Raw genomic sequence first — 60,948 nt, 5'->3', positions numbered from 1 at the left:
TCGTTACAATTTCAAAATTTAAAATTTCTAAAAATGATTTTATAAATAAAAATAGAAAATGTACTCTAACGAGTAATAAGTAAAATTTTTATTTAAAAATAATTATTTATCCTATATGTAAAATAGGGAATTTTTTTTTTGAATTATTTTAACAATAAAAGACTGGATCTCAATTATTAATTTTCCTATAATTATAAAATCTAAAAAATATATTCTCAATATATTTCATTAAGTATAGTTATTTTATTTTTATTTTTCTATTTTAAGAATTGGAACAATTTTTATTTTGGTTTGAACAATGGCTTCCATCCGTAGATATCATCCCTTATTGATATAAGGGAAATGAGAGTATTTGACAGAAAAATAAGGTGAAGAGGACACGTGTCACATGACATTATTTATAGGAAAATCATATGGAAAGCACCGTTAGTCCCTGAAAGTAATTAAATCGGACGGCTGTGGAAAAAGCGACCAAAGCCGTTTTAAAGCTCTCCACACCACCTAGACGCAGAAACGAGAGAGGGAGACAATCAAATCAGCTTTCTGACTCCTCTCTCTCTCTGCCTGGAACTCCCGCAGGTCTCTCTCATCTCTCTCTCTCTCTGTTGATGCCAATTTCAGCATCGGAATCGAATAGATCATTCTTGTGTTTGTCTTTTTTTTTTCTTTTTTTCTTTTTTGTGGGGGGGTTGGTGGTTTCTATGTGACTATTCGTAATTTTGTTCGAACAACGGTTTATAATTGATTCGATGCTGAGAATTGGGAATGGGATTTATGTATATATGTATTTATGCATTTGATTTCACATGGACCGTTTGGGTGAGAAGACTCTGTTTATCTGAATTTTCCTTTTTTTCTTCTTTGTTTATTTCGAGGGTTCTGATATTAGTGTGGAATAGTAGATGGTAGAGTTGAATATTGAGTGTTTAGTTTAAAATTCCTGAATCTTCAGTGGATGTGGGTTTTTCTTTACGAATAGAAATTGGGGTTTAGTGTTTTAGTATTAATCTGTTTGGGTGTTTCGAATTAATTGAAATCTGATGTTTTTGAAAAGAATTAGGGTTTTTAAAGTTAGATAAGTTTTGGAAATGTGAGAGCAACTGAGATATTGGGAGCTAAGAATATTATGAAACAGAGACGTTTTCTTATTGGTGGAAATGGTGTATTTTTGCTCAGTGAGCTGTTTAACAAAATTGAGAAATCTAAGAAAATGGTCACACCCATGTGATCATGATCTTTGGGTTCTTGTTTCTGGGTTTAGCCATGGTGATCCAATTATTGATTCAATGCACAGATTGAGAATGTGATACAGACACATGTATGTACCTTGTTCAGAAAACCATATAAAATGTACTGTTTAGTTGCCCAAAAAAAAAAAAAAAAACTTTTTATGTGACTACAACTAAAAAGGGTGAACATCAAAACAAGTTATTGGTGAATTTTAAATTGGAGTCATTTCATATGACCCTAGAAGCTTGCCTATATGATCATATTTGGTGATTGCTGCAATTTTCTTTATTGCCTTATTTTACTGATATTAATACTACCTTCAAATGCTTTGCTATTATGGAACAACCTGATGCATGCTTATATAAGGGATTGTTGTGGGCTTTTTTCAACTCAAAATGATACTGACTGCCAGTTTTTAATTCCAGGTTTGAGTGTGAAAGATGGGTAGTACTGGTGGTGATGAAGTAATGATTTCTGGGAGTGGTGAGGCTCAATGTTCCGAGGCCACTGTTGAGATAAAAATAAAAACACTGGATTCTCAAACATATACTTTGCGAGTGGATAAATGTGTAAGCACTCTTTGCTCCCCCATTATATTTATATCTCCAGCATAGATTGAACTTCCTATCTTCTTTTGTAGTTGAATTGTATCGAATTCTGGTTTTATTCAATCGAATTTGAAACTTAAAAATTTCTTATCCATTGTGCATTCAGTAAACTCTTAACTGGTTTGGATAAAGGCTTTGCCAAATTGTCATTTTAGTTGTTAAATCTCATGAAATGACATCCTTTATGAATCACGGTATAGGATTAGGTTTCCCCCATTCTTTACCCTAAAGCACAATGTGAGTGCATTTTTACTCTATTTACATGCATGTTCTTGGCATTAGCATGTCTATCCATGATACAGATTCACGGTTGCTGCTTAGAATTCAAAGTTTCGCAACCGGATATAAGATTTTGCATGCTTCCCATTCTTTGTTTTGGTGCTCGTGAAGGTTGATTTCTTGTGATTCTTTTGAATGTCATGCAGATGCCAGTTCCTGCTTTAAAAGAACAAATTGCTAGTGTTACCGGTGTGTTATCCGAACAACAGCGCCTCATATGCCGTGGAAGGGTTTTGAAGGATGATCAACTCCTCTCAGCTTACCGTATCCTTTTTATTAATTTCTCTCTTTGGGTTGAACGTTTCTTTCTGTCCAAAGCTCAGTACTTTCCAAAATTTTGCAAAATATGATGTCTCATGGACTTCTCTTAATAAAACAACATTCAGGAAGAAACCACAAATCATATGAACTCTTAAAAGAAGAATTCTGAATGCCAGCTAGGTTCCAAGTACTTTTTTTCTGTTGATATTAACCATTTTTGATGCAATACTCCACCATTTCATCAACACATCTTTCTTGCTGTTCCATTTTTAGTTTGGCTTCTTTAGATTTTTATTGATAGTAATCCCCATTGCATTTTCTTGTACACTCAAAGATATGTTGAACAAAATGATTTAACCTTTAATTATTGGAAGTGCTCAATCTCTGAACTGACTTGGTGAAATAGAGAAGATAGACTGAAGGGTTCAGCGGGGAGCTTATATAGTTATATGGTTTATTTTGTTTGGAGTTTTGTTATTATGGGCCAACAGCTTGTCACATGCCTTCAAATTGTCTTTCAAAGCAGGGAGTCATCGACGTCATTCAAGGAACAGATAGTTGGGGTAGGTGGAAGCATTTAAGAGACATAAGTTCCAGATTGGGAGTGGCTTGTTCCATCGAAGATATCAGAGCATTGGGAATGATAATTTTGTCAATTTTTTTGAGGTTTTTTCCTCTCTCCTTTTTTTTTTGTTTTGAAGAGAAAGAGGAGTGTCGTTGGGGTTGGTGTTGCATGTATAGCTTAATCACTTTCATTTGCATGTGCTGAAATGGATAGCAGTTGAGAATTATCTGTAGAAAGTTTGGTTTTTATGGTTTTTTTTTTTAATTGTTTTCTTGGGCATGGGCCAGGGGTTTGTTTTCAGGCTGGTAGATGGTTAACCATAGGCATCCAAATTTATATTTTTGATAGGAAGAAGTATTCATGTCCAATGATACCACAATCACCCATGGTGTCTTTAGAGGGAGAGAAACCATAGAATTTTGTGTGAGAAGAATTTTTCTGGGTTGAATTTGGAAGGAGTTTTTTCTTAGTGGGGGTGGTAGTCTGGCTCTTGTAGGCTTTATTGATAGGTAGGGGTTCTCTTTTGTTCTATTCTTCTAGGCACCAGTGGGGGCAGGAATTTTCTATTTCCCACCATCAGTTTATAAATATATTTATGTTCAGGCCTGTTTAGAGCAGTGGAGATGCATGGGGATGTATTTTTAACAGTTGAGATGCTTTGAAACTGTTTCTAGCTTTAAGATTTATGAGAGCAAGAGGGTAGTGGTTGATATGGAATATTTGCTTGTGACTTACATTTCAACATCCAGTGTTCACTGCAGTTCTATTAATTATCCACAACTTCCTAAGGTGAATGCTTGCAGATCCTTGATTATTTGAGATACAAGGAATGATGATGTTGGAAAGCATCTCTTTTTGTTGTTTTATGTTTTAGAGGTGGTACAGTCTTTTCATTAAGAGCACTCTATCAACCTCTCAACATTTTAGTTGTCTCTGTTTCATATTCTTGTGGTTGTCATAAAAAAAGTATTTAAGCCTATAAAAAAAAATAAAAAAAGTATTTAAGGCAGCAACCCTCTTTTTTGATCTAGGAATAGTGATAGCTTTTAAATATCACATCTTCTTGCATGGTTCATGTTTCCTTCTCCACTGAACACTTTCCCTTTATCAAGCTTTATACTGCTTTCTGTTGGCATTGAGTTTAAGCATTTAACTCTGACCCAGATATCTCTGGAGGAGGTATTTCTGCTAAATGCTAGTGCTAGGACTGTGATGAGTTGAACTCCCCTTATGGTTTGATGTTGTTTAATTTTTGTGATGAGCAAACATTGGTGTGTTAATATTGGGAAATTGATAAGTATTGGGGTTTTTGGTTAGACTATGCATATCTCTTTCCTTCGTTCCATGCCCTGGAATGTTGATTATAGGATGTTGACTTTTTATTGTGGGCTCCCTTCTATCAGGGGAACTTGAACAATTGGTAGAGTTAATATAGTAGATCACTTGCCTTGTCATCAATGGAACTAAATAACTTGAATGTTGCGTTCATTGCTTGTCAGGTTAACTCTCATCTAATGTGTCATTACATATGCATAATGTGTGTGTGTGTGTGTGTGTATGTATACATACATACATTCATAAATACATATATATATATATATATATATATAATAACTTGAATGTTGTGTTCATTGCTTGTCAGGTTAACTCTCATCTAATGTGTCATTACATATGCATAATGTGTGTGTGTGTGTGTGTGTGTGTGTGTGTATGTATACATACATATACATACATAATATATATATATATATACACATACCAATTTGCTGTTATGTTCTTTATTTATACCATTTTTTTTTCTGGAAATTGGAGTCTCTTACTAAATTCAATTTAGATGTGGAAGATGGTCACACATTGCATCTTGTTGTTAGACAACCATTTCTGCCATCATCAGAGAGCTTGCCTGATAATTCAGGTTGAATTCCCTTTAAGTTGCTTACTATTAATTTTGTTTTCAGTTTTCCCTATTGCTTAATGGTGCCGAGTTATAACATAATTTCCATTTTAGTTAAATCTCATTCTACTCTGGTTATGAAGGCACTAATATTGAAATTATCCTCATGAAAGGACACTCAATATTATTTTTTTGTCACTTTACCATATCATCCTTGTGCTTCATGCAATTTGTGCCTTAGGATGAATGGGTTTCACCCACTATTCTCCACCAATTTTATAAAAAGTTATTTATCAGAAAAAGTAGCATATCTTGATAATTGTATATATTTATTTTTATGGTTTGAAATATTCTGAATGAAGTTAAAACAAAAAAGGCTTAAGAAGAGAAGTTATCACGGAAATTCATGAAAGTTGGTTCTGGATATGCTTTGAAGAAATATAACAAATAATCAATTGTTATAAAAATATTTGAAAGAAGCTAAGTTATAAAAATATTGTTCCTGGTCTACTTTACTGAAGTAATTTGGGAAGCAGGGTTTTCAAAATAGGAAATAATAGTACTAGTAGTAGGAATTGGGCACACTTTTAGGTGGAATACTTGTGATGCGGGTTTCAGCACAAATCCCTGCGAGTCTATTAGAGGACAAAGTCAACTTGATTTTGGGAAGTTCAAATGTTTATTATCTGTATGTATTTAATATTCATGTTAATTATGTTTCTTAGAGGTTGGCTGATGTCTGTATGGAAAGTTGACTACTAAGCATCATTATGTGCAGCCACAGATCCTGCATCAAATGCTCTTCGTAATCAAGGTTTTCATGTAGGTTCTAGTGTGGTAGTTTTATCCGAGCAAGGGGATGGAGTTCCAGATCTCAGTCGGGTAAGCTTATAAATTTTAGATTGAACTAGCTTTTGGTTATAAATGTGCAATTAAATATGAGTATCATGATTTTTCTTGACCTTTATTTTTCTCCCTTTTCATTCAACAGATTGTCTCAGCTGTTCTCAGTTCTTTTGGAGTCAATAATGTTCGAAGTGGCAGTGAAGGGGCTGACCCTAGGGTAAATTACTAATGATCGACTTAACAAAGTACCCTGTAGTATGAAATGACTATTTGGCGTTTTTATTTGAAATCCATTGTAGTCATGCAGGTTTTGTCCCCATGAAACTTAAACGGCTTCACCTATGTCTAGTGCAGGAGAACCTCCAGCTCTCTTTCTCTCTATTCGTCTCCACTGTAATTGATTAGATTTGGCACATGGAACATGCAGAAAAAGAAATCTCTGTGGCTTATTATTATTATTATTATAGTTATTATTATTTTTTTAAAAGGAACAAAAATCCCTATCTATTCTGTAGTTTTAAAACTGTTCTCTTAGTAATACCATGGATTAAGCCTTATATATCACGTGTTCGCATTTGGTATTTGTTTGGCAGGATCCTGTCCCAGAGAGGGGCTCAGGAACTCCTGGTTTAAGTGGTTTGAGAGACTCTAGCAGCAGACAGCAACCTAACCAGGCTGCTACAATTGATCAGTCTAATCCTCTCAATGGTGCTTCTTTGCTTCCAAATGATGTTACCTTGGAGCAGCTGCAGCCACCGGTAAGTTTCAGGTCCTCTTGTTTTCCCCCTTTTTAGTTGTTTTATTTTATTGTTTTATTGGAGTCTCTGTTGGTTTTCTTTGTTCAGATATATTATCTTTTACTATGTTGCATTTTTTGCCTTTGTGTTTGAATTACTTCTGGGAAGTCTTTCCTGGTTGAAGAACTATCACATTTTCATGTTTGGAGTTGCAGGTGATTCCTGATTCTTTGACAACTTTGTCTCAGTATTTGCGGAATATGAGACATGAATTTGGTGGCAGTGGTTAGTATTCTTCTCCTTTACATTATTTACTGACTTTGCATTGTCAGTTGCTGGCATATTGTGATGGTTGAATTTGAACTTGGCAGTCAGAGGCCATGGCAATAATTCTGCTGCTGGAATTCATGGTTGTGATTTACAAAACTCTGAGGCTACCTTGCAGTCAGATGTTACACAAGGAGGGCTTCCAACACCTGCATCCTTGGCAGAAGTGATACTTTCTACTAGACAAATACTCATTGAACAAGCTGCAGAGGACCTCTCAGTATGTACTTTCAAAAACCTAATTCATATGGTGTAACTATCTGATTTCATAACCTAAACATATTTTGAGGCCCCACACTGATTCCTAGTGAGGTTATATCTATAGGGGGACAGAATATTCTAAAATGGCCCAAATTATTGTAGAGAAAAAGTTGTCTTATTGACAAGTAAAATAATACAATATGTATTAAAATAATACAAATTATATATATCTGTGTGTGTGGGGGTCTACAAAATACCATAAAAGGCTGAGCTAACCCTTCGTAATTTTTTTTTTTGATAGGTAACCCTTAGTAAAATTATCACTAAGAACCATTTAACATTCCCCCCTCAAGTTTGGTGCGTATATATATACTAATATATATATACTGATGGATATTTCAAGAGAAAATCAATGCTCCTGTAAAAAGTTTTAAATCCACATTAGAACATACTATGTGCCCGATAACCTTGTATTTTGCTACATTAGATCTCACTACTACATTATATTTAGTCAACTAGGTTACCACCAAGGTATAGTGTCCACTAGTTGACCTTCTATTGGTTGAGGATCTTGTCCAATCCAGAGCTTAAAAGCTCACAACATTAAGGATAAAGATTTGACCTTCGTTTTTAAAGCATTCATGTGTATATGGCCTCTTTGAGATACCTTAGGATTGTGGACAATGATTCCTAATGAATTTGCATAGGTGCTTTTGTGAATTGACTCATTGTATTAACAAAAAAGGTAATGTCAAGTGGGGTAAATGTTAAACAAATGAGCTTACCCACTACTGATATTTTCCTTTATTTGAAATACAAGACTATCATCTCCATTAAATTTGAAATTTTATTCCATAAAGGTCTTGGCCGACATTGCTTCTATCATGTTGGTGGTTCAATAAACAAAATCCAATAAATACTTTGAGATAAGGCAACCTCACCTCTACTATTTGCAACTTCAATGTTTATGAAGTGATGTAACAACAAGATCCTTCACATAAAAAGTCTTTTTCAAATAACTTTTCACTTCTCTAATGCTTGTTAGATCACCACCAATGACAATAATATCATCCACATTTACAATGAGTACTACCTTGCCAGTTTCCATGTTGAGAACAAACACAGTGTTTAGAATAATAGAATTTTTTTTTTTTGATAGGTAATAAAAGGGCTTGCATTGGAAAATCCTAAAAGCGGCGAAAACAGTACACACAAAGTATACAAACAATCACCCCAAAAATCTAGGCAATAAGGAGACAAAAAAAAGCCTTCCCCTTAATAAACAACCAGTCACAGTCTAAGAGACCATCCTTTACAGGGGGGTCCTTTTACATGGCGAGGCGGGTTAAATAACTAGTCACAGTCTAGGCTCGACAGGTTCTTAGTGACAGATGATTGGGACAGGATGTTCAATGGAGCCGTGCAGGGGATTCTTGCTAGACCAGTCTCTGATCATTTTCCCATCCTTCTAGAAGGTGGAGGTTTGAAGAGGGGTCCTTCACCGTTCAGATTTGAGAATATGTGGCTGGAGGGTTCATGGATCAGATGAAGAGGTGGTGGGGCAGTTTAACTTTTACTGGGTCTTTTAGCTTTGTTCTGGATGCAAAACTAAGAGCCTTAAAAGTGTTGTTAAAGACTTGGAATAAAGAAGTTTTTGGTGTTATTGATACTAAGAAGAGAGAAGCTCTTAGTCAGGTGGTGTACTGGGATGAATTGGAGAAACATTCAACTCTGAGTCTGGAGGATTGTGAAGCAAGGAAGGAGGCTAAGGAGGCTTATAAGACATGGGTGTTGAGGGAAGAAATCTCTTGGAGACAGAGGATGAGGGAACTGTGGTTGAAGGAGGGGGACAATAATACCAGATTCTTTCATAGGATGGCGAATGTGCATAGCAGAAGGAACTGGTTGTCCAAGTTGAAAGTGGATGATTGTTGGCATACGGAGGAGATAGACTTAAAAAATAGTGAGGTGGGGGCTTTTAATAAGCTGTATACCGAAGAAGAGGGGTGGTGTCCTGGAGTTGAGGGGCTACCTTTCATGAGATTAGCTAGCTTTGAGGCTGAGGGGCTGGAGATTCCTTTTGCGGAAGGAGAGGTGTTCGCGACACTTTCAGATCTAGGCAAGGATAAAGCCCCCGGTCTGGATGGCTTCACCATGACTTTTTGGCTGTTTTGTTGGGATTTAGTAAAGGTTAAGATAATGGGTTTTTTCAAGGAATTTCATGAGAGGGGCAGATTTGTTAAATCTCTGAATGCAACTTTCCTGGTCTTAGTTCCAAAGAAGGGAGGTGCAGAAGATTTGAAAGATTTCAGACCTATTAGCCTTGTAGGTAGCCTCTACAAGTTGTTGGCCAATAGAATTAAAAAGGTGATGGGGAAAGTGATTTTAGAGTCCCAAAATGCCTTTGTGGAGGGTAGATAGATTTTGGATGCAGTGTTGATTGCAAACAAGGCTGTGGACTCAAGGTTGAAAGACAATGTAAGAGGGGTGCTATGCAAGTTGGATATAGAGAAGGCTTACGACCTTGTTAGTTGGAGCTTTTTGTTGGCAGTTCTTAAAAAGATGGGTTTTGGAGAGAAATGAATAAAGTGGATAGATTGGTGCATCTCCACAGTGAAATTCTCTGTTTTAATTAATGGTTCTCCATCCGGTTTTTTTCAAAGCTCGAGGGGGTTGAGACAAGGAGATCCCCTCTCCCTTTACTTGTTTGTGATTACCATGGAGGTGTTCAGCAGTATGCTGAGAAGGGCTATTAGTGGGGGCTACTTATCTGGGTGGAAGGTGAGTGGTAGGAGGGGTGAGGGGATGCAAATCTCGCATTTGTTATTCGCGGATGATACGTTGGTTTTTTGTGAGGAGTCTTCAGATCAAATGATTTATCTAAGTTGGCTCCTCATGTGGTTTGAGGCGTGTTCGGGCTTGAGGATTAACTTAGAGAAGAGTGAGATGATCCTGGTGGGAAGGGTGCATAATATAGAGGGATTGGCCTTGGAGTTGGGTTGTAAAGTGGGTGGGATTCCTTCTTGTTATTTGGGAATGCCTTTAGGGGCAGCTTTCAATTCTTTGGCTGTGTGGGATGGGGTTGAAGAGCGTTTTCGTAGAAGGCTTGCTATGTGGAAGAGGCGGTATATATCTAAAGGGGGGAGACTCACCCTAATCAGAAGCACTCTTTCCAGTATGCCTATTTATTTTATGTCTCTCTTCTATTTGCCAAGAAAAGTGAGGTTGAGATTGGAGAAAATTCAGAGGGATTTTTTGTGGGGTGGGGGAGTTCTCGCCCAAAAACCTCACCTTGTTAGATGGAACTTGGTTTGTTTGGAGAAAAGAAAAGGTGGGCTAGGGGTGAGAAATTTAGCTTTGATGAATAGTGCCCTTTTGTGTAAGTGGAATTGGAGGTTTGCTAATGAGAGAGAGGCGTTGTGGAGGCGTGTAATTAGCCTCAAGTATGACGAAGAGGAGGGGGGCTGGCGCACTCGGGTTGTGATGGGGAGAAACAGAGTTGGGCTTTGGAAAGCAATTAGGAAGAAGTGAGGGCTGTTAAATGGTAGGTTAGCTTACCATGTGGGTAATGGGCAAAGAGTGAGATTTTGGGAAGACAAGTGGTGTGGGGATGGGCCACTTTGTGAGTCATTCCCCTCTCTTTTCTCCATGTCCATGTTGAAGAATGCTTGGGTTTCGAAGGTTTGGAATCCCGTTGGAGATGGGGATGGTTGGACTCCCCTTTTTGCAAGGGCGTTTAATGATTGGGAGATTGATTTGGTTGAGTGGTTGTTGCAGAACATCCATGCTTTCAGGGTTCAAAGGGAGGAGGAAGATAGAGTGATCTGGACAGCTTCAAATGATGGGGCTTTCTCAGTTAAGTTTCTTCTATGTTCCCTAGTGAAAGAATTTGGAGGGCAAGAGTGCCTCCAAAGGTAGCTTTCTTTGCTTGGGAGGCTTCCTGGGGTAAAGTATTAACTCAGGAGCAACTTCAAAGGAGGGGGTTCTCTTTGGCAAATAGGTGTTTTCTTTGTCTATCCGAAGAAGAAACGGTGGATTATCTCTTACTTCATTGTGTCAAGACGCGGGTCTTGTGGAACCTTTTTTTCTCCCTTTTTGGTGTATCTTGGACTCTTTTGTGTACAGTGAAGGCAACCCTTCTTGGATGGAATGGAGGGTTTGTAGGGAAAAGGCGCAAGAGGGCTTGGAAAATGGCTCCTTTATGTATATTTTGGTCAGTTTGGAAGGAGAGAAACAGGCTAGCGTTCGGAAATGAGGATCTCTCGCTTCAAACGTTGAAATATTCTTTTGTATGTAATATTTGGTCTTGGGTCAGGGGTTCCTTAGTAGAGTCATTTTTCTCTTGTAAGTTTTGTAGACTGGATAGGCTCCTAATTAGGGAAGGTGGTGTGTATATTCCCTGTATACTTCGAGGGCACCGGTTTTTGGTGTTTCCTCTTTTCGATTAATATACCTCCTTTTTACTTATAAAAAAAAGTGTGATCCTCTATATGCACCCTAGCCCAATTCACAAAAATATACATGAAAAGAGATTTAATTGCTTGGTTGGACCACTCAATGTCATTGAAAGGTCTATCATTTCTTTCCTTCCAAGTAGTCCGCATTAAACATAAGGGGGTAGCCCTCCATGCTTTGTTCATTTTTTTATCCACAAAAGACCCATGCCAACCTAACAGATTCTTTCTAATTGGGAAATGCATAACCCATTGTACACCAATAAGGGAGAAGATTAAGTTCCACAACATTCTAGCCTTATCACAAAGCAGGGGTAGGTGGTTGGTGGTTTCCTCCTCTTCTTTGCCCAAGTAACACCTATTTGAGATATACCATCCCCTCCTCTTCAACTGGTAGAGAGTCAAAATTCTGCTCCAAGATGCTTCTCAAGCAAAAAAACTCACCCTCACTGTAGCTTAAGATCTCCAAATAATACTACACAGAAAAGGATCTCTAAAAGCCCTCGTGTAAGAGCAATAAAGGGATCTAACTGAAAATTTGCTATTCTTACTCTCTCCAACTCAAGAAATCCTTCACTTCTCTTCTCACAACCAAGGGTTGCAGTTTTTGAAACAAACTATCCACTTCTCCCATCTCTCAATCATTAAGATGTCTTGAAAAGCAAGGGCTCTAGCTATCCATATCCCCACCCTCCTCCCAAGCTTTTGACACCCAACCGTTTTTATTTACAACCAAAAGAAATAAGTTAGGGAAGACTTCTTTTAAGGTTTGGTCTTCACACCACAAGTCTTTCCAAAACTTGACCCCCCCTCCCATTCCCAATTATAAGACAAGATCTACATATCATACACTCCCATTCATTTTTTATGGCTTTCCACACCCCCACAACATAACCTCATCTCACTCCTCTCGAACACCACCCCCCTTCCTCTACTCCAAACTTCCCAATGATGATTTGTTTCCAAAGGGGCTCCCTCTCTTCTGCAAATCTCCAACTCCACTTCCTAAGCAAGGCTTTGTTTAGGGCCACTAGGCTTCCAAGGCCTCTTTTCTTATTTGTACAAACTAAATTCCAATTCACCAAATGAGGTGCTTTTGATCAAGGTAAGCCTCCCACCCTTAGAGAGGTATTGTCTCTTCCACATTATTAATATTTTTTTGAATCTCTCTTCCACTGCATTCCACACCCTAGGAGATTAAAAGAGGCACCCAAAGGAAGACCAAAGTATGAAGTGGGTAGCTTCCCTACTCTACACCCCATAACCGAAGCAACATCCTCTAGCATCTTTACCCCCCCTACAGGAATAATAGAATTGCTCCTTCTAAAACCAAATAGTTGAAGAATAGTACTCAATTTATTAAACCAAGCTCAAGGAGATTGTTTTAATGCATATAACCTTATGAAATTTGCAAACTCTTAACTTTGGACTCCACTTGAGCGACAAACCTAGTAACTAATCCATATATACTTCCTCACTCAAATCATCATATGAGAATACTAAGGTAGACTCCACTCAAAGTTAAGCACCAAGGAAATCAAAATACATATTGATTTCAGACAAATACTAGGAGAGGTTTGAAAATAATCCATACCATAAGTATTGAGTATACCCCTTAACAACTAAGCCTTTAACCATACTATAGTCCTATTTAGATGATACTTGATGGCACAAACTTATCGGCAACTAACATCATCCTTCCCTTGAGGCAAGCCAATAAGCTCGAATTGACCTTTGTTAAGGAGAGCATGCATCTTTTTTTTCTATTACCTTTTCCCATCTAGGTTGATTTAGTGCTTCCTAATAAACTTATCAGAAAAAATAATAAAATTTAGAGCTTCCTGATAAGATCTCTTGTAGTGCTCTTAGGCATCCTTTGTATACTTCTTGTGTACTTTAGGACACTTTTTTTTAGTATCTTGTTTTAATATATTGTTTTTTACCCGTCAAGAAAAAAAAAAAGACTTTGGAATGGAAATAGAAGAAAGGCATGAGCAAAAGACCAAAGAGTAAGGGAAAGGTTACACACAGACAAATCACGAGTAAGATGATAGTCAATATAATTGTTTTACCTTTCCTGAGTGCAATATGAATGCCTTTTATGTCTTAAACTAGGGGAATTAAAATAGGAGGTGGCCTAAGATCATGACGGGGATTAGTCCTTCAAGGATATTCAAGAAAGGATAGGAAAAGGAAAAAAAAAAGGAAAATTTTAGAATTTGGGAAGTTTTAGAATTCTCCTTTAAAAAAGTTATGAACCTCCTATTTTCTAAAATAATTTTTTTACTCTACAGTTTTTATTTTAAGTTCTTAGAATCTAGAAGTCTTATTTATTAGAAAATTGATACAAGAAGTTTTTATAAAGTAATTTTCCAATTCTACAAACATTATGTTTCTTATAGTTTTAGGAAAGAAATAAGAGTCCTAATGAGTTACTACATAGGTTAAATTTACTTTTTCAAGTTTTATTCGAATTCTTGAGTTTTCTAAAGCCTATAACTAAAACAAATTGATATAAAACGGGAATCAAGATTGATGATTAATAATATTAAACTTTTATCTGCATGCTTTTCAATTCTCAATTGTGGGATTCCATTGAGTTTCTTTTAGGTAAGACTCGTAGAAGGCTTTAATGAGATTCTAAGGTTTCTATTTCTTCTTCTTTATCTTTCTTTCCCTTTATTTTATTTTACTCTACTCCGTTGCCATAATTTTTATGCCTTGTTGCTCTACTTAAACTCGAGATTGAAGTCCTAGTCCACCTATTTGATTGTAGACAACTATTTTAGGGTTGTCCTAGACATCAAATCATCTAGGAAAGAGCTTGAAGGAGGTGAAGGTTAAGCTTGATATGTTTTCCTATCTTTAGTCAGTCTTTTGCTTTGAAACTTATAATGACTTATCAGCCCTAGATGGAGAAATATGATTGAGACAACAGTTTTTGGGGGAGTATACTTATTTAACTGCATCATACATCTCCTTTGTAGTTTCTAGAAACATCAGATTAGCACAAAGATATGCCTCTATCCTTTTCCAGAACCATGTTATTATCGTCATTCTACTACTTCTCATTAAACTCTTAAATTCACAGAGAGGGATCTTCAGCAAGATGTTCCAGTTAACTCTATGCCCCCATATGCACCACAAATTTAACCCACTATAAAAAGTTAGGTCCTTTCTGTTTCATTGAAGCAATCTGAATAATAACACTACATCCAAGTTTGTGATTATCATTAAACTCCATAAATTTTTAACTATTAAGGGGGAAAATAGAGATTACTGCACTTATCTCTGAAGCAAAGGGATATTAGGGAACTTAATTGCTCTCAGAAACTTGCACCATGTTTGCATAATATGGCATGACCATTGATATATCTGAGACAAGTCTCAAACATCTAGCAATCATAGAGAAGGATTGTTGTACAACAGATGGAAGAATAGTACTTACACCAGACAGGTATGAGGAGCAACTTAACACTTAGATCAGCCACTTTAAGGTGTTGGTACTGCAGCAAGTACACGCTGTAGCAGTACTATAAATGTGTTATTTTAGCGAGTTTTGAGCAAAAATAATATATTTGAATAAAAAAATCCATAAAATAAATCTCTTATCAAAATAATTCCCAAACTAGTGCATCTCAACCACGTAGACATCCACGTGGCCTGAGAATTTCTTTTTTTTTTTATGTCACAAAACCATAGTTCGTAACCACGGTTTTGAATTTTTTTTAAACGTAAAACCATAGTCATCAACTATGGTTTTAAGTTTAGATTTAAAGTCTTAGTTGGTAACTACGACTTTGATCAGTTTAAAAAAAATTCAAAACCGTAGTTACCAACTACGGTTTTGTGATGTGGATACCCATGTAGATGAGAAGCACTAGTTTGAGGATTATTTTGGAAGGGGATCTACTTCGTAGATTTTTTTTTTTCAAATAAATTATCTTTGCTCAAAACTCTATTTTAGCAGTACTCTAGCACTAGAAAAAAATGTGGTTAAGATTTTGTGCAGCTGGGGTCTTAGGATCAATGCCCTGTTCTCATTATATTTGAGAGAAAAGGTGTTTTTTTTTTCTCTCAAAATATCATAAAAAACTAAACCAACCTTTACTAAATAAAATTATTACTATTAACCTTTTAACAACCTGCAAATGTGAGGACAGGTGAGGCTTTAGAAAATTATACATAGGAACATTATAGAACCCTGGAATAGGGGAGGCGGTCTTGAATACCGTATAAAGTATGGAGACATGTAAACATCCTTAAATCTTTTAGGAAAGGTTCAAGATTTAAGTGATTTTGGAATGATTTGATGGAGCTATAGATATGTGGAATCCTTATTTAGTCAAACCACCACCTAGCAACACAAGGGTGCTTGTGGCTACCAGAGGTTCCCCTTGGTTTGGAGTAAAAAAACAAGGCCATGAAAAACATGCTATAGTTTTTGGTTCACCACCTCAGGTGTGAAAATAAACAATCAGTAAGTGGCTAGAAATTTCAGACTTGAATGTGAAACAATTATCTACCTATATTTTTAGCCTGGGCTAAACTTTAGCTCTAGCCTGGTTTAAAATTGGTAACCTAAACTGAACCTAACTCGGAATAGATCATGGATCCTTATAACTTCCATTTTACAGTTTATCTCTCATTTTTAATGACTTTACAGATGGTGACCCAGATTTCCAAACTGATGACCAACCCAAAATTAGAATTTATCTGAAATGTAGTATATACCTGTTCTTCAACTAGCAAAACACTTTTTGGACTTAAATTTCCCCCTGGACAAGAAATACCACCCTTATTTATAAGATTTTCTTTTCAGAGCTGAGGTTTCTGGTTGTCATAACCTAAAAATGATAAGGTTTTTGTTATTAAAGTTCTGTAACACTTATTTTGCATTTCTAACTTAATGTGCTGCAGCAACTCACAAGACAACTAGAGAATCATGCAAATGTGACTGATCCTTCAGCACGGAGGAGCATCCAATCTAATGCCTTGAGATTAGGAGCCATCTTGCAAAATTTAGGTGCTTTGCTGCTTGAGCTTGGTCGAACAACCATGACATTGCGAATGGGTCAAACACCGGTTTGTTAATATCCCTGTTAGCTCAGTGTGCATGTGCCTATATGTCACACTTATGTGTGCCTTTGCGGTTTGGGAAGGTAATATTCATAAAATTATGCAACTGCTAATGTGACTATGACGTTTTTTTAATCAGAATGATGCTGTGGTTAATGCTGGACCTGCAATCTTTATATCCACATCTGGTCCCAATCCTATAATGGTTCAGGTAAAATATTCAGTATAAGCGAGTGAGTTTTTTTTTTCCTTTTTTTGGCTCACCATCTATATCTTTTCTTTTTTTCTATTTTTCCCTCCAATTTGAACTATGAGCAGCCACTTCCTTTTCACCCGGGAACAAGTTTTGGGGCCATACCCATGGGAACTGTTCAACCTGGCTCTGGTTTCTCTAGTGGTACTCTTCGTTCTGGTTTTCTTCCAAGGAATATTGACATTAGAATTCGTACAGGTACCTTGTCTATTTTATAATTGTGTTTGATGCATTGATTTGAAAGACTTTCAACCTTTTTAAGTCAACATGCATCCTCTCTCTCTCTCTATATATATATATATCTGTGTGTGTGTTTTCATATTATTTTTGTTAATCTCATTATCAAAACTGAGGACATTTTGATCCCCTTTTAATCATTGCCTTTCTCATTTCCATTTGTTTTACATTCAACATTAACAACATAATATTGTTCAATTTGCATATATTTGTTGAATTGCTTATTAATTTCAATTTTACTATTAGGTTCAATGATGCCCCCGTCTGTTATTAACCAAAGGGAACCTGCTGGTGGTCAGACATCCCAGGGGCAAACAAGCCCAGCACTTTCTGGTGGTGTTAATTCCATTCACCAACCTGCTGCAGCAGCCTCTAGGAGTTCATCTTCAACCAGGGAGGCTGAAGTACGGGTTGTGCCCATTAGGACAGTGGTCGCTGCAATACCTGCTGCTGCTAGGCGCTCACCTTCTGATTCATCTCGCAGTTCAATGGGATTATTTTATCCAGTTCTAGCCAGAGTTCAACATGTAATGTCTGGAAATTATAATGGTGCAAGAGGTTCTCAAGCATCTGATGAACATCAACCTAGGGGTCTAGGCGCACAGCAGCAATCAGTTCCTGAATCTGCATCACAACAGAACATAGAATCTCAAGTTAGAGATGGTAAGTGCTATACAACAACTTGAAATATCATAATAAGGCGCAGTTCACTGTTATTGTTCAAGAAGCTGAGGTCGGTTTATACCAATGAAGACCATAGACCAATAAAACACTCATATGCACACAGACAGACATAGAGCATCTCATGTGAGTGAGATTGTGAAGCAGAGGATGAACTTAATGACCTATGATATTATTATAGGGCATCATTTCAGCTACATGTGAAAAACAGTCGGTCCTTGAAATAAAAGTAACGTATAGAATTACTTTGGATGATTAGATTGGCTAACTCTAAGAAATACCATATATATTGGATTGTTTGAACCAATGATATGGAGGGTGCTTCTCCATATTGTCTCAGTAGTTTCTTTTAACTTACTGTTACAAACAAGTTTGTATAATTCTTAACATAAATGTGCAGGCTCTCTTTCTCTCTCGTGCACACAAAAATACAGACATGCATTCCTCATGATAAATTCTTAAAGACATTTTTAGTTGTGCTTTAGATATTGGTGAGAAGTGCAGCACCCCCTGTCTGGTTAGAAAGCAGAGCTTGTAACTCAGCCTTTGGTGTCTAAAGTTGCAAGCCCTAATATTCATGATTGCCATCAGTCTATTGTAGTATTTCCCCCCTTTTGTCCAACTGCTGCATGTCATGAAAATCAATTCTACCATCAATTACTAACTGAAGCCACTGATATTAATGGGTTGAAATATGTGATAGTTGTTGTCTGTCTAACTACAATCGTACTGTTTTCTCTATATCACAAACATGAGGAAGTCAAGTAAATTTATGGACACACTTGGAAGTTGGTTTGTAAACTGTCTTCCTTGTTAGATTGCTATTGTGGTTGTATTTGGGACAAGGCTTTTTTGAGCCATACATGGATGTCACTTACATGTGCATGTTAAAGTCATGTGTCATGTTCTTTTCATTGAATGCTGTTTTCATGGTAGCCTTGCCCATTTTGCTTACCCTTTTCTTGTTTTTTTCAGTCAGTCTTCATATCTTGCACATAAACTTTGTTTGGAATGAATTTTTTCTGTTTTTCTCCTAGAAACTGCTTTAGTTAATTGTTTGACACCATCTCCTATGTGTAAGCACTTGAAGACAAGGTACTAAAGTCCTATTTGTCTGTTTATTTTTCCTTTTGTCATTTTGGATGGAGCAGAAGAATGTAAATTCTTGAGTTCTAGATGCTTTCCCCCAATCTTATTGAACATGTTGAATCCATGGAGGGTACAATGTATCATGTGTCATGCATAAAATTTATCTATATCTTTTCACATTCCCAGAGGGGGCTGCTGCAAATAAAGGAAGAAGATGGAAAGAGCCGGACAGATGAAACAGACAAAAAAATTAGGATTGAACAGATGGAAAAGAGAAGGCAGTGTCTTCCCCACGTTTTTTTTTTTTTTTGTAACACTAATTTTCAAATGAATTTGTCATTTTCCAGGTGGTGAGAATCCTAATTTTCAAACAGCTTCCACACAGTTGCGCAGTGGCCTTGATCAGTTGCTAAGGACTATATTCCCTGTTGAACAAATCCATGTTGGTAGTGATGTCAACTTTCAGGGTACAGGTACAAGTTCCACCGGGATCACAGGAACAACTGAGGCTGCTGCAAATACAGAGGAGATAGAGCCAAGAGTGGGTGATGAAGGAACCTTCTTGTCTAATTTGCTTCATCATATCATGCCGCTCATATCTCAAAATTCAGCCATGGGGTCAAGTGATGCAGCTGCAGATCGAGCAGATGTTGGGAGTATAAATGGACAGGATTCCACAACACATGTAAGCATGCTTCATCACATAATCATTTTGGATTGCTATCTATCAAAATTCAAATTCTTGTTCTATTTACCTGGAAAGATTAATTACATAACGGGAAATCTAGTTCCAAACTGCAAGGATCTTTCTCTTGAAGGACTGAGCATGAAGCCAGCAAATTAGGTACTGATTGGGGAACATTTTAGAAATTGATTTTTTGCTTGTAAGAGCCAAGTTCAAGGCTCAAAAACAAAATAAATGCTTTGAGAATACATATAAAATGGTGTCTTAGTTGCTGAACCATATAATATTTGATTACTTTTGAGAACCAAGTATAAAGCTGGCCTCTAGTTTTCTAACTAAAGAGAGTTGTACATATGCACAGCCCCAGGAAAATTCAGATGTTGGGACCTCCTCAGGCAGACAACGTGACCCTCCATCACCTCCAAACTCAAAACGTCAAAAGGTAATTTACTTTGTTCTTTTTCTCTGTTTTACCTTTTCTGGAAGCATCACTGCTGTAGCTGTTTTGGTTGCTTCCTTCTGAAATGGTATTGTTCCATCAACTGCTTTACATATCTGTGGAAGTGACAAAATAGCCGACTATCACTACCCTCAGTTTCATGCTTAACGTCTCTTGGAGAACAATGCTTCAATTTTCTGTCATATTAAGCCACTAATGTAGGCATCTAGCAAAAATTTAATATGAACCAGGGATTCAGAAGCACTTTTGCATGCATGTTTTGAACTTGGTTATACTTTTTTGTTTTTTCTGATAGGTGAACTTGGTTATACTTATATCCAACGCATATATGTGATGGTGGGCCCGATATGGTTTATATGATTGTAGTATAAGTTGGTTTAGATATCCTAGACAACCAAGCAAACTCCAAGCAGAGTGTTATGAAGTCCACATACTCATTGGTTGGAGGGTTAATTTCTTTGTGGAATAAATCCCCAGTCAGGCTCTGCCACTGTGCATGTGACTAGTGCCATGAGTTGGAATGACACTTGTGGACAATTCAACTTTGGTTATTTAGGGTGCATGATTAGTTAAACAAAAACAATTCAAGGGATGTTGGATATTAAATCACACAGTTATTCATGCCATATCTTGTTTGTTTTCAGCTTGAGAATCTTGCTGAAACCGTTTGAATGATGGGTGATTCCTTGGAAGATGATGCTCATGTCCAGGAATTAGGGTGGTAGACTGATTCTATGGTTATGATAGAGAGTAATTTCTTGGAAAAATGATTTTTGATGCCCTATTTCAAATATCCTTACCCGAAGTGGAAGCTTGTTATGGTGATACTGTAGTGCTGGGCAATGTGGTTTTTCAATGTAATAATCCCCATAACCGAAAAACCTGAAAATCCAACCCTTGAGGAATTCCTGTGAGAGAACATGATATAGAATGGCATAAAACTTAAACCAAAAGTCTATAATCCTGGAGTAGTGTTATGCCTGATTTTCACTGTTCTGGAAATGAGTTCTAATTTTCCCTTTTTCCCCTTTATTGCAGAAGGAGTGAGTTAGAAGGATCGGCCTCAAAATACCAATGCAAAACACAGAACATGATGAAGTCTCTTGATGCAGTGATGCTGAGATATGTATCATGAGTATGGCATATCAGATTGCAGTTTGCAGCTGACTTATGTCCACATATAATATAGAGACCCTATAATCTTTGAAATTTTTTTCTCTCTTTTCAATTATTCCTTGTTGAGTTTATTATTTGTTTTTAATATTGTCAGTGTACAACAATGGCGCTAGATGCACTGTGTAAAATTTCTGTGAATTTTCCAATTAAATTATATTTAAGAGCTTTAGTAGATTATGCTTGAGCCCTATTTTTTGTGTTTCTCTGGCTTTCCTGTATTCAATTTCAACTTAATTCAAGTACTTTATTTTGCTGGCATCTAGCATAGAAGCGAGTCCGTTTGAAGTGATTCTAATAAGTGTTTTTAATATTTTTAATATTTAAAAATTGTTATCATTCAAGTGTTAAAAATATTAGAAACATTTCCTAAAATTACTATCAAACACACTCTTTATCTCTTTATAAATTCTTGTTGGCCATCTTGTATCACGCCCACATAAAATTTCACCCAATGATTTGGGAGTGACTCAAAAGCTAAAACATTTTTATTTTTGGTATTTTATTAATTTTATTTTCATTACAAATATATATATTTTTAAAATCCTATGGACTTCAAAATATTTTAATGTATATATATAAGTGATTCTCAAGGGTGTTTGATAGTATTTCTAGTCTTTTTATAGTCTAAAAATCATTTTAATTGATTCTTTTGGTAGTGATTTTGGGTAAAAACTTTGGAAGTGTTAGAGTGTGTTTGATAGCGATTTTATAAAATATTTTTAATATTTCTAATATTAAAAATGTTAGAAGCGTTTTCTAAAATCACTATCAAACGAATTTTTTTTAAAAAAATTAAAAATACTTCCTAAAATCATTGTAACACACGTTCAAAAACTCTTTTAAGCATTAAGAAGTATTTTTAGTATAAAAAATGCTTTCAAAAAAAAAAAAAGACATTTAACAAAATTTTAAAAATATTTTCAAAAAATTAAAAAATCACTCGTAAAAAACATTTCATAAGTGATTATTCTAAAAATATTTTTACCAAAAATATTTTTGTGAAAAACACTTCAAATAAAAATACCGACATGTCCTAATGAGTTTTTCCTACCCTCTTATCCTCAATTTCAATATATTGTAAGAAGTTCATAGAAAAACAAAAAAGTAAAATACAACCATCGTTTATTGAATAATTTAAGATATACGTGGTATTATCTTATTTTTCTCATTTAAATCACAACTTAAAAATGACTAAGAAATTTTATTACATGTTTAATTATAATTAAAATACTTTAAAATTTTAAAATTTAATTGAATATTTAAATTTTTTAAGTTTATGTTTGGTTTCAAAAAAATAGTAAGGAAAAACATATTAAGAAAAATGATTTTTTTATATATATTTGATTTTAATATAAAAAATATAATTAAAACTAGTTAGAATTTTATGTATTTTAAAATTATTTAATCCTTATATAATAGATGAAATTAAGTAAAATAAAAAATTTAAAATATATAAAAATTATTTATTGACTTTAAATTTATTTTTTTAATTTTCTTAGTTTTTTTTTTCTATCACTTTTCTTCTCTATTTTTTTTCTCTCATATTTTACCTTAAATTTTATAGTAACCTAAAGTAAAAATTTTTAATTAATCTTGAGGTTCTCAGAAACTTAACTGAATGAAAGAAGATATAAAATGTTTTGGAACAAAAATTTTAGTATTTGAGACTCTTAATTCACAGATGAGATTGTTGTTGAAAGTCAAAATGGTTATGATGAATAATTGGACGGTTCAGATGCAGCTGCTGCCACAGTAATATCCCATAAAATAAAGGGTAATTTAGTAATTCCGGACAGTTAGGGTTTGGTTTATAAGCTTCCCTAGTTTATCATATTCGGTCTCAGCAGGATTAGGGTTTTTGCGGAGCCTCCTCTGGTTTATTCGTCCTCTCGAGTCTCCCACAGCCCCTGAGCCATGGCGGAACAGGTCTCTCTCTGTCTCCCTCTCTCCCTCTCTCCCACTCTCCCTCTCTCTATTCTTTCTGCAAAGCAATGTATGCCTTGATTCTGATCTCTGTATGCAGTTTCAGTACCTTTTCTCTTCCTGTTCTGTACGCATCTGTTGTTTGTCTCTTGATACTGATTTCTGGTTGTTTCCCTCATTTTCGATTCAAAAACAGCGAATCATGCGCTATGTTTCTAGAAGTCCTCTGGTTTCTCTACTTTCCGTCATGAAATGCATTAACTTGTTCTGATTTCTGCTGTTGTTCTATTCAAATTCTACTGATCCTGTACAGATTCAGTGTCTCTTTCTACTTTCTTTCCCTTAAATAATTTCATTTGTCTCTCTAGGAACATACTCTCTAAAAGTGGATATTTCGATCCTTATTTGAGGGGCTGTTGCTTCGGTTATTAATTTTTGGGTTTTTTTGTATGTGTTGCAGACGGAAAAGGCGTTCTTGAAGCAGCCCAAGGTGTTTCTATGGTAAGACTTGTGATTTTTCTTTTCAAAATGATATGCTTGTGCTGTGTTTGGTTGCTGAAAAATACATGAAAAGAAAAAAATGAAAACTGTAATTGGATCTGACATTATCTCTATTTGGGATCTTAGACAAGAAATATACCTAATAGAACTTGGAATATTTCCCTTTTTTTTCATGGTTGATAAGTGTGTCATTTGTGTCTTAAAGTATCTTAATGAGCAATTGAACTTTGCAGCTCAAAGAAGGGCGGAAAGGGAAAGAGGCCTGGAAAGGGTGGAAATCGATTCTGGAAGAGCATTGGATTGGGATTTAAGACACCCAGAGATGCAATTGAAGGTTTAGCCAACTATATGCTCGACTAATAATCCAAATTTGTTTGTTTCAATCTTTTGTGTTCCACTTAATGGATTTGGATTCATGCATCTACATTATGGATCAATCATAGAAAAGCAATAGATATTTGATGTTTTGTTCACTATCGTTCTAGTAATTATTCGATTGACTATATTACGGTTGTATGCCAGTAGTATGCTGTTTAGAATATTTTAGAACTGTTGTAAACCGATGTTTGACTTTTTGTTGGGTTAGATTATGAAATGATTTCTATATTATGTACAACACTACAATTTGTTTTTCTATTACAGTGGATTATTGGGTTAAATCTCTGTAGGACTGGAATCTGTGCTTAAGTGCTGGAATCATTGTTTCAAAAAAGAAGCTACAAGCAGGGCTGCTTCTCCCAAGCTTTTAATGTATTAGGTCACACTACTTTATTTCATATCTTAAATTATCATACTGTACCTTTCAAAGAAAACATGCTTTTTTTGAATAGGCAAATAAAGTGAGTATATTATATTAAAAGTGCCAAAGAAATATTGCACTGAAGTATACAAAAGATGGATTGTAACTGCCCGTCAAGGGGCACTCTCAAAAAAGAGGGAACACAAAAAACTACCCCCCTTCTTAGTGAGAATTCTATCAATCAATAAATTCAATAAAAGGCATTGAACCTTCATCTATGTATGATTTATAACCCACAATAAATATTACTAAAAAAGTGCTTTTTTGTACTTGGTTAAAAGGCTCCTCATTTTCTTTTCTGTCCATATTCCTTTCTTTGATTCCTATCAAAGACGACATATTAAAGTATCATTTTTCTCCTCTTCCTGGTCTCTACGCAACAAGTTGTAAAGCAAGGGCCATTTGATATGTATTTGGTAATCAGGCATGCCCCTTGATAATAAATGAGGAAGTCTGTTGCAATCAGGGGCTCAAATCCTCTTCCATGTTGGTTCAAATTATTCTAAATTCCTATATATGTAAGTCTTGGATGCTCCTAAGACAAGAGCTGGAATTTTCCTATCTTTTTTTTAAAAAGAAAAATTCATAAAATTTTATTGTTTGTGATTATGTAGATATCAAGGGTTAGTGACTTGTGTCTTGGTGTCCCTCTCTAGTATACTTTGGTGTCAGAGAGTTCCTTGAGCCAGCAACTTATGATGTAGCTCTTTATATTTTTTTATTTATAATTTTTTTTGCAAAGTAGATTTTGAGAAATCACAATGCAAGCCCCCAAATCTGACTCTGTATGCTTGTCATGTTTATAACAATGAACTAATAACTTTTGCTATTGGCAGGAACATACATTGACAAGAAGTGTCCGTTCACTGGAGGTGTTTCTATTAGGGGCCGTATTCTTGCTGGTACTTGCCACAGTGCGAAGATGATGAGGACCATCATTGTTCGACGCAACTATCTTCATTATGTCAAGAAATACCAGAGGTAGGAACCAATCTAATCGAATGAATCTTTGTTTTTCGGGCTCCTTTCTCTTGTATGGAATATAATATTAAATTGTATTGTCACTCTAGATATGAGAAGAGGCATTCAAATATACCAGCACATATATCCCCATGCTTCCGTGTCAAAGAGGGTGATCATGTTATTATTGGCCAGTGCAGGTTAGTTTAGAGATTTTTTTGTTTTTCTTTTTGAGGAATTTACAGGTAAATGGTTTCTTGTTCAAAATATTTACATCTTGTCACCCGTTTACAGGCCATTGTCGAAGACAGTAAGATTTAATGTGTTGAAGGTAATTCCTGCTGGATCTTCTGGTGGAGGTGGGAAGAAAGCTTTTGTGGCAATGTGAGTTCAGTGTTCCAGTTTTCCAGTTAGTGTCATAGCTGAGGTACAATGTCGCTAGATCAAGTTTATTTTGTGCCAGAGGAAACTTTCTCCATTTTATTTGTCTTGAATATTTTGATTTTTGTACAACAGATTGGTTTTACGTACTGAGATCTATTTGCCAAGAGTTGCTTAAATTTTATCACCATAAGCTTGAGAGAGTATTAAATTTGTTGTTGGATGATATGAATCTATTGCCATTGCTTGGTTTATCATAGCTTCTGCTTCCTTGGTACAATATTGTTTACCAGGAAAATCTAGGATTGCATAATCTATTCCTTCAGAAACAGCCTCAACCTTTTGAAAACAACCCCTGCATGACCTCATATGATCAACCACCGTAAGCCTTCTTCCAATTCTTAGGGCTTCTTGAAAGTTTTTATTGCGTTAAATGTGTATTTGTTATGTTGAAGATCCAAAGGTGTTGGGGTTGGGGACTCCCTTAAACTGGGTAAGTATTGCATTGTTCTTTGCTGGTGCCAAATCCGTATCTGTATTGAAGTTAGTATTTTATTTGGTTTCAAAGATTGTTCATGGTATAAGCATGTTTGGGAGTATAGCATGATCATATAATTGTCAATTTTGGTAGAAAAGTTCAAAATTTTTATAGATTATGTTGAGTCTTAATGCATTGAAATGTTAATATATATATATATATGTAGTAAGTATAGCATTTATATTGTGCTTGAATTTTATGATAAAATTAATAGTTTCAGAAATACCAATACCTTTGATACCCTACTTACATTTAACACATTATACTGATATATTAATATCATTCACTTGGTGCAATGAAAGAAGGAAAATGAGAAATAAGAAAAAAATATATATAAAAATTAAGAAAAAGAAACACCCTACAAAGTATAAACAATGAAAGGAGGAATAAAAAATTATATTACTTTTTTCTTTTATTATTAAAAATTTAAGCATTTTGCTTCTTTTTTTTATGGTACAACAGAGAGCTTAAATCCCCCTCTAAAAATTCTTTTACCAAAACCTAAAAGAAAAATATTAGACATTCTGCCTCAAAAACTTCTTGTAAAAACATGATTTATCAACTTAAATTAGAAGGAAAACTAATTTCATCATACGTACTGGGAGCAAAATCAAGAAAAAACTAATTTTAATATAAAACAATATCAAAATCCTATGAGTCAAAATTTGAAATACACTTTCCTCATCTCTTATATTCCATTTCACCCACCCGTCCTCTTCAACTTAGCCTCAACTTGGTCCTGTCGCCCTCGGTGTGGGCAACATGATCGAAGAATTTTTATGGCACATACCCATTTACGATTGAGATTGAGAGTGGCTTTGCGAAGATGGTGTTGGAGGATCTGGATGATGAGAAAAAAAATCTTCATCATCAATGTCTTCGCTAGTTGTCTTGCATGGCTCTCCTATTTTCGTTTTCAGATTTCCTAATGTCTACATCACGAGGAAAGTGAGTTTTGGGTTTTACTCTTTGGTCCTTTAATTTCGGGGTTTTAGCTGAAGCATATTTTTGGAATTTTAGTCAAACGATCTTTGAGGGACTTTCCCTTCTGCCATCCTTCACAAGATTTATTAAAAAGGTAATCTTATAGGTTATGTTTGGTTCCGAACAGTATTAAGAAAAGGAAAAAAAAGATGTTAAGGAAAATAAATTTTTTATTATTGTCTTATAGAAAATAATATGCAATTTAGATTGATTAAAAATTTATATGTTTTTAAATTATTTAATCTTTATATTGGAAAGTGAAAATAAGTAAAATAAGTTTAAAGTAGTATGTAAAAATAATTTATTGATTTTAAATCTATTTTTATTTTCGTTAGTTTTTTCTTCCCTTTCATTTTTCCTTTTTATTTTTTTCCTTTTCAATTTTCTTTATATTTTCCGAAAACCAAACATAGCTTAGGGTTATCATCCACAACCCATATTTTTTATAACCCCCCCTATTTTAAACTTCAAATACGAACTGGTTTTAATTAGCTTTAAAAATAAATTAGACAGGCCTCAATAAACTCACATCCAAATTGATCACTTAAATAGAATCATATTAATCTTAATCAAGTTTGGTATTGTTTGATTTTCCCATCACTAGAAGGTCTATTCAGTTTTGATTCAATCATGCATCGATTATTTTTGTTTGACTAATTTTTTTTTAAAGAATCAATCAAATAACACCCTTTTTATAACCTACCCATGGATTCTGACTGCAATACCATCCTTGGATAAAATGGAAGTTCTCCCAACAAATTAATAATTCATCATTTCTTTTATACCTTTTTTAGGCTTGATTTTCATAAAAACTAGCTGATAAGTACAACCTAGATTCACATGTAGAAACCAAAGACGAGTAAATGAATGGGAAGACATGGTTTCATCAAATGAGGATCTATTGCACTTGCTACAATTGTGGGAGCAAATAACGACAATGGGAAAAAAATTATGAGCAAGGGGAGGGAGCAGACGTTCAAGAGTTTAGAGGAGCTAGCAAAAAGAAATGAACTATTGACCTATGAGAATGTGAGACTTCAGGTTTAGGAAGATGATGCCAACTAGCCCCCAATAGTAGGGTGGGATCCATATGGAAGAAGGGAGCAAGACCAAGAGACTCCACATATTTCAAAGGACAACTTCCTTACTTCCACATATGAAAGACACCATGGTAAACGTTTCTGAAAAATTTGATGAAAAATACAATGATAGAATATATATATATAAAAAAAATCAAGTCAAAAGTTATTTTTGTTAGTTTGAATACATTTAACTTATTTTATTTTTTCGATATAAAAATTAAATGATTTAGGAATATATCTATTTTTAATTATATTAATTTATTTTTTCCTACTTTTCATGATAAAATCAAATCTAAAAAGATAATTTTTATTGTAACATTTTTTTTCTTTCCTTACTAGTTACTACTCGCCAAAAACCAAACATAGCATTATGGTTTGCTTGACTTGGTCAAAACAAAAACCCTAGTAGACTTTGCCCCATATAAATGGTTCCCATGATTTCTTGTTCCATTCATCGTCGGGCATCGCGGCTTCTTTCGCACTATTTCTTAGAATAACGATGGAAAAGCATAAACGGTGTGAAAGGTAAGAAAAAAGGAATCTGGCCCAGTCAATGAATCGTGGTTTTCAAGCTCAGATTACTTAATGCTAACTCCATATTTCCCACATTATACTTAACCTGCTGTGTTGTGCGTCTCTGCAGCCCATTTTGGGAGAATTTTTATATTTTAAATTACATGGTGACAAGTACATAATCTTCTCTAAACGTCAACATTATGTTCCATCACTTCCATCTCATTTCCCTGGTGTTAGTTTTTCTGGGGAAGTAGAGCCTTGCCAGGCACGGACTGTCTGATCAGACCACATTCGGCCAGGAAAATGTGGGGAACTGGTCAAATGGACTACGTTTGGACTGGTAATCCAGGCTGGTAAACAAGCTGATCAATATAAAACATTAGTTAATTTAGAGCTCGGTAATGATTTTAAAAAGATTTTTTAATATTTTTAGTACTTGAAAATTTTCATCATTCGAGGTGTTAGAAACACTTTTTACAATCACTTTCAAACGCATTCTTACTTTGGACAGAAAACAAAAAACACGCATTAACATTATGTAACGGTTGGCCATTACAAGTGTATAAATTAATAGGTCCAAGCTTATATGAATCACTTAGCGAGATGGAAAAAAGGAGGGGAGGGAAAAATAATATTGCATCCATGTATGTTTAACATAGATGGAGTATACAAGAAAAATCAAGAGGAGGCATTAACCGCACCATCACCCACGTCAACTACTGAATCAACCCATTCATCAGTAATTTCTATGAACGTACGCTTGCCCTTTGTAGCCGGTAATGCATAGAATTCATTGTGTGCGCACAGCTAAGAAATAGCTCTCATACAATGAGTGCCCAAATTCTCCAAGTCAGCAGCAGCTAAGCAGCCATCCATCCAACTTCTTCAAGTCAATAGTCATTCTATTGAATGCCTGAATTCTCCAGTAATTACCTAAAATGATGACTTGGTATATAACTAATGTATAGTCAATAGGTAATTTACAAAAGGAAATAAATTATTTATTAAAAAAATAAATTATTTAATAAAAGAAACAAATTAGCCATTGACTTCCTTTATTATGCCTCACTATATAAACATCTACCCTATTCCCCACCTCTCCATCTCAACCATCTCCATATATATTCTATATTCTATATGCTTTATCCTCAAACCATTAACCATGTACAGAGTAGCGAGCCCATCTGAATACCTGGTCATCACCGGAGTTGGGATCAAAGACATCAAGCTTGCAAAGAAGGCATGGGTAGTCCCCGGCCAATCTTGCTCCGTCTTTGATGTCTCTCCGGTGAACTACACCTTTGAGGTTCAAGCCATGAGTGCCGAAAAGCTTCCCTTCGTTCTCCCGGCAGTCTTCACTATCGGCCCGCGACTCGATGATGAGCCCAGCCTCTTGAAGTACGCCAAGCTCATCTCTCCCCATGACAAGCTCTCCAACCATGTCAAAGAGCTTGTGCAGGGTATCATCGAAGGGGAGACTCGGGTTTTAGCCGCTTCTATGACTATGGAAGAGATTTTTAAGGGAACCAAAGATTTTAAGCAGGAGGTTTTTGAGAAAGTCCAGCTTGAGCTCAACCAGTTTGGGCTTCTGATCTACAACGCCAATGTTAAGCAGCTTGTGGATGTCCCCGGCCACGAGTACTTCTCCTACTTGGGTCAAAAGACGCAGATGGAAGCTGCCAACCAAGCCAAAGTGGATGTTTCAGAGGCCAAGATGAAGGGGGAGATCGGTGCGAAGCTTCGGGAAGGGCAGACGCTGCAGAACGCGGCGAAGATTGATGCAGAGACCAAGATCATATCCACCCAAAGGCAAGGAGATGGGAAGAAGGAGGAGATAAGGGTGAAAACCGAGATTAAGGTTTATGAGAACCAGAGAGAGGCTGAGGTGGCGGAGGTGAATTCGGTGTTGGCGAAGAAGAAGGCAGTGTGGACAAAGGAGGCGCAGGTGGCGGAGGTGGAGGCGGCCAAGGCAGTGGCGTTGCGGGAGGCGGAGTTGCAGAGGGAGGTGGAGAGAATGAATGCTTTGACCAGGACAGAGAAGCTCAGGGCTGAGTTTCTTAGCAAAGCCAGTGTGGAGTATGAAACCAAGGTAATCAAACTTAAAAGTTTATTTTCTTTGCAGCAATCTGCCTTATATTTCTTTTGGCTTACACGTTTCAACTTTCACCCCTACCATTTCTTTACAAAATTTTAAGTAACACTCAAAAATTAGGGAAATTGGAAATGATTTGTAGAGTGAATTCTAAGGATCATAGTTGACTTTGACGGATTAATTTGATCCAATAACTAAAACTTATAAGATGGTTGATAGTATCCTTTCATTTATTTTATATATCATATTCACATGATAGAATTATACATCTATTCAAACAAGTAAATATCGATGTGTTTCATTAAATTAGGATCTAGTTCAATATCATTTGTAATTTTCATGATTTATGTGATCTATTTTCTCTTGAACTAATTGAGTCTCGTGACTATCATTTATTATTTTCATGATTTACCTGATTCATTTTCTCTTGAACTAATCGACTCTCGTAACCTTAAAATATATATATATATATATACACACGGTATATTACGAAAGAAAGTCGAGATGTGATTTCCCTTGACTTTCTTGGCATCCAAGCAAACTCTTCTCCAAGAAAAAAAAAAAAATCAATCTGAGGATAGGATTTAAGTGCACCAATTGTCAGCATCCTTACAAGGATCCTGGCCTATTGACAACGACCCTGACTTATTGATGGGCCCGGGGAGTGTGTGTGGGTAAGCTTCATGATAAATAAGATTGAAAATTACGTACCAATAATCTTATCCATCAGTGTGGGGACACGAAACAAGCAGGGGAAAATTTTCCTTTGGATGACCGGACTGACCACCGATTTGTTTAATATTATGCACAAGACAAATATATAATAAAACTATAAAAAATTATTTTTATAAACAAATTAATTATGATTATTTTATTTTAAAATTATTTAATTAATCACTAAAAATATAAAATTTATCATTATAATTTTCTTAACCATTTTTTTATATCATTTATATATTAATTAAAAATAAAAATAAAAATATTAAAATTTTTTTGCATATTAAAAAAATTATACATATATCATAATTTATTTTATATCATTTAATACAATTAAAATTAAATGAATTATAATTTTAAATTGAGATATATTATAATAAAATATTATATTATTATCAAATAACATTTGATATAATTTAATAAATTTATAAAATTCATACTTTTTTATAAAAGCATAGGATATCATTGTTAGATATGATTAATTATATTATATACATATATTATTATTTTTTATAAAACAACTTTAAATTATTGTTTATTATATGAATTTTAGAGTTTTTTTTTTTAATATATTCATAAGTTTTGATGACTATCCATATATCATCGATAAAATTGAAATACTTGAAATACCAATATAAACGTGATTAATTACCGTTGTCTTCGTCGATGCTGACAACTTCAGGTACAAGAAGCAAACTGGGAACTCTACAAAAAACAGAAGGCAGCAGAAGCAGTCCTCTACGAGAAGGAGAAAGAAGCCGCTGCCCAAAAGGCATCGGCAGAGGCAGCATTCTACGCACGCCAGCAACTCGCAGATGGAGAATTGTATGCGAAGAAGAAAGAAGCCGAAGGAATCGTGGCGCTGGCGCAAGCCCAAGGCGTATATCTACGCACACTCCTTGATGCTCTGGGCGGAAACTATGCTGCATTGAGGGATTATATGATGGTGAGTGGCGGAACATTTCAAGAGATTGCCAAGATTAATGCTGAGGCTGTACGAGGTCTGCAGCCTAAAATTACCGTTTGGACTAATGGAGGTGGTGGCGCGGAGGCCTTGGATGGTGGTGGGAGTGGCGGCAGCACCGCAATGAAGGAAATTTCCGGCGTTTACAAGATGCTACCACCGTTGTTTAGTACTGTCCATGAACAAACCGGAATGCTGCCACCATCATGGATGGGCACCTTAACCCACTCGGCCCATGACCAGTCTACCATGAATTGAGAAGTGTTTGTCTTGTCCAATACTTCTCTTGGCCTATTATGTCTAAAAAAATAATTAAAAATTTTAAATTTAGTATTATTCAAAATATATAGTGAAATTTGGATAGGGATATAAATTGTTGAATAACGATATAAATCCCCGATACCATGTAGGCCAAAATAAGATCAAGATATAAAATAATAGAACTCAAATATGGTATTATGATATAAATAAATATAACTTCCATAAAGAACAATGGAATGCGTTGCACATGTAATATAAAAATATATATATATTTTGATATTACAATAAGATCAAAAAATATTTCTAATTAAGAATAATAAGTATGTGGTTTGAAGTTACTTCTTTTTTTACTCATCTTTAAAATAGAAAATATAAACACTTTTCATCATGCCTTTAATTTTTATAAATATTAATTTGGTTTTAATTAATTTTATTTCTAGATTGAAAAATAAAAATAAAAACATGTTTAACAATTATATAGTTAAAAATATTAAAATCTTTTCATAATAATTTTTATGAGGTTTTTGTGATTTTTAATTATTTATCAATGATAAGACGAAAAACTTTGAGGAGTGGTATAATTTAAAAATAGTTTTTTTTTTTTAATTTTTAAAAATAAAAAGTTGTTTTTTAAATAAATTCATAATATTATTTGATTGTTGTTCTTTAAAAATCGTTTTTAAAAACAAAGTAAAATATAAAATAGTTTTTAGAAAATGAGTAGAAATTGTTTTTATCCGTTTTCAAAAATAAGAAAAAAATATATAATTTTTTTTAAATAATAAAAAAAACAAATCTTTTAATGCATTTTTATTTTAGTTTATGCAAATTTGAAAAATAAAGACAAAATTCCGTCACCAAATATTTTTTAAAATTATAATCATAAAAATAAAAAACAGGCCATTAAAACCCACCACTTGGAAGTTTCCAAAATTTTAGATGATTAGAAGGAACAAAGCCACTTTGATTTTGGGAATGAAAGATTCACACTGGTTATGTGTGTTGAATCGAATCCTTTTTCATGGATGCTCATTCTCATGTCAACTAGAGAAAAGGATAAAAAGAGAACAAATTCCACCACCTCAATTTGTTTCTAAAGGGAGCAAATAATAGCCATGACGTACACTAATATTCCAAGCTATCAATTGTTCTTAACAAGGTGGTAACAACTAATGTCCGAGAAGTAACTAAAAGGTTGATGTTAGTTATTAGATGTGATGAGTTTAGGGATGGTAAAAGCACGGGTTCAAGACGAAACACTCTTATTCTAACTTTTTATCGTTTATTTAAATCAATTCCCATCGCTGTTAACAATAAATAAATAAACGGGATAGGGTGGGTATAGGCTGGAACCATTTAATTTTTTTTTTTTTACTTTGAAAATATTAAATTCTATTAAAAATAAACACAATTTATAAATAAACAAATATTATACACATTTATAATTTAGTTTTATGAAAAATAATATTTTGTATATATATTCAAAAAGTTGAAAATGAAAAAAAAAATCAATTAAAATACATTTTTATTTAATATTATATAAAATCCAAATGGACAGAGTTATACCCAAACCCATCCCTAACCCATCTTGAGTTTAAAAAGAATTCTCAAACCCATTAATATTTATCCTAATCCCATTCCATTAGGAGAAGAGTGGGTCAGGTATTAAAAGAAACTCATTCCTAAATGAGTTTAATTATAAGTAATTATTAACATTTTTGAGTGTTGGATAGTGAATTTTTATGTAAAATTAATAAAAGACATTGCAGTTAAAAATTCAAAGAATCAATCATTTTTTGGAATATTTATCTAAAACATAAGAAATCTTTTATTAAAATGGATGAAATAATGAATCTAACCTTTTTTTCAGGTTTTTTTTTTGAAAAGTAATATTTTTTTAATATAAATGTTATTTACTATTTTAAGTATTTATATATAAGTTTTAAAATAAATTGTTATTTTTACAATAAAATAATTGTGATATTTTTGTCCAAATTAGACAAAAAAAATGATGAAAAATTAAATTAAAAGACCCTTTTATTCAAATAACTCAAAACATAAATTCCTTACGGTTTCAAGAAGTGATGCAAAATCAAAATAAACCTAATGATCTTATGTGTCAGCTGATGGGCAAAAATTAATCTAAATATGTTATAACAATTATTAAATAGCAATTAGATCATAAGCGGAATTATATACAGATAAAAAACGTACCCCCCACCATTGTCATTTTACAAGTTAAAATGTGTTTTTCAATTTTCAGGTTTTAGGTGTTTCTAAACCTTCATAACCTCCACTTAGATGGTGTTTTGAAAAACTGAAAGAGATTGTAGGCTTAGGGGACCTTACCCATTAGTGTTATGCACCTTTTAAAGACTCTATCCATCACCGAGTCTGCTTGGAGCGTGCACAGAACATGGGGTAGTGATGCGAATGTGGTTTCGAGCATGAATCCTCATTCCTAAATTGACGGAATGATGTGGACCACATTCTGAATTACGTTTTCGGTTTATTATCGAAGATCCAAGAGAAATAAAATCCTAACATTCTCCCACTTGGTCCATATATTCCATCATTCATCATAGCAAGAAATAAAACACATGAATCATGGCGATAGGTCCTCTAAAATCGAGTATTATCTTCCATGTATCACAATGCATCATGTCTCTTAAACACTAGCCCATATAACTTAATGAATAAACCCTATGTTTATTGTAGGTCCAAACATTAATGATATTTCTCAATAAATGAATAAAAGTGTACACAAAGAAAATCAAATATGAGAAAACATCACAAATAAAGTTTCATTGAAAATAACATTCGTTCTTACAATGAAAATCACACAAAGGAACCAAGTCTCAATCTATCTACATAATTCTTAAATTTCAACGGTGGCATGCCTTTAGTCAAAGGATCAGCAATCATCAATTCAATACTAACGTGTTCAATAACCACTATTTTCTATTTAACATGTTCTCTTATGGCTAAATACTTGATGTAGATGTGTTTGTTTCGACTGCTACTTTTGTTGTTTTTAGCCATAAAAACTATAGTTGAATTGTCACAATATATATTCAATGGCTTAGAAATTGAATCCATAATTCTAAGCCAAGAAATGAAACTCTTTAACCATACACCTTGCGAGGTATGGTTAATTTTGACTGGAGGGTGCACGATAATTGGTACTTTTGACTGGAGAGCGAGCTTCACCAATGAGTCAAGTACAGTGATACAGACGACTATGCATCCGTATGTGAATATTTTGTGCTATAAATATAGACGAGATCCATTCTGTTTGAATACAAAGACAGACATCATTTTCATTAGCCAAGCCCACCAATTTGAGGTGGCAGTTTGTCTTCTCTACCGGTGTTGATAAAGAGGCAGGGGCGACTGTGGATCTGCGTTAAGATGGTGGCTGCTGAATCCGGGAGGTCTCATGTTGCACTTCTTCCAAGCCCAGGCATGGGCCATATAATTCCCCTGTTGGAGATGGCCAAACGCTTGGCGCTCCACCATGGCTTCCATGTCAGCTTCATCACCATCACCACCGAAGCTTCAGCTGCCCAGACCCAGCTGCTCCGTTCCCCCAACCTTCCTTCCGGGCTTCACGTCGTCGAACTCCCTCCTGCTGACATGTCTACCATTCTCCATGACGACATGACGATCGTGCAACGGCTATGTCTCATTGTCCAGGAGAGCCTCCCTTGTATCAGGTCCGTTCTCAGGGAGAACCCACCTCGAGCTCTCATAGTGGACATATTCTGCACCGATGCTTTCCAGATTGCCAAAGACCTTTCCATTCCCGCTTACTCCTTCTTTACTGCCTCTACGGCTTTGCTTGCCTTGTCTTTGTACCTTCCAACCATGGACCGTGAGATTGAGGCGAGTACGTGGATCTTCCAAAGCCAGTTCAGGTCCCTGGCTGCAACGCTATTCGCACTGAAGACCTACTAGACCAGGTCCGCAACCGGAAGATTGAGGAGTACAAGTGGTACTTGTTAAGCGTCAGCCGGCTGCCCATGGCGGTTGGTATTTTCGTGAACACTTGGGAGGATCTTGATCCGGTGTGGCTACGAGGTCTGAGGGAGAACTCTTTCTTCCAGCAGATACCAATTCCACCGGTTCTTCCAATCGGACCGCTGATCAAAGAGGATGAACCACTGACTGACTTCGATAATGACTGCATTGCGTGGCTAGACAAGCAGCTACCGGACTCCGTTCTATTCATATCACTGGGTAGTGGTGGCACACTAACATCCACACAGCTCACTGAGTTGGCATGGGGCTTAGAACTCAGCCAACAACGATTCATCTTGGTGGTACGCACGCCAAGCGATGCAAGTGCGTCTGGTGCATTTTTCAACGTGGGGAATAATGTAATGAAAGCGGAGGCATATCTGCCCCAAGGGTTCATGGAAAGGACTCAAGAAGTTGGGCTGGTGATCCCGTCTTGGGCTCCACAGGTGGCGGTGCTCCGCCACCCCTCCACCGGCGGATTCCTCTCACACTGCGGGTGGAACTCGACCTTGGAAAGCATAAGCCACGGCGTTCCCATGATTGCGTGGCCGCTGTACGCGGAACAAAGGATGAATGCCACGGTGTTGACGGAAGAGGTGGGGGTGGCAGCGCGTCCAGTGGTGGGAGAAGGGAAAAACATAGTGGGACGGGAGGAGATAGAGAGGGTGGTGAGGTTGGTGATGGAAGGTGAAGAGGGGAAAGAGATGAGGCGTAGGGTGCGAGAGCTGCAAAGCAGTGCCCTGGCCACACTGAAACCAGGTGGGCCATCTTTTGAGGCCCTTTCTGAAGTGGCTGGGACCTGGACAACCACCGCTCATTAGTTCGCTGCGACACGTCCCGCATTTAATTTGTTTGCTGTCTCTTTTTATTTATTAATCGTCGCACCAATAATACTATACGGCCTTGGCCTTGAGTATCAAGTGGGGGCGGGTTGAAGACTGACCACCGGTTTGTTTAATATTATGCACAAGACAAATATATAATAAAACTATAAAAAATTATTTTTATAAACAAATTAATTCTAATTATTTTATTTTAAAATTTTATTTAATTAATCACTAAAAATATAAAACTTATCATTATAATTTTCTTAACCCTTTTTTTATATCATTTATATATTAATTAAATATAAAAATTTAAATATTAAAATTTTTATATATATTAAAAAAATTTATACATATATCATCATTTATTTTATATCATTTAATACAATTAAAATTAAATAAATTATAATTTTAAATTGAGATATATTATAATAAAATATTATAATATTATTGTCAAATAACATTTGATGTAATTTAATAAATTTATAAAATTCATACTTTTTTATAAAAGCATACATATTATTGTTAAATATGATTAATTATATTATATACATATATTATTATTTTTTATAAAACAACTTTAAATTATCTATTTATTATATGAATTTTAGAGTTTTTTTTAATATTTTCAACTATCCATATATCATCGATAAAATTGAAATACTTGAAATACCAATATAAACGTGATTAATTACCGTTGTTTTCGTCGATGCTGACAACTTCAGGTACAAGAAGCAAACTGGGAACTCTACAAAAAACAGAAGGCAGCAGAAGCAGTCCTCTACGAGAAGGAGAAAGAAGCCGCTGCCCAAAAGGCATCGGCAGAGGCAGCATTCTACGCACGCCAGCAACTCGCAGATGGAGAATTGTATGCGAAGAAGAAAGAAGCCGAAGGAATCGTGGCGCTGGCGCAAGCCCAAGGCGTATATCTACGCACACTCCTTGATGCTCTGGGCGGAAACTATGCTGCATTGAGGGATTATATGATGGTGAGTGGCGGAACATTTCAAGAGATTGCCAAGATTAATGCTGAGGCTGTACGAGGTCTGCAGCCTAAAATTACCGTTTGGACTAATGGAGGTGGTGGCGCGGAGGCCTTGGATGGTGGTGGGAGTGGCGGCAGCACCGCAATGAAGGAAATTTCCGGCGTTTACAAGATGCTACCACCGTTGTTTAGTACTGTCCATGAACAAACCGGAATGCTGCCACCATCATGGATGGGCACCTTAACCCACTCGGCCCATGACCAGTCTACCATGAATTGAGAAGTGTTTGTCTTGTCCAATACTTCTCTTGGCCTATTATGTCTAAAAAAATAATTAAAAATTTTAAATTTAGTATTATTCAAAATATATAGTGAAATTTGGATAGGGATATAAATTGTTGAATAACGATATAAATCCCCGATACCATGTATGCCAAAATAAGATCAAGATATAAAATAATAGAACTCAAATATGGTATTATGATATAAATAAATATAACTTCCATAAAGAACAATGGAATGCGTTGCACATGTAATATAAAATATATATATATTTTGATATTACAATAAGATCAAAAAATATTTCTAATTAAGAATAATAAGTATGTGGTTTGAAGTTACTTCTTTTTTTACTCATCTTTAAAATAGAAAATATAAACACTTTTCATCATGCCTTTAATTTTTATAAATATTAATTTGGTTTTAATTAATTTTATTTCTAGATTCAAAATAAAAATAAAAACATGTTTAACAATTATATAGTTAAAAATATTAAAATCTTTTCATAATAATTTTTATGAGGTTTTTGTGATTTTTAATTATTTATCAATGATAAGACGAAAAACTTTGAGGAGTGGTATAATTTAAAAATAGTTTTTTTTTTAATTTTTAAAAATAAAAAGTTGTTTTTTAAATAAATTCATAATATTATTTGATTGTTGTTCTTTAAAAATCGTTTTTAAAAACAAAGTAAAATAAAAATTAGTTTTTAGAAAATGAGTAGAAATTGTTTTTATCAGTTTTCAAAAATAAGAAATATATATATAAATTTTTTTAAATAATTAAAAAAAACAAATCTTTTAATGCATTTTTATTTTAGTTTTTGCTATTGAATTTGAAAAATCAAGACAAAATTTCGTCACCAAATAATTTTTAAAATTATAATCATAAAAATAAAAACAGGCCGTTAAAATCCACCACTTGGATGTTTCCAAAATCTTAGATGATTAGAAGGAACAAAGCCACTTTGATTTTGGGAATGAAAGATTCACAATGGTTATGGGTGTTGAATCGAATCCTTTTTCATGGATGCTCATTCTCATGTCAACTGGAGAAAAGGATAAAAGAGAACAAATTCCACCACTTCAATTTGTTTCTAAAGGAGCAAATAATGGCCATGCCATACACTAATATTCCAAGCTATATCTTATATATACTCAATTGTTCTTAACAAGGTGGTAACAACTACTGTCCGACAAGTAACTAAAAATTTGATGTTAGTTATTAGATGTGATGAGTTTAGGGATGGTAAAAGCACGTGTTCAAGACGAAACACCCTTGTTCTAACTCTTTATCGTTTATTTAAATTAATTCTCATTGCTGTTAATAATAAATAAATAAATAAACGGGATAGGGCAGGTATAAGAACCATTTAATTTTTATTTTTTTACTTTGAAAATATTAAATTCTATTAAAAATAAACACAATTTATAAATAAACAAATATTATACATATTTATAATTTATTTTATGAAAAATAATATTTTGTATATATATTCAAAAGTTGAAAATGAAAAAAAAATCAATTAAAATACATTTTTATTTAATATCATATAAAATCCAAATGGACAGAGTTATACCCAAACCCATCTTGAGTTTAAAAAGAATTCTCAAACCATTAATATTTATCCTAATCCATTCATTAGGAGCATAGTGGGCCAGGTATTAAAAGAAACTCATTCCTAAATGAGTTTAATTATAAGTAATTATTAACATTGTTAAGTGTTGGATAGTGAATTTTTATGTAAAATTAATAAAATACATTGCAGTTAAAAATTCAAAGAATCAATCATTTTTGGAATATTTATCTAAAACATAAGAAATCTTTTATTAAAATGGATGAAATAATTATGAAATCATGAATCTAACCTTTTTTCAGGTTTTTTTTTGAAAAGTAATATTTTTTTTAATATAAATGTTATTTACTATTTTAAGTATTTATATATAAGTTTTAAATAAATTGTTATTTTACAATAAAATAATTGTGATATTTTTGTCCAAATTAGACAAAAAAAATGATGAAAAATTAAATTAAAAGACCCTTTTATTCAAATAACTCAAAACATAAATTCCTTACGGTTTCAAGAAGTGATGCAAAATCAAAATAAACCTAATGATCTTATGTGTCAGCTGATGGGCAAAATTAATCTAAATATGTTATAACAATTATTAAATAGCAATTAGATCATAAGTGGAATTATATACAGATAAAAAACGTACCCCCCACCATTGTCATTCTACAAGTTAAAGTGTGTTTTTCAATTTCAGGTTTTAGGTGTTTGTAAACCTTTATAACCTCCACTTAGATGGTGTTTTGAAAAACTGAAAGAGATTGTAGGCTTAGGGACCTTACCCATTAGTGTTATGCACCTTTTAAAGACTCTCTCCATCACCGAGTCTGCTTGAAGCGTGCACAGAACATGGGGTAGTGCTGCGAATGTGGTTTCGAGCATGAATCATCATTCCTAAATTGATGGAATGATGTGGACCACATTCTGAATCACGTTTTCGGTTTATTATCGAAGATCCAAGAGAAATAAAATCTCAACATTCTCCCACTTGGTCCATATATTCCATCATTCATCATAGCAAGGAACAAACACATGAATCATGGCGATAGGTCCTCTAAAATCGAGTATTATCTTCCATGTATCACAATGCATCATGTCTCTTAAACACTAGCTCATATAACTTAATGAATAAACCTATGTTTATTCTAGGTCCAAACATTAATGATATTTCTCAATAAATGAATAAAAGTGTATACAAAAAAAATCAAATATGAGAAAACATCACAAATAAAGTTTCATTGAAAATAACATTCGTTCTTACAACGAAAATCACACAAAGGAACCAAGTCTCAATCTATCTACATGATCCTTAAATTTTAACGGTGGCATGACTTTAGTCAAAGGATCAGCAATCATCAATTCAATACTAACGTGTTCAATAACCACTATTTTCTATTTAACATGTTCTTTTATGGCTAAATACTTGATGTAGATGTGCTTGTTTCGACTGCTACTTTTGTTGTTCTTAGCCATAAAAACTGTAGCTGAATTGTCACAATATATCTTCGATGACTTAGAAATTGAATCCATAATTCTAAGCCTAGAAATGAAACTCTTTAACTATACACCGTGCGGGGTATGGTTAATTTTGACCGGAGGTGCACGATAATTGGTACTTTTGACTGGAGAGCGAGCTTCACCAATGAGTCAAGTACAGTGATACAGACGACTATGCATCCGTATGTGAATATTTTGTGCTATAAATATAGACGAGATCCATTCTGTTTGAATACAAAGACAGACATCATTTTCATTAGCCAAGCCCACCAATTTGAGGTGGCAGTTTGTCTTCTCTACCGGTGTTGATAAAGAGGCAGGGGCGACTGTGGGTCTGCGTTAAGATGGTGGCTGCTGAATCCGGGAGGTCTCATGTTGCACTTCTTCCAAGCCCAGGCATGGGCCATATAATTCCCCTGTTGGAGATGGCCAAACGCTTGGCGCTCCACCATGGCTTCCATGTCAGCTTCATCACCATCACCACCGAAGCTTCAGCTGCCCAGACCCAGCTGCTCCGTTCCCCCAACCTTCCTTCCGGGCTTCACGTCGTCGAACTCCCTCCTGCTGACATGTCTACCATTCTCCATGACGACATGACGATCGTGCAACGGCTATGTCTCATTGTCCAGGAGAGCCTCCCTTGTATCAGGTCCGTTCTCAGGGAGAACCCACCTCGAGCTCTCATAGTGGACATATTCTGCACCGATGCTTTCCAGATTGCCAAAGACCTTTCCATTCCCGCTTACTCCTTCTTTACTGCCTCTACGGCTTTGCTTGCCTTGTCTTTGTACCTTCCAACCATGGACCGTGAGATTGAGGGCGAGTACGTGGATCTTCCAAAGCCAGTTCAGGTCCCTGGCTGCAACGCTATTCGCACTGAAGACCTACTAGACCAGGTCCGCAACCGGAAGATTGAGGAGTACAAGTGGTACTTGTTAAGCGTCAGCCGGCTGCCCATGGCGGTTGGTATTTTCGTGAACACTTGGGAGGATCTTGATCCGGTGTGGCTACGAGGTCTGAGGGAGAACTCTTTCTTCCAGCAGATACCAATTCCACCGGTTCTTCCAATCGGACCGCTGATCAAAGAGGATGAACCACTGACTGACTTCGATAATGACTGCATTGCGTGGCTAGACAAGCAGCTACCGGACTCCGTTCTATTCATATCACTGGGTAGTGGTGGCACACTAACATCCACACAGCTCACTGAGTTGGCATGGGGCTTAGAACTCAGCCAACAACGATTCATCTTGGTGGTACGCACGCCAAGCGATGCAAGTGCGTCTGGTGCATTTTTCAACGTGGGGAATAATGTAATGAAAGCGGAGGCATATCTGCCCCAAGGGTTCATGGAAAGGACTCAAGAAGTTGGGCTGGTGATCCCGTCTTGGGCTCCACAGGTGGCGGTGCTCCGCCACCCCTCCACCGGCGGATTCCTCTCACACTGCGGGTGGAACTCGACCTTGGAAAGCATAAGCCACGGCGTTCCCATGATTGCGTGGCCGCTGTACGCGGAACAAAGGATGAATGCCACGGTGTTGACGGAAGAGGTGGGGGTGGCAGCGCGTCCAGTGGTGGGAGAAGGGAAAAACATAGTGGGACGGGAGGAGATAGAGAGGGTGGTGAGGTTGGTGATGGAAGGTGAAGAGGGGAAAGAGATGAGGCGTAGGGTGCGAGAGCTGCAAAGCAGTGCCCTGGCCACACTGAAACCAGGTGGGCCATCTTTTGAGGCCCTTTCTGAAGTGGCTGGGACCTGGACAACCACCGCTCATTAGTTCGCTGCGACACGTCCCGCATTTAATTTGTTTGCTGTCTCTTTTTATTTATTAATCGTCGCACCAATAATACTATACGGCCTTGGCCTTGAGTATCAAGTGGGGGCGGGTTGAAGACTGACCACCGGTTTGTTTAATATTATGCACAAGACAAATATATAATAAAACTATAAAAAATTATTTTTATAAACAAATTAATTCTAATTATTTTATTTTAAAATTTTATTTAATTAATCACTAAAAATATAAAACTTATCATTATAATTTTCTTAACCCTTTTTTTATATCATTTATATATTAATTAAATATAAAAATTTAAATATTAAAATTTTTATATATATTAAAAAAATTTATACATATATCATCATTTATTTTATATCATTTAATACAATTAAAATTAAATAAATTATAATTTTAAATTGAGATATATTATAATAAAATATTATAATATTATTGTCAAATAACATTTGATGTAATTTAATAAATTTATAAAATTCATACTTTTTTATAAAAGCATACATATTATTGTTAAATATGATTAATTATATTATATACATATATTATTATTTTTTATAAAACAACTTTAAATTATCTATTTATTATATGAATTTTAGAGTTTTTTTTAATATTTTCAACTATCCATATATCATCGATAAAATTGAAATACTTGAAATACCAATATAAACGTGATTAATTACCGTTGTTTTCGTCGATGCTGACAACTTCAGGTACAAGAAGCAAACTGGGAACTCTACAAAAAACAGAAGGCAGCAGAAGCAGTCCTCTACGAGAAGGAGAAAGAAGCCGCTGCCCAAAAGGCATCGGCAGAGGCAGCATTCTACGCACGCCAGCAACTCGCAGATGGAGAATTGTATGCGAAGAAGAAAGAAGCCGAAGGAATCGTGGCGCTGGCGCAAGCCCAAGGCGTATATCTACGCACACTCCTTGATGCTCTGGGCGGAAACTATGCTGCATTGAGGGATTATATGATGGTGAGTGGCGGAACATTTCAAGAGATTGCCAAGATTAATGCTGAGGCTGTACGAGGTCTGCAGCCTAAAATTACCGTTTGGACTAATGGAGGTGGTGGCGCGGAGGCCTTGGATGGTGGTGGGAGTGGCGGCAGCACCGCAATGAAGGAAATTTCCGGCGTTTACAAGATGCTACCACCGTTGTTTAGTACTGTCCATGAACAAACCGGAATGCTGCCACCATCATGGATGGGCACCTTAACCCACTCGGCCCATGACCAGTCTACCATGAATTGAGAAGTGTTTGTCTTGTCCAATACTTCTCTTGGCCTATTATGTCTAAAAAAATAATTAAAAATTTTAAATTTAGTATTATTCAAAATATATAGTGAAATTTGGATAGGGATATAAATTGTTGAATAACGATATAAATCCCCGATACCATGTATGCCAAAATAAGATCAAGATATAAAATAATAGAACTCAAATATGGTATTATGATATAAATAAATATAACTTCCATAAAGAACAATGGAATGCGTTGCACATGTAATATAAAAATATATATATATTTTGATATTACAATAAGATCAAAAAATATTTCTAATTAAGAATAATAAGTATGTGGTTTGAAGTTACTTCTTTTTTTACTCATCTTTAAAATAGAAAATATAAACACTTTCATCATGCCTTTAATTTTTATAAATATTAATTTGGTTTTAATTAATTTTATTTCTAGATTCAAAATAAAAATAAAAACATGTTTAACAATTATATAGTTAAAAATATTAAAATCTTTTCATAATAATTTTTATGAGGTTTTTGTGATTTTTAATTATTTATCAATGATAAGACGAAAAACTTTGAGGAGTGGTATAATTTAAAAATAGTTTTTTTTTAATTTTTAAAAATAAAAAGTTGTTTTTTAAATAAATTCATAATATTATTTGATTGTTGTTCTTTAAAAATCGTTTTTAAAAACAAAGTAAAATAAAAATTAGTTTTTAGAAAATGAGTAGAAATTGTTTTTATCAGTTTTCAAAAATAAGAAAAATATATATAAATTTTTTTAAATAATTAAAAAAAACAAATCTTTTAATGCATTTTTATTTTAGTTTTTGCTATTGAATTTGAAAAATCAAGACAAAATTTCGTCACCAAATAATTTTTAAAATTATAATCATAAAAATAAAAAACAGGCCGTTAAAATCCACCACTTGGATGTTTCCAAAATCTTAGATGATTAGAAGGAACAAAGCCACTTTGATTTTGGGAATGAAAGATTCACAATGGTTATGGGTGTTGAATCGAATCCTTTTTCATGGATGCTCATTCTCATGTCAACTGGAGAAAAGGATAAAAAGAGAACAAATTCCACCACTTCAATTTGTTTCTAAAGGGAGCAAATAATGGCCATGCCCATACACTAATATTCCAAGCTATATCTTTATATATACTCAATTGTTCTTAACAAGGTGGTAACAACTACTGTCCGACAAGTAACTAAAAATTTGATGTTAGTTATTAGATGTGATGAGTTTAGGGATGGTAAAAGCACGTGTTCAAGACGAAACACCCTTGTTCTAACTCTTTATCGTTTATTTAAATTAATTCTCATTGCTGTTAATAATAAATAAATAAATAAACGGGATAGGGCAGGTATAAGAACCATTTAATTTTTATTTTTTTTACTTTGAAAATATTAAATTCTATTAAAAATAAACACAATTTATAAATAAACAAATATTATACATATTTATAATTTATTTTTATGAAAAATAATATTTTGTATATATATTCAAAAAGTTGAAAATGAAAAAAAAAATCAATTAAAATACATTTTTATTTAATATCATATAAAATCCAAATGGACAGAGTTATACCCAAACCCATCTTGAGTTTAAAAAGAATTCTCAAACCCATTAATATTTATCCTAATCCCATTCCATTAGGAGCATAGTGGGCCAGGTATTAAAAGAAACTCATTCCTAAATGAGTTTAATTATAAGTAATTATTAACATTGTTAAGTGTTGGATAGTGAATTTTTATGTAAAATTAATAAAATACATTGCAGTTAAAAATTCAAAGAATCAATCATTTTTTGGAATATTTATCTAAAACATAAGAAATCTTTTATTAAAATGGATGAAATAATTATGAAATCATGAATCTAACCTTTTTTCAGGTTTTTTTTTTGAAAAGTAATATTTTTTTTAATATAAATGTTATTTACTATTTTAAGTATTTATATATAAGTTTTAAAATAAATTGTTATTTTTACAATAAAATAATTGTGATATTTTTGTCCAAATTAGACAAAAAAAAATGATGAAAAATTAAATTAAAAGACCCTTTTATTCAAATAACTCAAAACATAAATTCCTTACGGTTTCAAGAAGTGATGCAAAATCAAAATAAACCTAATGATCTTATGTGTCAGCTGATGGGCAAAAATTAATCTAAATATGTTATAACAATTATTAAATAGCAATTAGATCATAAGTGGAATTATATACAGATAAAAAACGTACCCCCCACCATTGTCATTCTACAAGTTAAAGTGTGTTTTTCAATTTTCAGGTTTTAGGTGTTTGTAAACCTTTATAACCTCCACTTAGATGGTGTTTTGAAAAACTGAAAGAGATTGTAGGCTTAGGGACCTTACCCATTAGTGTTATGCACCTTTTAAAGACTCTCTCCATCACCGAGTCTGCTTGAAGCGTGCACAGAACATGGGGTAGTGCTGCGAATGTGGTTTCGAGCATGAATCATCATTCCTAAATTGATGGAATGATGTGGACCACATTCTGAATCACGTTTTCGGTTTATTATCGAAGATCCAAGAGAAATAAAATCTCAACATTCTCCCACTTGGTCCATATATTCCATCATTCATCATAGCAAGGAACAAAACACATGAATCATGGCGATAGGTCCTCTAAAATCGAGTATTATCTTCCATGTATCACAATGCATCATGTCTCTTAAACACTAGCTCATATAACTTAATGAATAAACCCTATGTTTATTCTAGGTCCAAACATTAATGATATTTCTCAATAAATGAATAAAAGTGTATACAAAAAAAATCAAATATGAGAAAACATCACAAATAAAGTTTCATTGAAAATAACATTCGTTCTTACAACGAAAATCACACAAAGGAACCAAGTCTCAATCTATCTACATGATCCTTAAATTTTAACGGTGGCATGACTTTAGTCAAAGGATCAGCAATCATCAATTCAATACTAACGTGTTCAATAACCACTATTTTCTATTTAACATGTTCTTTTATGGCTAAATACTTGATGTAGATGTGCTTGTTTCGACTGCTACTTTTGTTGTTCTTAGCCATAAAAACTGTAGCTGAATTGTCACAATATATCTTCGATGACTTAGAAATTGAATCCATAATTCTAAGCCTAGAAATGAAACTCTTTAACTATACACCGTGCGGGGTATGGTTAATTTTGACCGGAGGTGCACGATAATTGGTACTTTTGACTGGAGAGCGAGCTTCACCAATGAGTCAAGTACAGTGATACAGACGACTATGCATCCGTATGTGAATATTTTGTGCTATAAATATAGACGAGATCCATTCTGTTTGAATACAAAGACAGACATCATTTTCATTAGCCAAGCCCACCAATTTGAGGTGGCAGTTTGTCTTCTCTACCGGTGTTGATAAAGAGGCAGGGGCGACTGTGGGTCTGCGTTAAGATGGTGGCTGCTGAATCCGGGAGGTCTCATGTTGCACTTCTTCCAAGCCCAGGCATGGGCCATATAATTCCCCTGTTGGAGATGGCCAAACGCTTGGCGCTCCACCATGGCTTCCATGTCAGCTTCATCACCATCACCACCGAAGCTTCAGCTGCCCAGACCCAGCTGCTCCGTTCCCCCAACCTTCCTTCCGGGCTTCACGTCGTCGAACTCCCTCCTGCTGACATGTCTACCATTCTCCATGACGACATGACGATCGTGCAACGGCTATGTCTCATTGTCCAGGAGAGCCTCCCTTGTATCAGGTCCGTTCTCAGGGAGAACCCACCTCGAGCTCTCATAGTGGACATATTCTGCACCGATGCTTTCCAGATTGCCAAAGACCTTTCCATTCCCGCTTACTCCTTCTTTACTGCCTCTACGGCTTTGCTTGCCTTGTCTTTGTACCTTCCAACCATGGACCGTGAGATTGAGGGCGAGTACGTGGATCTTCCAAAGCCAGTTCAGGTCCCTGGCTGCAACGCTATTCGCACTGAAGACCTACTAGACCAGGTCCGCAACCGGAAGATTGAGGAGTACAAGTGGTACTTGTTAAGCGTCAGCCGGCTGCCCATGGCGGTTGGTATTTTCGTGAACACTTGGGAGGATCTTGATCCGGTGTGGCTACGAGGTCTGAGGGAGAACTCTTTCTTCCAGCAGATACCAATTCCACCGGTTCTTCCAATCGGACCGCTGATCAAAGAGGATGAACCACTGACTGACTTCGATAATGACTGCATTGCGTGGCTAGACAAGCAGCTACCGGACTCCGTTCTATTCATATCACTGGGTAGTGGTGGCACACTAACATCCACACAGCTCACTGAGTTGGCATGGGGCTTAGAACTCAGCCAACAACGATTCATCTTGGTGGTACGCACGCCAAGCGATGCAAGTGCGTCTGGTGCATTTTTCAACGTGGGGAATAATGTAATGAAAGCGGAGGCATATCTGCCCCAAGGGTTCATGGAAAGGACTCAAGAAGTTGGGCTGGTGATCCCGTCTTGGGCTCCACAGGTGGCGGTGCTCCGCCACCCCTCCACCGGCGGATTCCTCTCACACTGCGGGTGGAACTCGACCTTGGAAAGCATAAGCCACGGCGTTCCCATGATTGCGTGGCCGCTGTACGCGGAACAAAGGATGAATGCCACGGTGTTGACGGAAGAGGTGGGGGTGGCAGCGCGTCCAGTGGTGGGAGAAGGGAAAAACATAGTGGGACGGGAGGAGATAGAGAGGGTGGTGAGGTTGGTGATGGAAGGTGAAGAGGGGAAAGAGATGAGGCGTAGGGTGCGAGAGCTGCAAAGCAGTGCCCTGGCCACACTGAAACCAGGTGGGCCATCTTTTGAGACCCTTTCTGAAGTGGCTGGGACCTGGACAACCACCGCTCATTAGTTCGCTGCGACACGTCCCGCATTTAATTTGTTTGCTGTCTCTTTTTATTTATTAATCGTCGCACCAATAATACTATACGGTCTTGGCCTTGAGTATCAAGTGGGGGCGGGTTGAAGACTGACCACCGGTTTGTTTAATATTATGCACAAGACAAATATATAATAAAACTATAAAAAATTATTTTTATAAACAAATTAATTCTAATTATTTTATTTTAAAATTTTATTTAATTAATCACTAAAAATATAAAACTTATCATTATAATTTTCTGACCCTTTTTTTATATCATTTATATATTAATTAAATATAAAAATTTTAAATATTAAATTTTTTATATATATTAAAAAAATTTATACATATATCATAATTTATTTTATATCATTTAATATAATTAAAATTAAATAAATTATAATTTTAAATTGAGATATATTATAATAAAATATTATAATATTATTGTCAAATAACATTTGATGTAATTTAATAAATTTATAAAATTCATACTTTTTTATAAAAGCATACATATTATTGTTAAATATGATTAATTATATTATATACATATATTATTATTTTTTATAAAACAACTTTAAATTATCTATTTATTATATGAATTTTAGAGTTTTTTTTAATATTTTCAACTATCCATATATCATAGATAAAATTGAAATACTTGAAATACCAATATAAACGTGATTAATTACCGTTGTTTTCGTCAATGCTGACAACTTCAGGTTCAAGAAGCAAACTGGGAACTCTACAAAAAACAGAAGGCAGCAGAAGCAGTCCTCTACGAGAAGGAGAAAGAAGCCGCTGCCCAAAAGGCATCGGCAGAGGCAGCATTCTACGCACGCCAGCAACTCGCAGATGGAGAATTGTATGCGAAGAAGAAAGAAGCCGAAGGAATCGTGGCGCTGGCGCAAGCCCAAGGCGTATATCTACGCACACTCCTTGATGCTCTGGGCGGAAACTATGCTGCATTGAGGGATTATATGATGGTGAGTGGCGGAACATTTCAAGAGATTGCCAAGATTAATGCTGAGGCTGTACGAGGTCTGCAGCCTAAAATTACCGTTTGGACTAATGGAGGTGGTGGCGCGGAGGCCTTGGATGGTGGTGGGAGTGGCGGCAGCAGCGCAATGAAGGAAATTTCCGGCGTTTACAAGATGCTACCACCGTTGTTTAGTACTGTCCATGAACAAACCGGAATGCTGCCACCATCATGGATGGGCACCTTAACCCACTCGGCCCATGACCAGTCTACCATGAATTGAGAAGTGTTTGTCTTGTCCAATACTTCTCTTGGCCTATTATGTCTAAAAAAATAATTAAAAATTTTAAATTTAGTATTATTCAAAATATATAGTGAAATTTGGATAGGGATATAAATTGTTGAATAACGATATAAATCCCCGATACCATGTAGGCCAAAATAAGATCAAGATATAAAATAATAGAACTCAAATATGGTATTATGATATAAATAAATATAACTTCCATAAAGAACAATGGAATGCGTTGCACATGTAATATAAAAATATATATATATTTTGATATTACAATAAGATCAAAAAATATTTCTAATTAAGAATAATAAGTATGTGGTTTGAAGTTACTTCTTTTTTTACTCATCTTTAAAATAGAAAATATAAACACTTTTCATCATGCCTTTAATTTTTATAAATATTAATTTGGTTTTAATTAATTTTATTTCTAGATTGAAAAATAAAAATAAAAACATGTTTAACAATTATATAGTTAAAAATATTAAAATCTTTTCATAATAATTTTTATTAGGTTTTTGTGATTTTTAATTATTTATCAATGATAAGACGAAAAACTTTGAGGAGTGGTATAATTTAAAAATAGTTTTTTTTTTAATTTTTAAAAATAAAAAGTTGTTTTTTAAATAAATTCATAATATTATTTGATTGTTGTTCTTTAAAAATCGTTTTTAAAAACAAAGTAAAATAAAAATTAGTTTTTAGAAAATGAGTAGAAATTGTTTTTATCCGTTTTCAAAATTAAGAAAAATATATATAAATTTTTTTAAATAATTAAAAAAAACAAATCTTTTAATGCATTTTTATTTTAGTTTTTGCTATTGAATTTGAAAAATCAAGACAAAATTTCGTCACCAAATAATTTTTAAAATTATAATCATAAAAATAAAAAACAGGCCGTTAAAATCCACCACTTGGATGTTTCCAAAATCTTAGATGATTAGAAGGAACAAAGCCACTTTGATTTTGGGAATGAAAGATTCACAATGGTTATGGGTGTTGAATCGAATCCTTTTTCATGGATGCTCATTCTCATGTCAACTGGAGAAAAGGATAAAAAGATAACAAATTCCACCACTTCAATTTGTTTCTAAAGGGAGCAAATAATAGCCATGCCCATACACTAATATTCCAAGCTATATCTTTATATATACTCAATTGTTCTTAACAAGGTGGTAACAACTACTGTCCGACAAGTAACTAAAAATTTGATGTTAGTTATTAGATGTGATGAGTTTAGGGATGGTAAAAGCACGAGTTCAAGACGAAACACCCTTGTTCTAACTCTTTATCGTTTATTTAAATTAATTCTCATTGCTGTTAATAATAAATAAATAAATAAACGGGATAGGGCAGGTATAAGAACCATTTAATTTTTATTTTTTTTACTTTGAAAATATTAAATTCTATTAAAAATAAACACAATTTATAAATAAACAAATATTATACATATTTATAATTTATTTTTATGAAAAATAATATTTTGTATATATATTCAAAAAGTTGAAAATGAAAAAAAAATCAATTAAAATACATTTTTATTTAATATTATATAAAATCCAAATGGACAGAGTTATACCCAAACCCATCCCTAACCCATCTTGAGTTTAAAAAGAATTCTCAAACCCATTAATATTTATCCTAATCCCATTCCATTAGGAGCATAGTGGGCCAGGTATTAAAAGAAACTCATTCCTAAATGAGTTTAATTATAAGTAATTATTAACATTGTTGAGTGTTGGATAGTGAATTTTTATGTAAAATTAATAAAATACATTGCAGTTAAAAATTCAAAGAATCAATCATTTTTTGGAATATTTATCTAAAACATAAGAAATCTTTTATTAAAATGGATGAAATAATTATGAAATCATGAATCTAACCTTTTTTCAGGTTTTTTTTTTTGAAAAGTAATATTTTTTTAATATAAATGTTATTTACTATTTTAAGTATTTATATATAAGTTTTAAAATAAATTGTTAGTTTTACAATAAAATAATTGTGATATTTTTGTCCAAATTAGACAAAAAAAATGATGAAAAATTAAATTAAAAGACCATTTTATTCAAATAACTCAAAACATAAATTCCTTACGGTTTTAAGAAGTGATGCAAAATCAAAATAAACCTAATGATCTTATGTGTCAGCTGATGGGCAAAAATTAATCTAAATATGTTATAACAATTATTAAATAGCAATTAGATCATAAGTGGAATTATATACAAATAAAAAACGTACCCCCCACCATTGTCATTCTACAAGTTAAAGTGTGTTTTTCAATTTTCAGGTTTTAGGTGTTTCTAAACCTTCATAACCTCTACTTAGATGGTGTTTTGAAAAACTGAAAGAGATTGTAGGCTTAGGGGACCTTACCTATTAGTGTTATGCACCTTTTAAAGACTCTCTCCATCACCGAGTCTGCTTGGAGCGTGCACAGAACATGGGGTAGTGATGCGAATGTGGTTTCGAGCATGAATCCTCATTCCTAAATTGATGGAATGATGTGGACCACATTCTGAATCACGTTTTCGGTTTATTATCGAAGATCCAAGAGAAATAAAATCCCAACATTCTCCCACTTAGTCCATATATTCCATCATTCATCATAGCAAGAAACAAAACACATGAATCATGGCGATAGGTCCTCTAAAATCGAGTATTATCTTCCATGTATCACAATGCATCATGTCTCTTAAACACTAGCCCATATAACTTAATGAATAAACCCTATGTTTATTGTAGGTTCAAACATTAATGATATTTCTCAATAAATGAATAAAAGTGTACACAAAGAAAATCAAATATGAGAAAACATCACAAATAAAGTTTCATTGAAAATAACATTCATTCTTACAACGAAAATCACACAAAGGAACCAAGTCTCAATCTATCTACATGATCCTTAAATTTCAACGGTGGCATGCCTTTAGTCAAATGATGTAGATGTGTTTGTTTCGACTGCTACTTTTGTTGTTCATAGCCATAAAAACTGTAGCTGAATTGTCACAATATATCTTCAATGGCTTAGAAATTGAATCCATAATTCTAAGCCTAGAAATGAAACTCTTTAACCATACACCATGCGAGGTAGCCTCAAAACAAGACACGAACTCAGCCTCCATAGTGGAAGTTGCAGTTAAAGTTTTCTTTGCACTTTTCCAAGAAACAGCTCCACCAGCTAGCATAAAGACATATCCTGAAGTTGATTTTCGCGAATTAATGCAGCCAACGTAGTCTGAATCAGAATAGCCAATCACTTCCAAATTATTAGTCCGTCTATACATAAGCATGTAGTCTTTGGTCCCTTAAAGGTAGTTCATCACTTTCTTTGCAGCTTTCCAATGGTCAATACTTGGATTACTCTAATATCTTCCTAACATCCCAACAACAAATGCAATGTCAGGTCTTGTGCAGACCTGAGCATACATCAAGCTTCCAACAGTAGAAGCATAAGGAATGTTCTTCCTTTGTTCCCGCTCAAGATCATTCTTTGGGCACTGGTCCAAATTGAACCTATCACCCTTCACAATGGGAGCTATACTCGGTGAACAATCTTTCATCTGAAATCTCTCTAAAACCTTGTTGATATAGGTCTCTTGAGATAGACCTAAAAGGCCTCGAAATCTGTCTTTATGTATCTTAATGCCAATGACATAAGTCGCACCCATATCCTTCATGTCAAAGTTTTTAGATAGAAACTGTTTCACCTCATGTAGCAAACCCTTATCATTGGTTGCAAGTAAAATGTCTTCCACACACAAAACGAAGAAAACGGATCTTACTCCCATTGACTTTCTGATATATACATTGATTCATAATGTTCTCCACGAAACCAAATGAAGAAATAACATCATGAAACTTCAAATACCACTGACGAGATGCTTGTTTCAATCCATATATGGATTTCTTAAGCTTGCATACCAAATGCTCACCCCTATTAGAGGAAAATCCTTCTGCTAATGTCTTCTTTCTGCTTGTTTCATGTAAACCTCTTCCTCTAGATTTCCATTGAGAAATGTCGTTTTCACATCCATTTGTTGCAACTCTAAGTTAAAATGTGCAACTAATGTCATAATTATACGAAGAGAATCTTTCTTAGATACAAGAGAAAAAGTCTCCTTGTAGTCAATTCCTTTCTTTTGAGTGAATCCTTTAGCAATGAGTCTTGTTTTATATCTTTCAATGTTGCCCAATTAATATTTCTTTGTCTTGAAGACCCATTTACATCCAATGGCTTTTGCACCATCAAGAAACTCAACAAGATTCTAGATTCCATTAGATGCCATAGAATTCATCTCATCTTTCATATCATCATACCATAAATTTGACTTTTTGCAACTTATGGCTTGTGAAAACGTTTCAGGATCATTTTCGGTTCCAATGTCATAGTCTGATTCTTGTAGATACACAACATAATCACTAGGTATTGCTGTTTTTCTTACTCTTGTAGATCTCCATAATGTTGCATCAACATTTTCCTAAGTATCACGTTGCTCAACTGGTTGTTCAACAATTTCTGGCGAATATTGAGCAACTTGATCTACTGGATTGTCATTAGCAATTTGTGGAACTTCAATGATTGGTTGTTTATCACCCATTTGAACTTGAGGGTCGTTGTGAATGACAATCAATCTATCACTTGAAGTGGATGGTTGAGCATCAATATGATCTTTTTCAGAAACAATGTCCTGAAATCGATCGCTCCCACTAATCAAGTCATTCTCAAGAAACTTAGCATTTCTTGACTCCACAATTCTAATGTTGTGAGATGGACAGTAGAATTTAAACCCTTTAGACCTTTCAGCATATCCAATGAAATACGCACTAATGGTATTTGGGTCTAGTTTATTCTTTTATGGGTTGTAAACTATTACTTCAGACGGGCATCCCCAAATGCGTATATGTCGCAAACTCGATTTCCAACCTTTCCATAATTCAAATGGCGTTTTGGGGACAACCTTTGTTGGAACTCGGTTCAATATATACACTGCCATTTTAAGAGCTTCAATCCACAAGGATTCAAGAAGCTTAGAGTTGTTACGCATGCTCTTAACCATGTCCATTAATGTTCGGCTTCTTCTTTTAGCCACACCATTCTGGTATGGGGAACCAGGCATGGTGTATTGAGCAACTATCCCATGCTCTTTAAGAAACTTCACAAATGGACCAGGTGCTTGTTCATTCTCAGTGTATCTATCATAATATTCTCCACCTATATCTGTTCTCATAATCTTTATTTGCTTTCTGCATTGTTTCTCTACTTCAGCCTTAAAAACTTAAAAAAAACCCAATGCTTCATTCTTGTTATGAAGCAAGTAGATATACATGTATCGTGAGTAATCATCTATGAAGGAGATGAAGTATTTTGGACCATACGCGTTCATGCTTAGACAACAAATATCTGAATGTATGATCTCTAATATGTCTGTGCTCCTCTTGGCACCCTTCTTAGACTTGTTGGTCTGTTTTTCCTTAATGCAGTCCACACAAGTGTGAAAATCAGTCAAATCTAAAGTACTAAGTACTCCATCATTTACTAATCTCTTAATTCTCTGTATGGAGATATGTCCCAATCTCCGATGCCACAACATAGAGGAATCTTCATTCATAACACATCGTTTTGTACTAGTGTGAGCATGCATAGTGTTATTAGTGATATCGTTTTGCAAATTGATAGAGAAAAGACCATTAGACAATGTACTATTTCCAACAAGTTTAGATTTGTAAAACAGACTGAAATATGTCTCATAAATACTAAAAGAATAACCCAAAGGTACAACTCTTGAAACTTAAATCAAATTCCTAGAGAAACTTGGAACATAAAATGTCTTTTCTAAATTTAAAATAAAACCACTACTTAAAACTAAATTGCATGTTCCAACATCTTCCACATGTGAACGCATCTTGTTTCTTGAATAAATGCATTGCTCACTTGGCATTGACTTCTTTAGGTTTCACATCCCTTACAAGGTATTCGAAACATGGATTGTAGAACTAGAATCAATCCACCATGTGTTATAAATAATATCAACCATAATAGATTCATAACAAACAAATGAGATTAGTTTACATTTCTTCTCAAGCCATTTCTGGAATTTGGTGCAACCCTTTTCCATGTGCCCCTTCTTCTTGCAGAAGAAGCATCTATTGACCTTCTTGATTACACCTTGGGGCGGTATTTTACCTTTCCCTTTCTTTTTGGCCTAATTCTGACCATTTCCTTCCATTGCCATTAATACACTCTTACCCAATTCCATTTTCAGTCTTTCCTCATCTTGAACACACATGGTCAAAAGCTCATTAATTGACCACTTATCTTTGTGTGTGTTGTAGGAGATTTTGAAGGGTTCATACTGTTGTGGAAGAGTGTTCAAAATAAAGTGCACATGGAAGGAGTCAGACATTTCAACCTCAAGTGTCTTCAATTGTGCCACAATATCCCTCATTTGCGTTATGTGCTCTCGCACACCATTCACATCGGTGAGCCTTAAGAATGAAAACTTCATTATTAGGGTGTTGGCAAGTGTCTTATCTGAAGTCACAAATTGCTCATCAATAGCCTTCAATAATGCCTTGACATTGTCATGCTGATCGACAGAACCACGAATACTATAAGAGATTTTGGTCTTTATGAACATCAAACTAAGGTGATTTGATCGCTTCCATTGTTCATAAAGAACCTTTTCTGCTGTAGTGTTGGTGTCAATAATGGTTGGTTTGTCTTTCCTAATAGCATAATCAATATCCATGCACCCCAAATGAAAGAGAATTCTCTCATTCCAAACCTTATAGTTATCACCTTTCAATTCGGGAATGTCACATTTTACATTAGAGAAATTCACAGGTTGCATGACTGCACAAAAATTAAACATATATGCTTATAATTCAAAATTGAGACTAATAACCAAATATAATGTTTTACCAATGTAACTCATGTTCCAAAATTATGAATCTAGTGACATAAAACTTGTATGTGGACTAAAGTTCTAATTCAATTAGATCCATGTAAAACCTTATGATAAAACTATCAAATTATGTTCAATTTCCTAATTCTTGTGGGTAATTAAGAAATATAATTTGATATTCCATCCTAATTAATTATACAAATATAATAAAAATTCATGTGGGATAAAATTTTATTATATCAAATATAATTAATTACCCATAATGTCATTTTCCTTATATGTGATCCCAAAACACTTAATATATAATTTTGCACAATTAAAGATGTTGTGGCTACTCCTTAATTAATTAAAATTATATGGATCACTTGACATTTAATTAATTCACAAGAAAAACTTATATAAGTTGCATGAAACCATAAGCAATATGTACACAAAACTCAACATCAATGTGCAAAATTTCTAAAATTGTATAAATTGTAAGCACATAAATATCTAAAATTAAATCCATAAAGAGCCTTTAAGAATAAATTTAATGTACAAAATTATATAATTTAATTTTGTATGCACAATAAACCATTAAAAAAAATGCATTCAACTAATAAAAATAAATAATCTAGCACATAAAATATCCATAAAAAAAACCCATAAATTAACATATCTTCGGGGAGGAGTTGAAGTTGTGCAGTGGATGAAGGAAAGCAAGGCTATGACCAATTAGGCTACTGCCTTTTTTCTTATTTTTGGTTTACTTATTTATTTCTTATTTACAGTCAAAACAATAAGCCCCTATAGTCGTCTCCTACCTTCAGTCGGGTCTATTTAACCCATTTGCAACCCGATGATTTCCAAGTATTCCAAACACCAAATTGATGATTAAAAACATCGAAATGTTAGAAATCTCATCTCCTAATGATTTCTAACAATATTTTTAATCAAAAAATTCTAAAACCAAAAACTCCAAAATACCAAAATTCACTGTATTTTTTGATTGAAAAATGCAGATTGTAAAATGAACAAGGCAAAGGCATGCAAGGCTTTGATACCAACTGATGGGTAAAAATTAATCCAAATATGTTATAACAATCATCAAATAACAATTATATCATAAACGGAATTACATACAAATAAAAAATGTACCTCCCGTCATTACCATTCTACCAGTTAAAATGTGTTTTTCAATTTTCAAGTTTTAGGTGCTTCTAAACCTTCACAACCTCCACTTAGATGGTGTTTTGAAAAACTGAAAGAGATTGCAGACATAGGGGACCTTACCTATTAGTGTTTTGCACCTTTTAAAGACTCTTTCCATCACCGAGTCTGCTTGGAGTGTGCACAGAACATGGGGTAGTGATGCAAACGTGGTTTTGAGCATGAATCCTCGTTCCTAAATTGATGGAATGATGTGGACCACATAATGAATCACGTTTTCAACTTATTACCGAAGATCCAAGAGAAATAAAATCCCAACATCAGCATGCCAAAACAATTTATTGTAGTAAGTATCAGTTACAATCCTCAAAGATCCCAATTCTTCCAAGCAAATTGGAATGTGTATGAAATATACTCACGAATTTATCCTTATCCCATAACCATCCCAAGTCTAGTTCATTATAGATATATTATTTTACATAAAAAATTATAAATATTTATAATATTTATTGAGTTATAAATTATGTTTATTTTTAATATAATTTAATATTTTGAAAGTAAAAAAAAAATTAGAATAGAAAAAATAAAATAAATAAAAAGGCCAAGATGAGTATAAGAATTTCCTATACTCACCTACCCCATCTATTTAATTTTTTTTTATTGGTAGAGATAGAATTGATTTAAATAAATGGGATGGTGGGAAAGACCTTGCCTAAGTGTTAAAAAAAAAAACAAAAACAAAATAAAATAAAAACAAGCTAAAAATGATGGGTTTTCCTGATAAATTAGGTTAACCAATTAGGGATCAACTTAAAAATGTAAAAATCTTCTCTTTCTTCTAGTAGTTATAAATTTTTCTGTTTGAGGGAGACCTTTTCTAATCTAGGGGAAACTCTTCCCAACCAAGGTCCAATTTAGGTTCCAATGGTCACTTGTCGTGCATTTAATGCTCAATAATTAGTCGACTGGTTAAACCAAAACTCGATTATATGAGGCTAGTTTCTGTCATTTTTTGTGTTCAATGCTAAAAACCTACAAATTGAGAGCTTCACTTCATTTATTGTGTAGAGAACACCTGCAATCACCTTCCAACTACTTGTTTTTCATTAAAAGTGTTTTTTTTTTTCATCCTTGATGCATTGATTCTTCCATTGCAAACTACTTTAGTGCATCATTGTCATTTATCCTAATATTCTATTGTATTTGTTCATTTATTGAGTTAGGATAAGAGTGTTTTTTATTGTTATTAAAGTGAGGTTGTGAGTGTTTAAAGTTTTAGATTGAGGTATACTTCAAGGGATCTTTTAAACTATTTTATAACACCCAGTGGAGTCGGAATCCAAATGTAGAACATTGGAAGTTTGGTTGAAGCTTCAAAAATAGTGAAACTCTCACTTAATTGGAACTTGAGGAGAGTAGATATAGACGAGTAGTATCGAACCACTATAAAACCTTATGTTTGTTTTTTTTATAATTTTTTTTTTATCTCTATCTCTTTATTTATTGCTCTTTAATTCATTTAAATTTGGTGTATTTGAAAAAGATTTTCAAAAACCTAATTCACCTTCCTCATGAGTGATTTTCTTAATTGAAGATCATATTTTAAGATTTTCAATATTAATATTAGATCATGAAGAGAGAATAAGAATGATGTCATATTTAATTTTATTATGTTTTTTCAATTCTTTTATGTTGTTTTTTTAAAATGGTGAAAACAACTTCTATTTTGAATGCGTTTCACAATGTTTCTACTAGAAG

The 60,948-nt window shown here is 34.4% G+C and overlaps 7 protein-coding genes and 1 pseudogene across 9 annotated transcripts; all 8 read left to right on the top strand.

The window, feature by feature from the left end:
* Positions 1-476: 476 nt before the first annotated feature.
* On the top strand, positions 477-21,239 carry LOC117912414 (ubiquitin-like domain-containing protein CIP73). 3 transcript variants are annotated; one of them, XM_034826982.1, is made up of 16 exons: positions 478-579; positions 1,656-1,799; positions 2,264-2,381; positions 4,778-4,858; positions 5,616-5,719; positions 5,829-5,900; positions 6,277-6,441; positions 6,636-6,705; positions 6,792-6,967; positions 16,323-16,487; positions 16,621-16,692; positions 16,800-16,932; positions 17,218-17,634; positions 19,089-19,426; positions 19,788-19,868; positions 20,925-21,239. In XM_034826982.1, exons 2-16 carry the CDS (start codon positions 1,671-1,673, stop codon positions 20,931-20,933), a joined length of 2,130 nt encoding a protein of 709 aa, XP_034682873.1. In that variant the 5' UTR covers positions 478-579; positions 1,656-1,670; the 3' UTR covers positions 20,934-21,239. The 3 variants fall into 3 exon arrangements, with proteins under 3 accessions (XP_034682874.1, XP_034682875.1, XP_034682873.1); XM_034826983.1 differs by lacking the exons at positions 19,788-19,868; positions 20,925-21,239 and adding an exon at positions 19,530-19,755 and having other exon boundaries at positions 477-579; XM_034826984.1 differs by lacking the exons at positions 19,788-19,868; positions 20,925-21,239 and having other exon boundaries at positions 477-579; positions 18,928-19,178.
* Positions 21,240-22,901: 1,662 nt separating this feature from the next.
* LOC117913615 (40S ribosomal protein S11-like) lies at positions 22,902-25,852 on the top strand. Its single transcript, XM_034828633.1, has 6 exons — positions 22,902-22,988; positions 23,446-23,486; positions 23,720-23,820; positions 25,122-25,266; positions 25,356-25,445; positions 25,540-25,852. Exons 1-6 carry the CDS (start codon positions 22,977-22,979, stop codon positions 25,631-25,633), a joined length of 483 nt encoding a protein of 160 aa, XP_034684524.1. The 5' UTR covers positions 22,902-22,976; the 3' UTR covers positions 25,634-25,852.
* Positions 25,853-29,849: 3,997 nt separating this feature from the next.
* On the top strand, positions 29,850-32,903 carry LOC117912986 (flotillin-like protein 4). Its single transcript, XM_034827816.1, has 2 exons — positions 29,850-30,835; positions 32,238-32,903. Exons 1-2 carry the CDS (start codon positions 29,909-29,911, stop codon positions 32,775-32,777), a joined length of 1,467 nt encoding a protein of 488 aa, XP_034683707.1. The 5' UTR covers positions 29,850-29,908; the 3' UTR covers positions 32,778-32,903.
* Positions 32,904-36,106: 3,203 nt separating this feature from the next.
* LOC117912988 lies at positions 36,107-37,716 on the top strand (annotated as a pseudogene).
* Positions 37,717-38,340: 624 nt separating this feature from the next.
* Positions 38,341-39,074, top strand: LOC117912740 (flotillin-like protein 4; the record flags this gene model as incomplete). Its single annotated transcript, XM_034827429.1, has 1 exon — positions 38,341-39,074. A coding segment is annotated over one exon (549 nt), but the record flags the coding sequence as incomplete, so codon positions are not given.
* A 3,158-nt stretch (positions 39,075-42,232) lies between these two features.
* On the top strand, positions 42,233-43,825 carry LOC117912987 (anthocyanidin 3-O-glucosyltransferase 5-like). Its single transcript, XM_034827817.1, has one exon. It carries the CDS (start codon positions 42,300-42,302, stop codon positions 43,728-43,730), a length of 1,431 nt encoding a protein of 476 aa, XP_034683708.1. The 5' UTR covers positions 42,233-42,299; the 3' UTR covers positions 43,731-43,825.
* Positions 43,826-44,449: 624 nt separating this feature from the next.
* On the top strand, positions 44,450-45,183 carry LOC117912739 (flotillin-like protein 4; the record flags this gene model as incomplete). The annotated part of the gene is made up of 1 exon (XM_034827428.1): positions 44,450-45,183. A coding segment is annotated over one exon (549 nt), but the record flags the coding sequence as incomplete, so codon positions are not given.
* Positions 45,184-48,360: 3,177 nt separating this feature from the next.
* LOC117912451 (anthocyanidin 3-O-glucosyltransferase 5-like) lies at positions 48,361-49,956 on the top strand. Its single transcript, XM_034827028.1, has one exon. It carries the CDS (start codon positions 48,429-48,431, stop codon positions 49,857-49,859), a length of 1,431 nt encoding a protein of 476 aa, XP_034682919.1. The 5' UTR covers positions 48,361-48,428; the 3' UTR covers positions 49,860-49,956.
* The last annotated feature ends 10,992 nt before the right edge of the window (positions 49,957-60,948 follow it).

Source organism: Vitis riparia, chromosome 4 (assembly GCF_004353265.1).
Source record: "Vitis riparia cultivar Riparia Gloire de Montpellier isolate 1030 chromosome 4, EGFV_Vit.rip_1.0, whole genome shotgun sequence".
In the NCBI taxonomy this organism is placed as follows: domain Eukaryota; kingdom Viridiplantae; phylum Streptophyta; class Magnoliopsida; order Vitales; family Vitaceae; genus Vitis; species Vitis riparia.
This window is presented reverse-complemented; position numbering and strand designations above follow the sequence as displayed.

Excerpts from the sequence above, each read along its gene's own strand:
- LOC117912987 (XM_034827817.1), top strand. The coding sequence starts at position 42,300 with ATGGTGGCTGCTGAATCCGGGAGGTCTCATGTTGCACTTCTTCCAAGC.
- LOC117912414 (XM_034826982.1), top strand. The coding sequence starts at position 1,671 with ATGGGTAGTACTGGTGGTGATGAAGTAATGATTTCTGGGAGTGGTGAG. Across the intron at positions 2,382-4,777 it reads TCAACTCCTCTCAGCTTACC|ATGTGGAAGATGGTCACACA; the intron begins GTATCCTTTTTA and ends AATTCAATTTAG. Across the intron at positions 6,706-6,791 it reads ACATGAATTTGGTGGCAGTG|TCAGAGGCCATGGCAATAAT; the intron begins GTTAGTATTCTT and ends TGAACTTGGCAG.
- LOC117912986 (XM_034827816.1), top strand. The coding sequence starts at position 29,909 with ATGTACAGAGTAGCGAGCCCATCTGAATACCTGGTCATCACCGGAGTT. Across the intron at positions 30,836-32,237 it reads GTGTGGAGTATGAAACCAAG|GTACAAGAAGCAAACTGGGA; the intron begins GTAATCAAACTT and ends TGACAACTTCAG.
- LOC117912451 (XM_034827028.1), top strand. The coding sequence starts at position 48,429 with ATGGTGGCTGCTGAATCCGGGAGGTCTCATGTTGCACTTCTTCCAAGC.
- LOC117913615 (XM_034828633.1), top strand. Across the intron at positions 23,821-25,121 it reads ACCCAGAGATGCAATTGAAG|GAACATACATTGACAAGAAG; the intron begins GTTTAGCCAACT and ends TGCTATTGGCAG. Across the intron at positions 25,446-25,539 it reads GTTATTATTGGCCAGTGCAG|GCCATTGTCGAAGACAGTAA; the intron begins GTTAGTTTAGAG and ends ACCCGTTTACAG.